The sequence below is a fragment of the Hypanus sabinus genome, chromosome 16 (genome assembly GCF_030144855.1).
Source record: "Hypanus sabinus isolate sHypSab1 chromosome 16, sHypSab1.hap1, whole genome shotgun sequence".
Lineage (NCBI taxonomy): Eukaryota > Metazoa > Chordata > Chondrichthyes > Myliobatiformes > Dasyatidae > Hypanus > Hypanus sabinus.
This window is the reverse complement of record NC_082721.1, coordinates 35,454,034-35,526,122: the sequence shown is the minus strand read 5'-3', so window position 1 is coordinate 35,526,122 and position 72,089 is coordinate 35,454,034. Positions and strand designations below refer to the sequence as shown.

At 42.0% G+C, this 72,089-nt stretch overlaps 1 protein-coding gene across 3 annotated transcripts; it reads left to right on the top strand.

Moving 5' to 3' along the window:
• The first annotated feature begins 12,968 nt into the window (after positions 1-12,968).
• tnfaip8l1 (tumor necrosis factor, alpha-induced protein 8-like 1) lies at positions 12,969-71,420 on the top strand. Of its 3 annotated transcripts, none has more exons than XM_059991572.1 (2): positions 12,969-13,293; positions 68,259-71,420. In XM_059991572.1, the coding sequence occupies exon 2, from the start codon at positions 68,264-68,266 to the stop codon at positions 68,822-68,824; it is 561 nt and encodes a 186-aa protein (XP_059847555.1). In that variant the 5' UTR covers positions 12,969-13,293; positions 68,259-68,263; the 3' UTR covers positions 68,825-71,420. The 3 variants fall into 3 exon arrangements, with proteins under 3 accessions (XP_059847555.1, XP_059847554.1, XP_059847552.1); XM_059991571.1 differs by having other exon boundaries at positions 12,971-13,241; positions 68,259-71,418; XM_059991569.1 differs by lacking the exon at positions 12,969-13,293 and adding an exon at positions 44,001-44,216.
• Positions 71,421-72,089: the final 669 nt, after the last annotated feature.

Here is a 72,089-nt window from a genome sequence, read left to right as displayed (position 1 = left end):
GAGCTAAGCTAAGTTCTTTACCCAGTTTGACAGGGACAACAACAAACCAGTTATGAATGTCCTGACTCCTGAGGAGGATGCAGCACTGACACTGAGCACATATGAATTAAGATGTACTATCCACAGTATCAACGTACGCAGAGCAGCCGGACAAGACAGCATACCCAGGCAGCTCCTCAGGGACTGTGCTAACCAGATAACCAAAGATCTATAACCTCTCTCTGTCCCTTGCTGTGGTCCCTGCATGCTTCAAACTCAACCATCAAACCAATCCAAAGCAGTCAGTGGTAATGTGCCTCAATGACTTCACTCACTCCCATAGCCGCCAAGTGCCTGGAGAGACTGGTTATACACACATTAAGAATGCCATCCCTGCTACTATGGACCAGCACCAGTTTGCCTATAAAGCAAGCAGATCAACCGAGCATGCCATCTTCATTGCTCTCCACATCGTAAGGAACACCTGGAGCACAAGGACACCTACGCCAGAATGCTTTTTATTGACTACAGTTCTGACTTCAACACCATACTTTCCATTAAACTAACCATGAAACTACGTAATCTGTGAATGAATACATCATTTTGCAACTGGATTCTGGACTTTCTTACCAATCACACCCAATCAGAAGACTAGACGAGTACACACCAACCTCCCTGACTCTGAACACCAGGGATGTGTACCAAGCCCACTCCCTTACACATGGTCGTGCCCCTGCCCATGCACCAACTTCACCACCAAATCTGCAGACGATACAACAGTGATTGGATTAATTACAAAAAACATGAAACAGCATACAGAGAGGAGCTGCGGAAAACTGTCCGAATGGTGCAAGAACCATAATCTTTCATCAAAAAAGAACACAAAGAAATGATTATTGACCAGGAAATCAACAAGGTATGAACAATCTCCACTACACATTAACAGTGAAGCAACTGAAAGGGCCTCCAGCTTTAAGTTCTTGGGAGTGAACATTACAGAGAAGCTCTCTTGGACCACCAACACTTCCTTGACAGTAAGTAAGGCTCATCAGCGCATATACCATCGTAGGAAAGCAAATCTGCCCCAAAAGCTGCTGGTAATGTTTTGAGCCATTGAGTTCTGACTGAGCTGCTGCATGACGGAATGATACAATAGCCGAAACAAGAACGACCAGAAAGCACTTCAACAAGTGATCAGGACTGCATAGAACATCATTAGGACACAACTCACAGATATGGAAACCACTTATAACTAATGTTGTTTATGTCAGGCTCGCTACATTGTGATGGACTCATCCCACTCCAGTAAACTTCTGTTAAATCTTCTACCATTCAACAGACGATGCAGAAATTTCTCCACACAGACATCTAGACAGAAAAAGCAGCTTTTTCCCCAGGGCTGTCACGCAACTGAACAATGCCCTCCCATCCACCCACAGTCCATAGGCACTATGGACCATCTCTAAGTGAAATACACAGGCATGTCCAATACATGGGTTTAAATGGGGCAGCTACCTTCATTTGATTTCAGAGTTATTCTAGATAACTCAAACATTAAATTTAGTCAAAAATAAAAGCACAAAATGCTGGCAGAACTCAGCAGGCCAGACAGCATCTGTGGGAGGAGGTAGTGACGACATTTCGGGCCAAAACATTTCATCAGGAGTGAAGTAACATGGGATGGTCGAGGGGGGATAAGAAGTGGGGAGAGGGATAAAGTAGAGAGCTAGGAACTGATAGGCTGGAGGGATATGGGCTGGGGGAAGGTGGAGAATTATGGGAAATAAAAGAGAAAGAAAGGTAGGGCTGGGGGGAGATTATAGTGAGGGGGAAAAAGGAGAGAGAAAGAGAACCAGACTAAAATAATAGATAGGGATGGGGGTAAGGGGGGGCAGGGGTATCAACGGAGGTCAGTGAGTTGGATATTCATGCCGGCAGGAAGGAGGCTACCTAGGCGGGAGATAAGGTATTGCTCCATCGACCTGCGTGTGGCCTCATCTTGACGGTAGAGGAGGCCATGGACAGACATGTCGGAGTGGGAGTAGTCTGTGGAATTGAAGTGTGTGGCCACAGGGAGATCCCGCCACTGCTGGAGGACTGAGCGCCAGTGTTCGGCGAAACGGTCTCCCAGTCTGCGGTGGGTCTCCCCAATGTATAAATGGCTACATCGGGAGCACCGAATACAGTATATCACCCCAGTTGACTCGCAGGTGAAGTGGTGCCTCACCTGAAAAGACTGTCTGGGGCCTGGGATGGTGATGAGGGAAGAAGTGTGGGGGCAGATGTAACACTTCTTCTGTTTACAGGGATGAGTGCCCGGAGGGAGGTCGGTGGGGAGGGATGGGGGGGGGAGATGAATGGACAAGGGAGTCGCGTAGGGAGTGATCCCTGCGGAAAGCCGAGAGTGGGGGGAGGGGAAGATGTGGCTGGTGGTGGGATCACGTAGGAGGTGGCGGAAGTTACGGAGGATTATTCATTGGATCTGTAGGCTGGTAGGGTGATAGGTGAGGACCAGGGGGACTCTATCCCTGGTGGGCTAGCGGGGGGATGGGATGAGGGCTGAGGTGCGTGAAATACGGGAGACGTGATGGAGGGCAGAGTTGATAGTGGATGAAGTTGATAGTACCCCCATCCCTATCTATTATTTTAGTCTGGTTCTCTTTCTGTCTCTTTCCCCCCCCCCCCCCTCACTATAATCTCACCCCAGCCCTACCATTCTTTCTCTTTTATTTCCCATCGTTCTCCGCCTCCCCTAGCCCATTTCCCTCCAGCCTATCACTTCCCAGCTCTCTACTTCATCCCTCCCCCCACTTCTTATCCCCTCTCCACCATCCCATGTTACTTCACTCCTGATGAAGGGTTTCGGCCCGAAACATCGTCACTACCTCCTCCCATAGATGCTGTCTGGCCTGCTGAGTTCTGCCAACATTTTGTGTTTTTATATATTTCCAGGATCTGCAGATTCACTCTTGTGCCATTAAATTTAGTCATTACGTTTTCAGCAATTGAATTGACTCCATGCCATTGGGCTAGACTAAACTATTGCCAAATTCTGAAGTAGGTCCTAAGCACAAAAGTTTGACTCAGGCAAGAGTAAAGTTAGCGCCTCTCTAAAGGAGAAAGAGTTTCCCATCTCGGATGATCCCAAATCAACTCACAGCCAATCAAGTGAAGTCTTGCCACTGTTGTGCAATGGAGGAGTACAATAGTAAGCCAGTGCATAGCAAGTTCCCACTAACTGAAATGATACATACGACCAAATAGGACCTTTTCTGAAGGGTGCATATTGAGCAATTGCCAGCAAAAGCTCCCCTAATCATCTTCACTCTGTATCATGGAATGATGACCTTTTTTTATCAATCTGTGAGGATGGACCTGCACAGTTTAATAACACCAATATCTCTCACAATGTGTCAACGATTGAAGCACTAAAGCAGCAGCAATTATTGGCTCAAACCTCTGGATTCATGTCTCAAAGTTGATGGTGTTATTGATGAATCCAGGCTGACATTCAGAGGAATTGGCTAAATTTAGTGACATAGTCACTAAATAAAGTACAGGCATGCAAAAGTAAAATTAAAACCAGGCACACATGTCAAAATAATTAGAGTTAAATAATTTCCAGAACTATAATAAAACCACAATTGAAACCTTCTTTTGCCTGTGTATTTTGGCATAACTGGCCAAAGATAAGGAATGGAAGTATGATATTTATATTATTGCCTTAATAGTCCACATATTTAGACATATAATCCAGGGAAAATTGTTCAAATCCCACTATGGCAGCTGCAACATTAAATTAAATTAATGAAAGAAAACATTCTGGAAAAAAAAGAATCAATAATGAAAACACTGATTCTACTGGGTTATTGTAAAAACCTATCTTAATCAGTAATGTACATGAGGGAATGAATTCAACTAACTGCGATTTGCCTGTAGCTGACTCCAAAACACACAATGTGATTAACTTTTGGCTATTCTTGGAAATAATCTGTCAAGCCAATTAGATAGATTGAACCACTACAAAAAGCAATTATAGGAATAATGGGAGACAATCGAGGACTCATCAGCTTTGACATCAGATCTAAGGATCATAGCAAAGTCTCTGAAAATGAGAAAAACTGAAAAATTTGGAAATCTGAAATAAAAACAAAAAAAATGCTGGCAATATTAGCATATTAATTAGCATCTGTAGAAAGAGAAAGAGTTAAGGCTTCAGGTCAAAGGCTCCAGAATGTTTGCAGCATTTTCTGTTTTTTTCCAGTTTACACATCATAAGTGCATCTATCCAAAACAAAATTAGTAGGTACAACTACAGTTTAATAGAGTCATGGGGCATATAGAAAGGAAACAGGGCCATTGAGTTATGTCAACCTGCAAGTACCCATTTCACATTAATCTTACACGAATGACATTTTTCCCACATTCCCATCAAATCCACCCACTTGCACATTACTGGACACCTGGAGGAAACTAAGTCACAGGAAGGACAATTCTACTGGGACATAACCCAGGTCAATAGAATTGTGAGGCAGTAGCTTGTGCTGCACCACAGTAATAACCCATAGCAAGACAAAATGTACTACTCACAATGAGAACCTCTCTCATATTGTCTAGCACTGTCATTGTACTAACTGGGATAGATTCAAAATAGGCAAACAGCTAAATTGGGCACCTGGAGGAAATGTGGACCAACATCAGTACAGAACTGTTTTATACCGTAATTAGTAACCTCAGTGTAACACCTGTGTGGCACTGCTCTTAACCTCGTGTGACTGGTCGCCGCACTGTTTATGAGAAAAATCAGATTACATCGTACCACACTTGGTGGTACATCACTTGGTAGGCCATCAGAAGCTCTAGGTATCGGAAGGAGGCAGTGAATAGAAAACACAGACTTCTGAAAATAAGTTTTGTTTATAAAAAAACACAATATACACAAAATAGTTACATTAGTAAGTAGTCAGTATGTCTACAAATTCAAATTCAACACCCTCCCAAAAAAAGTACAGCTTAACTCCTTTCCCGACAATTCTACAACATCGCGACTTTTTAAAAAAGTGAACCTCATTCAGTAGCTTATCAAAATCATTGTAGAAATAATCAGTTCCTACAGAAAACAAATTCAGATCCTTTGAATGAAAATAAACTTGTACATCCAACCACATTAAATCATCTACGTCATTAAAAATTTTGTTCCCACGCTGGTTCTTCAAACTGGGGTGGCTCGCCATCTTGTTTCTCGATTCATTGGATGAAATAGTTGATTATCCACGGTAAGTCGATTCACAATACATTACACAAAAAAAACTGACCAAATCCTTTGGCATGATTTAACGGAACTAATTCCTGGTTAAACAGTAGAGATCTTGGACGCTCGTCTCTATCAATATCAAAAAATCTTTTATCACTATTGTCTCTCTTCCAGGGGTTTCGCCATAAGGTTTTCAAGAAAGTAGGGTGGAAATACTCTCTACTAATTCCACTTTTAACAGTTTATGTCTATAGTTTCTAATAGTTTGCTGTGTTTCTCATGCTTTCCTGCACTGCCTCAGCCAAGCCTCATTCTCAAGTTCTCTTTTTTAAAAATTTGGTAAACCTCATTTTCATCCCTCCAGAGGTGGAGCTTTCTAACATTACATCTTTGAATTTAGCTAATCTGTGTTATATCAGCATTGCATATTTCCCCAGTGTTATGTTACTATCAAATTAGGGAATCAAAAGCAACACACACAAAATGCTGAACAGCATTTTGCGTGTTTTTGGGATTTCCAATATCTGCAGATTTTCCTTGTTTGGGAATCAATAGTTGTTCAGAGTAGTGTGGGAGAACATGCAGAAGTTGCACCAGGCTTATCTAAAATTAAGTGCCAATATTGTACTTATAAGGATCATTTTTATAATCTGTGACTGAGACATCCTGCACTAAAAAGCTTGTGTGCTAATTCTTGGAAACAGCATTTAACTGGAAATGTTAAATAACCCTGCGATAGAGTCATCAGATTAAAACTCTGTTGTCCTATTGCATCCAATCACAAAGGAGCTGGACAGCCTGACAAAGAGCCTCAGTGATTTCTAACCATAGTAACATTGGAGCCCAATGAAAGGCAAAACCAGAAGTGGGTAAATGATCTCAGCCTCCTCTGAGGTCTGTTGCAACACCCAGGCTATCCAGCCAGTGTTCAGCCACAAGCTGAGAAATGGCAAATAATACTTTGTCCTTCAGCAGCTGGCAATGGCTATCTTCAAGAAGAGAGAGTCAAACTTCCTCACTTTGACATCACTTTGAATCCCCCATCATTTACAGCTGAGACTATGCTGACCAAAAAGTTAACTGCACCAGAACCACGAAACCTGTGGCTACAAGAACAGCTCAACTGCGCAATCGACTTATTCCCTTCACTGCAATCTGTCCCATTATCTCAAGAACAAGACAAAAGAGACCTGAAGTGATTCCCACTTGCACGGATGAATACAGACACAATCAAATATTACAGCACCATAAGTATTTTCTCCACACACTGTTAACACAGCTTTCTTCGGTGTATATCTATTATAAGATGCATTGCAAATACTCATCAAATGTACTTCAATAGTATCTCCCAAATCTATGCCATTTTACTAGTCAGAAGGACTAGAGCACCTGGCAGGTTCCCCTCTGAAGTCACTCATTATCCTGACCTGGAAGTATATCACTATAGTCCCATCATCACTGGATTAAAGCCTTGGGACTCTGTGACCAACAGAACTGCTGGAGAGTCTTAACACAGGAGGAGCAGCATCTGAAACCAAAACCTCGTCGACACCTCATATCATCGATGCCCACAATCCACAAAGGAATGAAAAAGAAGGTGAAATTAGATTAATCAGTCAGTCCTCACTTTGTAGAATTGGTCTTAATATTTCAGTGAAACTAAACTAACAAAGGTGTGGGATCTAACCTTGTGGAACAATAGAAATGAACTGGGTGTGCTCAGATTTCTAAGTCAACCACTCTGAGAAAGGAACAGGAAAACACAGAAGTGAAGCACCTGTGTTTATAGAAATGCTTGTCATTTCTCACATGATGAAATATTATTGAATTATTGGCACTGTAGTTAGGCAGAGGAACACAGCATCCAACAAGCATAGAGAGATCCCACCACAAGGTGGAAGTAAAATGATTGTGCTGTCAATGTGTTTTTGTGTAAAACCCAAAGTGCCGGATAAAGTCAGTCAAGCAGCATCTAGGCAGGAAATAGACTGTCAACTATTCAGTCAAGACCCTACAACTTGACACAATGAACTGTTCGGATGAAAGGGCTTGACCTGAAATGTTGACTATCCATAGATACTACCTAACCTGCTGAGTTCCTCTAGCGCGTTGCATGGTGGTTTTGATGGTGTTACTTTGGGAAAATAATTCCCATCAGTAAAAGCACCTAACTGTTTGCAGTCTGAAGTAGAAAGTGAACGTGCCGGGAATGTGAAGCGGATCAGTCAACACCCATGGAAGGCAAACACTAATGAATATTTCAGATGTTAAGTCTGGGCTCTGCTTTCAAAATCTCCATGAAATCATAGAACACCAACATAAACCTAATCAAGGTTACAAGTGACATCCTCTGTACTTGTCAACCTCTATGCAGCTGTTGACACACTCAACCACTCCAGTACCCCTGCTTTGTTGTCTCACTTGATTTCACCTTTGCATATTCTGACATAACCTGAGCAGTGAGCTCTGTTCCTACCTGCAATGTTTTGTGCAGAAGCCTCCCTGTATCATTTCCTGGTCCCCTCCGCATGCTTGTTAACTTGTTGCTCCTCTGCTGCACATCAGGGACTCTGTACACAGATGTTACACGATTCTATATTGCTGATTTCTCTTAACACCATTTTTCCCCAATATTTTTATTAATTTTCAAATACACAAATACAGAGTTCATAAAGATACTTATTATAAATCAAAATAAGAAAGCACAAAATCATGGTATTCCATATTGATAATCATTCAAATAAAATAAATTGAGTGATGAAGTACACTAGTATGGTTAATTGTATTATAAAAAAATCTACACCCCCTACCAAGACAAAGCTGGTTGGAAAAAAACAAGAGAGAAAAAGAAAAGAGTACTTTACCATATAGTGTTTCATAATAATAGCCCAAATCTATATTTTAATAACAATTCAAAGATCTTTAAAATAGTTCAGAAAGGGTCCCATAACGTTTGAAAATCTTGGTTAAAATCAGAAATCGAACACCAATCTTCTCTAGATTTAAACATGACATAACATCACATAACCATTGAGCATGTGTGTGTTGGGGGGGGGGCAACCTCCTTCCATTTAAGCAAGATCGCCCTCCTAGCCATAAAATAAATAAAAGCCAGTACCCGCGAATGAGAAGGCTCCAAAATTATAGCTCTTTCCTCAACAATACCAAATAGGCCAGTTAAAGGATTGGGCTTAAAACTAACTTTAAGAAGTACAGAAAAAGTTTGGAATACATCTTTTCAATATTTTTCAAGGCTCAAACATGACCAAAACATATGAAATTATGAAGCCTCTCCATTATTACATCTTCCACAATAAGGAGATCTGTCTGCAATATAGCGAGAGAGAGCTTGTCTTTAGACATATGATCCTTATTTACTACTTTAAATTGTAGGAGGGAATGACGAGCACATAATGATGAAGAATTAACCATTTTGGAAATAACCTTCCAGGTCTCATCAGATAATGAAGTCTGTAAACCCTTTTCCCAATTTTTAAAAATTTTCTCTAAAGGAGCCATTTTCAATCCTGACAACAGACATAAATATAAGATATTGAGTCATTTTCAAAAGGTTTCAATTTTAAAATTACATCTATTATGTTCTTATCCAGGCTAGTAGGAAATATATGTAGTTTAGATATGTAGTTTATCGTTTAGTATATGTACTTTAAAAAATCTCTAATCTGCAGATATCGAAAGAAGTGAGTATTTGATAGGTTATATTCCACTGAGAGCTACTCAAAAGAAGGGAGATTCCCTCCAACAAACAGATGCTGAAATCGTTTAATGCCTAATCTATCCCATTCTCTAAAAAACAGATCAATCATAAATGGTCTAAAAAAATTAGAAAAAATAGGACTGGAAAGAGAAAATCTCAATAAACAGAAATGTTTTCTAAACTATAGCCAGATCCTCAAAGTCACACCTTCACCACGAGTATGTGCTCATACTCTAGTCCATCATACACAAAAGATGAACTTTAGGTAGCTGCTAATTCATATTGACATATTTTGGTAGGAATTGATTCATAAAACAATTCATATTCACACCTAAACATGTTGACAGGAAAAAATATTGAAAGACAATAAAAGTAAAGGATATGGTAACATTGGATGCAGGGATAAAGAGATTTGGAGTGGTCTGCGCACATGTTTTTGATAGTAGCAGGAGAGGTCATGCAGTCTGTAAAGGAAGCAGGTTCCTGCACATAAATGGAAACAAAGAATACAAAAGCCAGGAAGTTATGCTGAATCTAATTGAAACCCCAGTTCAGCCCCAGCTGTTGGAATTGCCTCCAATTTTGGACACACTATTGCAAGCATGTGGAGGCTCTTGGGGCGGTGCAGAAGAGCTTTGCTAGAATGGACTCCATAGATGAGGGATTACAGTTAGGCAGCTAGACGGGAGAGATTGGTTGTTGTCTTTAGAGCAGAGAAGGCTAAAGGGATGCGATAGAGAATCAGAATCAGATGTAATATCATTGTCACATGTAGAGAAATTTGTTAACTGAGCAGCAGCAGCACTATGCAATACGTGATACAGAAAAAATAAATAAATAAATTGCAGTAGGTATACATATGTATACTAAATAATAAAAATTAAGGTAATTTTCATGGTTTCAATTTCCAATTAGATGGCAGAGGGGAAGAAGCTGTTCCTGAATCACTGTGTGTGCCTTCAGGTTTCTGACCCTTCTTCCTGGAAGTAACAGTAAGAAGAGGGCATTTCCTGGGTGATGGGGTTTATAGTTAAAAAATTCTCCTCTCCATTGACTCTATCTACACTTTGTTCTTCCTTGGGAAAGCAGCCAACATAACCAAGGACCCCTCCCACTGCAGTCCTCTCCCCTAAATGTATGCAAATTTGTTTAATTTAAATAACTATCCAATATCAACTGCTTTATTGATTGACTAGGCAGATCATCGAGGCAGTATTGTATGTTAATGATGGTTTCCAGTGTTTACAGTTAGAACAGGAAATGCTGGAAATATTCAGCTGGTTAGGCAGTATTGGTGGCAAGTGAGATAGAGTTAATACTTTCTTGCAATTTCTGAGACCTGTTCTCCTCATGCTTCAATTGACAGGCACTGATTAATTGAACATCATGAACTCTGTGGATTATTTTAGGCACTATCATGCATAAGAACATATGAACGGGGGTGAAAAACCAAATTTTCAAGCCTGCTTCTCATTCAACATAATCATGACTGGCTTATCCCAGATCTCAACTCCTCCCCTGAGCCAGATCCCCGTGGTCCGTAATCCCCTGCTATTTCAAAGATTTATCCACCTCCACTAATGAGAATGCTGCCCGGATTAGGGGACATGTACTATAAGGAGAGATGAGACTTGTTTTTGCTGAAGCAGTGGAGGCAAAGGGGAAACCTCACTGAACTTTATAAGATTATGAGAGGCATCGATCGAGTAGACAGTCAGTACCTTTCCCAAGGTCAAAATGTCTGCTATTGGAGGGCATTCAAGATGAATGGGGGTAAACGCAACATTTTTTTACACAGAGACCGGCGAGTGCCAGAATTGGTATGGAGGCAGACACAACTGGATAGAGGTATACAGACATTGTGTAGGCAGACGTAGCAGGTGTGATTATCTTAGTTAGTTCAGTATAACATTGTGGACTTAAGGGCCTGTTCGTGTGCTGTATTATTCTATGAGCCAGTCTCTACCCCTCTCAGGCAGGAAATTCCAGAGGTTCACTACCCTGTGCAAGTAGAAATTTCTATGTATCTCAGCTTTCAATGACCATTCCCTTATCTTGAAACTATGTCTCCCCATTCAAAGACTTTCGGTGAGTGAAAACATTTTCACATCTACCAAGATGTGCCCAAGTTGTTATATGTTTGACTGAGATCCCCTGTCGTTCTACCACACCAATGCACACAAGATGTTGGAGGAACTCAGCAGGTCAGGCAGCAAAGACAGAGGGAGATGAGCAGTCAACCTTTTGGACTGAGACACTTTCTAAGGACTGGAAAGAAAGAGGGCAGAAGCCAGACTAAATGGATGGAGGGAGGATGGGGAGATAGTATAAGGTGATGGGTGAATCTGGATGAGGGGTGAGAGGGGAAGTGGGAAGGTAGGGATGGGGAAGTGAGGAGAAAGGAAATGAGGTGAGAAGCTGGGAGGTGGTTGATGGAAAAAGCAAAGAGTTAAAGAGGAATGAATCTGATAGGAGAGGACAGTAGACCACCGAGTAAAGGGAGGGAGGTGGGGAACCAGTAGGAAGAAGATTTAGGTGATGGAGGTGGGGAAAGAGGCCAGAAGGATAAGGGAAAATGAAGATGGTGGGGTGTGGGGTTGCAGAGGGGAGTGATAACCAGAAGATGGTGACATCCGTTAGTCTCGCAAGACCATGGATCTGCGCCTGGAATGGTTTCCAGGGTGCAGGCCTGGGCAAGGTTGTATGGAAGACCAGCAGTTGCCCATACAGCAAGACTCCCCTCTCCACATCACCGATGTTGTCCAAGGGAAGGGCAAGGACCGATACAGCTTGGCACCAGTGATGTCGCAGGAGTTGCCAGGGCGAGGTTGAAGACAACGTCGGACTGCCTTAGGGACTCCAGCTCTGGATTTGTCCTCAGGGTTTACTCCCGAAGCCTTTCCCATGAGTGGGTATGGCCACAAGGCAGCAGAGGTTTGAAATCAGAGTTTTCCCTCTCTTGGACTGCCTTCCCAAGCTGACGAGCTCCATCTACCAAAGCACTGGTTTTAAGGCGCCAGGACCCGCCTTCACCCCTTCTCCTGGCTTAGAGGCTAAGCCACTCAAGAAGGCCAGGAGTTGGACTTGGTTGTCAGAGGCAACCTTGGAACCAAAAGATAGAGAAATCAATATTGATGCTGTCAGTTTGAAAACTACCAAGATGGTGCTCCTTGAATCTGTGTTTGGCCTCAATGTGTCGATAGAGGAGGCCGTGGACAGACACGTCAGTGTGGAATGGAAAGTGAAATTAAAATGGCTGGTCATTGGGAGATCATACCATTTATAGTGGATTGAAGGAAGGTGCTCAACCAATCAGCATCTGGTCTCATCGATGTAGAGGAGACCACAGCAGGAGCACAGAAGTGAAGATTTACACGTGAAGTGTTGCCTCTCCCGGAAGGACCATTTAGGGCCCTGAATGGAGGTGAAAGGACAATTGTAACAATTAGCAAGTTGCAGGGTTAAGGGTTTAAAGGGGAATCAGACAGGGGAGTCAAGGCGAGAGTGATCCCTGTGGAAAACAGGGAGGGGAAGATGTTTAATTACAACACGGGCTACTGTCAGTGTTTAACAAACAATTCTGGACATTGAGAGGATTGCCAAAATATAAGATGTGATATCTTTATAATGCTGCGTTCTACAAAATAGTAAGCTTCACGTATATCTCACACCGATATATAAGTAAAGATAAAGGAAGCGTATGGGTACAGAGTGGGAAGCAGGAAAATTGCAAAAAGGTGAAGGGCCTTTTAAAGGAAGGTGCCGAACTCTTTGCAATATTCATTGAGAAAATGTTCACAATGGCAGACGCTGAATACTTGTCCAGACGTTTGAGTTTCCTTGAACCAAGCTAACGAAGTCCTTGAGGTAGGAAAGGGGTGGGGAAAGGAAATGTCCAGAAAGAAAAATAAACTGGGAACACTGCAAATCGGTTTGCAGGCGCTGCAACTCCCAACTCAATGCCCGCCCTTGCTCACTGAGGCTCACACTTCGCTGCATCATTGGTCAAGTCAAGTGTCAATTATTTCCCCTCCCTCTGCCCTGTGGACCTGACAGATCCTCGCAAATTTGAAACTTTTTTTTCCCCCTCCTTTTCTTCCTCCCGGAATCAAGTTTCATACTCGGCCGAGAAAGGGTTCGGTCTGTCCCTGCGCCGGCCGTCGCATGTTTAATCACCCGCTGGAACCCAGTCCTTTAAAGCCGTCCGGAGGAAGCGGAAAGCTTCTTGGGGGGAAAAAGTTGCGAGGAGTTGGCTGGTCGTTGCGGCCGTCCGCGGTTTGAGGAAACCAGGTAAAGCAAACAGAGATTTCAGCGCAACAAAGAGGCTGGTTAATACGTAAAGGTAAAAATAAACGAACGAAGCAAATTGTTTAAGTGTGTGTAAAGTACAAGTACAAGGGTTCAAAGTCTGTGGTTGCTGTGTTTGAGTTGGAAGTAGGCTAGTCTGTCCTCCCACAGACCAGTGTATTGGAAATTTGTGGAATGCAGGGGGTTTACCGTGCAGCCCACTTAAAATAACTTGACTTGTGAAGGAATGATTGATCTGCTTTGAGACTATTTTCCACTCTCCATGTTTTACACAGAATTTCAACTGCTTTCTCTGTCCAGGAATTGTATTCCTCTCTTGTCATTAAAGTTTAAAGCAAATTATAACCATGCTTGCTTTTCTTTTATAATCATGTTACAAAATGCGTCCCCCCGAGGTGGAACCTGTTTACAGGAATGCCAGTGTTTCTGTAATTTTAATGATCATTTGTCCTCACTGCATCAAATTATCGTGACGTGTGACGGAGCCAATCATCAGTGCAACAGGCGTTGGACTGTTCAACTGCACCAATCAGACGAGAACGAAACCGGAGGTAGAGAGTTAAATGGTTTCCGTGGTAACGTGTAACAAACCTGGAGTCTGTGTTTCACCTGAACAATTCCACCTCCGGTTCATGAGACTCATATTTTCTTACGACTCGTGTTACACTGGGTATCATTGCCCTCCCTGGGTATTAAGTGGCCATTTGTCACGCCGTACATCATTAATCTCCTTAATGAGCAGGAATGTTAAAGTCAGTGAAACTTTCAGTATGAGCACTCTATGACTAATATACAACTTAAATTTGATGTCCTTAAATATGAAATCTGGAATTTAATTGGACTTTAAAGACTGCGATAGATGACATTAGATTCCTAATCTGCTCTTAGATTCAGGGCAGATCTCTGACATTAATGATGTCATTCAGGAGGGGGGTGGGTGAGAGGAGTGATAGGGTTGAGATATTCCGCAGCAACAATGCACATTCATTATTGGTGTTTACTGTCATATCAGATGTGCTCACAGGCACCCCATTGTCTTGGACTGACATTTGCTATGCCTTTGGCAACCCAAGTGACTTAGTTGCATTAGCAAAAAGAATTCTTTCACTTTGCTCTGACTCAATCCAATTTGGCACAAACTCTGTTTGCATTGGGCTTTGCAATCAATTTCAAAGGTGGGGGGGGGTCTATGGTTTTGCTTTGAACGCAGTTTTCCTCGTTTGTTTATCATTCAATGTGTGTCTGGTGTCTCTGAATGGCTAATCTCTAATACATGAGATGGTGTGGGTTAACGTTTGAGGCCACTACCATGTATTCTTGATTTGTAGCCTGGAGTAAATGAACAGCAGCTGTTGAAAAAGTTGTGAATAATCACCAAATATTTGATTGTTAGTCCTATGATCTTGATCTGGAAAAATCTTTCTATATTTCTACAATTACTGACACTTGTACTGATATTGCCATTATTCACCTTATGTTGCCAGACGCTCTTTAGACAGATAGAACAAAAATTGGTGGAAAAACTCAGCAAGTCTGACAGCATCTGTGACCGGTCCAGGTGAAAGGTTTCAACCTGAAGGAACTGCTATCCATTTTCTTCCACGGATGCTGCCTGACCCACTAAGCACAGCAAAAGTTGTGTGCATTGCTCCAGATTCCAACATCTGCAATCTTTAGATAAGCGATAGATCTTGTACTGTGGACAACAAACCAAAAGCTTTGTTTTATCTTGGAATCCTATTCTGGGGTGTAGAAACTAACAGATGTCTGTTTTACTTTTTAACTGTTCCAGTTGAGATCAACATAAACTTCTTTTCAGTTTTATATCTCAGCACCACGTCAGAAACTAGATTTACTCAGTGACTCATTACTAAGAATCAATAATTGCATATAGTAATTTTTCAGAGCTTTGCTGTAAACAGAAGATGCTGGAAACACTCATCATGTCAGGCAGCAGATAGGGAAAGGGAGACAGAATAAGTTGAAGACCCTTCATTGTTAAAGCTTTCTCTGGAGCAAAACAGACTTCTGCCTTTGTTATAAACCGGAATTGCTTCCCTCTCTGGTCAGTGAACCAAAGTATTTTGGAAAGTTTTTGATATGTCCTGTTAGTCATCATCAAAAACTGTTTATCTTGACTCCCATCTGGAAATTTTCCATATTTTCTCATATTCTGAACTTCACTGTATAATGATCCCATGAGTGCCCGGTTATCTGTATATGTTTGTATATCCCCACAGACACTCTGGGACGCACTGCACTGGGCTTTCTAAAGATACTCTGAACATACGGTTGTTAATCTGGAGCCTTTTACAATCTCTCCCAAAGACATTTATTTTCATGCCGGTGAATGTCAGCAAGTTGCCCACAGGAAATCATTGGATAAGTCAGCGGCTGCCTTTTGGGTTATGCAATTACACAGAAATCACTTCTTAGCCAGTTCCTGTCTTCAGCCAATATCTGCCTTCTGTGTAGCAATATTACAGGGGTTTTGGTTTAGAAACAGTGATTCAGCCCAGAGTGATTGAGACCCCAAATATTGCAGTCAGAAACTCGAGCGAGTTAGGAACCAAATGTGGGATATTTAGGTCTCTGTATCCAGCATCACTTGTGGTTGTGTTATTGAAAGGGCCATCTGGGAAAATGGTATGGGTAAAAGCACAGTTGCTAGCTGTGTTTGCTAAAAACATTTTTCTTGCATTTTCTTTATTTGGGTAAGTGTCAGTTGTTCATTTATTAACGTACTTGGCCCTGAGTCAGAGATTTTGCTCATCCAAATTCCATTATGGAATCTTGAACACAAATCTAAGCGGATATTCTAGTAATGTGGGAACAGTGCACCATAATAGCCACCGGTTTCTAGACAAGGTGATAAACCATGGACCCTTAAGTTTAAAAAAAATCAAGAGTTTGTCATAAGGCTGAGGCATCCATGCAGCCATCCAGTGTGCTCTGGTGTTTAGGTGATTCCCAGGGAATGATTCAGCTGCTTTCCATGGTAAGCCCATTTGCTTCTGGTATTACTAAGCCGTGTCTGTCCCCAGTACCAAGTGGAGGGTCAGCTTGGGTTCCAAGATCAGTTACTTCCAACTAGTTCAAATATGTTTTACTTCCAGATCTGGGTGCAAATAAAGAATTGTTGGCATTGATTTGAGGAACAACAGGTAACAATTTCTTGACTAATTCTTTTCACTTGTTCTCTGCCAATAAAATGATTAATCTAGTCATTTTCTTGGTGTTGATTTTGAAAGCGAGCGCTGGTGAAAATTGGTTGCTGCATTTTTTGCAATACCATGTGACTACATTTTGAAAGTACTCTGGCTGTTGAGATTAGTGCAATATCTGGAAAGGAATATAATAGGAACAATATGTACAGTGGATACTGGTTAATTGGGACACACCAGTAAATTTTAGCCCAATTAAGCAGCTGCCCCAAGTAGCCAAAGTTTCATGGAAATAGTTAATATATATTAAAAAAAGACAAATTATCTTCTAGCTGAGCCTTCCAGGTCATTGGATCTCACTGTAGGTCGCACCCAGCCGGTCTGCTGGAACTGACTTCACACGCTAGGACAAACGTGTCCTACCTCAGCAGGGTATAAGACCCCCAGCTACCCTCACCCAATGTAGCCCGTGCTGTCGCTTGCAAACTGCTACTTGGAGCTACAGGTGAGAACTGAGTGCTCACTGAGAATCAAAGATGACATTCAAGATGATTATTGATACTTTCGAATTATTTGTGATTCCTAAGCTGTCCAAGTAGTTAAATTCTTCCATTTTCACTCAGTTATTTCTGGCACTTCCAAGTCTGAACGCTTGAAATCGTAGTGAGCAAAACAGTTCTGAATTGTCTTACAGCTATTTCTCTCCAACTATCAGTGACATAAATCACTGCACAGGCATATGCAACTGACGCTATTTAAAAACTATTTGCTCTAAGCACGGTGTGGAGTCTAACGGGCACATGACGTACATGTCATTAATGCTAGTTAGAAAATGTTCACCAGTGTGTTGTCTCAAATAAATGAAGGGAATCTGAGCCATTCTCTTGATTTTGTTTTTTTTCTGTAAATGTTGTCCCAAATAAGTGGCTGTCCCAATTAACCAATGGTCTAATGAACTGGAATCCACTGTATTTGAAGGATGCTTCCCATAACGCTAAAATATATTTATTTAATCTGCAAAAAGACCCACCTATTTTAATACAGCTACTGGTGTGTCCAGTGGTTTATCACAAATAATAATAGAGATGCAGCAGATTACAGATGCTGAAATCTGCAGCAGACAGTAATAGTCTTCCAGCTGCAATCAACTATGTGAAAATAAATTCTTCCAGGGTTGAGTTCAGGGCGGATGCATGGAGTTATTTTTGAGATGCAGCGTGGAGACTAGATTTAAGGTTACAATGAGAGCTGGAGGCAGTAAGCATACAGAACTCAAAAGGCCTTCTGTTCCTTCCCAGAAAAAGTTACATTATCAACCCTGACACAAGCAATTCAAAATGTGTAATTTAGAAGGAAAAGGAATAAAAAGGAATTTTTATTTATAACTTTCAACAATCTTGCAGCCGCTGGCAACAATGCCACTACATTCTCAAAGTTCCTCTTTTCATTGCCCTCTACCACTGGTATGAGTTTCGGATACAAGAACTATAAATTATTATATCTAGTTTTTATTAATTTACAGACAAAATCCTGGATGTTTACTGATGATGGAAAGTAAAACCTGAAACACAAGCAATGCAGATAAGAGGGAGAAAGCAAGCCAAAGATCTGATTGTGCTGAAATGTGTTTAACAAGCTGCGAGGAAGCTTCAGGGAGCTGGTGGTGTTGGCGAGGCAGAGAGATTTGAAACAATGTGTGCATGTTTGTCAATGAAGTTAGAGATTATGGACAGGGAAATGTGGCTGAAGCTAGTTTCTAATACCATAGGTCAAAACTTGAAGGGAAGAGGGTGCAGTCAAATAGTGGAAAACACTTTTCTAGTGGAATTGATTCACAAGAATGTCAATAATTGAGGTGAGAATGCAACCAAAATCAAATTTCCTTGAGCCTAAGGACTCTATTGCTGGGAATGCACAAACACATAACACACCATAGAAACAGAACATAGTAAAATTTTCAGCCTCTGCTGTCTGCTGCTAAACAGGGACACCATCCTTCTCGGTGAATGTGCTATTATATTGCAAACACGAGGAAATCTGCAGATGCTGGAAATTCATGCAACACACACAAAATGCTGGTGGAACTCAGCAGGTCAGGCAGCAGCTATAGGGAGAAGCACTGTTGACGTTTTGGGCTGGGACCCTTCGTCAGGACTAACTGAAAGAAGAGATGGTAAGAGATTTGAAAGTGGGAGGGGGAGGGGGAGGGGAAGGGGAAAATCCAAAATGATAGGAGAAGACCGGAGGGGGTGGGATGAAGCTAAGAGCTGGAAAGGGGATAGGCAAAAGGGATACAGAGCTGGACAAGGGAAAGGATCATGGGACGGGAGGCCAAGGGAGAAAGAAAGGGGGAAGGGAGCACCAGAGGGAGAGGGAGAGGAAGAGGGGGAAATCCAAAATGATAGAAGACCGGAGGGGGTGGGATGAAGCTAAGAGCTGGAAAGGTGATAGGCAAAAGGGATACAGAGCTGGACAAGGGAAAGGATCATGGGACGGGAGGCCAAGGGAGAACGAAAGGGGGAAGGGAGGACCAGAGGGAGAGGGAGAGGGAGAACAGGCAAGGAGTGATTGTGAGAGGGGCAAAGAGAGAGAAAAGGGATAAATAAATACATACATACATACATAGATAAATAAATAATGGTGGGCTAAGAAGGGGAAGAGGGGCATTAACAGAAGTTAGAGAAATCAGTGTTCATGCCATCAGGTTGGAGGCTACGGAATATAAGGTATTGATTGAAAAGTTGAAGGGCCAAAGAAATAACAGCTGGGGACCAGTAAGAAAGCAGGATCTCCCATTGGCCACACATTTTAACTCCACATCCCATTCCCATTCTGATATGTCTATCCATGGTCTCCTCTACTGTCGAGATGAAGCCACAACCAGGTTGGAGGAACAACACCTTATATTCCGTCTGGGTAGCCTCCAACCTGATGGCATGAGCATTGATTTCTTTAACTTCCATTAATGCCCCTCCTCCCCTTCTTACCCCATCCCTTATTTATTATTTTTTCCCCTTTTTCTCTCTCTCTGTCCCTCTCACAATCCCTCCTTCCCTGCTCTCCATCTTCCACTGGTGCTCCCCTCCCCCTTTCTTTCTCCCTAGGCCTCCCATTCTATGATTCTCTCCCTTCTCTAGCCTTGTATCCCTTTTGCCCATCAACTTTCCAGCTCTTAGTGTCATCCCTCCCCCCTCCTGTCTTCTATCATTTTAGATTTCCCCCTCCCCCTCCCACTTTCAAATCTCTTACTATCTCTTCTTTCAGTTAGTCCTGACGAAGGGGCTTGGCCCAAAACGTCAACTGTACTTCTTCCTATAGATGCTGCCTGGCCTGCTGCGTTCCACCAGCATTTTGTGTGTGGTGATAATATATTGAATTTCTTTGATCAACAATCTTTATTTTGTGATTTTTTTTCCTCCCTCCTGGTGTTTTGAGCTTGCTCCTATTTTCTCTGTTGGCTAAGATCATAACTCCAGCAGCAGCACTGAAATGACTATGAGAAAGCAAAAGCTGAGATTGGCAGTTTTCAGTCTGTTGCTGACTTTCCGTGGTATCTGGGAAGCTATGTGTGGCCTGCTGAGTGAAAATAGCTTATGCTGAGTGAGAGTATCTGTTTGTTTTTGACAAGCCACCTGGGCATCAGACAAAGCAAAGGCAGATAACACGGGCGTGGCCAAGATGCTGGTGATAATTTTTTCTCAGTATACTGACTGCACTGAAGGAGAAAGAAATTGCATTTCAAATTTCAAGATTGTTTATTCTACAGGAGAATAAAGAAGAATAAAATGATTTTTACTCTGGATCCAATGCACTGTAGAAATAACACGATAACCAGATAGCACACAACAACAAAACCAAAAGGAAAACACAATAAGTAGAAACGTAAAACCAATTCTATAAAGCACAACGTACAAGTAACTATTATATACACAGACTGTATGTACATAAGTGACACTAGCTGATGTGTATGGAGTGGGGGTGGCGTGGGTGGAGGTGTTGATCTGCCCAACTACTTGGGGAAAGTAACCATTTTTGAGTCTAGTGGTCCTGGGATGGATGCTTGCGTAGCCTCTTCCCAATTGGGAGTGGGACAAACAGTCCATAAGCAGCGTGATTGGGATCCTTCATGATATTGCTGGCCTTCTTCCGACTGGCACCTTGCTGTATCTATCTGCCTGATGGTGGGTAGACTGGTGACAGTTTTAACCAGAGCCCCTAATTTGTGGAGCCTTGGGCTACGTGAGTGGCAATAGTGGGATGGTTTGATTAGTAACACTATTGAATAAATTGACAAAATTATACTTCAAATGTAAGCATTTTGAACTGTTTTCACTTTCTTCATATATTCATTGTGTATATATGTGTATATTTAGAGTAAATTTAAAGAAAAAGTGGGGAGTAAAGAAGAACATACAAGAAGGGCATCAGGGTCCCTGGAGCTGTGGCATTGTGATAGGAAGTCCTTTCAAAATAGAGTACACATGATTTAAGGATTTGCTTTGATAATGATGATTAATATCATTGTGTTAGTAATTGAGCAGGTTAAGTAGAAGTAAATTGCTTCCTCTGAAAGCTCCTGAAATCTAAAATTAAATGCAGAAAATTTAGAAAAAAAACAAGAGAATTTTGTTTCCACAGTTGTTTTGTCAGGCTGTAGATTGCATTGTCATTTAAATACTTGAGCAGATGACATTCCATCATGTTACCAGCAGACCTGATAGATGCTTAACAATAATAATCATAATTAATTTATAGAAAATTTTTATACAAACTTGTTGTTCAAAAGTGCTTCACAATGGGATGAAGTGCAAACAGAAAAATAAAAGACAAAATGATGTTAGTTGAAAGCAAGGTTAATTAAATAGGTTTTTAGTTGGTGTTTAAAAGTGTCAACTGAGTCTGCATCCTTTCTAATTTCAGATATTGAGTTCCACAGTTTAGGAGAACAGGTTCCTTTATGTAAAAAAAGCCGACCTGCCAATTTTCTTTTGAAGGATTCCTCCCTCTTCAGTCCTGTATCTCTTTCACCAATCAACTTCCCAGCTCTTTATTCACCCCTCCCCATCTGGTTTCACCTATCACCTTGTGTTTCTTCCTCCCTCCCCCCACTTTCTTACTCTGACTCCTCATCGATTCTGCTGAAGGGTCTCGGCCTGAAACTTCATCTGTACTCTTTTCCATAGATGCTGCCTGGCCTGCTGAGTTCCTGCATAATTATGTGTGTTTAAAAGACAAACACGAGGAAATTCAAGCACCACACACAAAATGCTGGTGGAACGCAGCAGGCCAGGCAGCATCTATAGGGAGAAGTGCTGTCGATGTTTGGGGCCGAGACCCTTCGTGACAAAAGGTCTCGGCCTGAAACGTCAACGGTGCTTTTTCCTATAGATGCTGCCTGGCCTGCTGCGTTCCACCAGCATTTTGTGTGTGTTGCTTTCCTTTGAGGGGGGGATTGTTTAAATTTAAGGAAATTTCCACATTTTTCTTCAGGCAAAATGAATAATAAGAAATGTTAACAAGGCAGAGTTGAGAAATGTTAACAAGTGTAGGGTAAAAGCTCATGAATGATCAACAGCACCATAAATATCAGGTTGGCCCAAAGATAGACTTTCTTGTATTGCAATTTCAGACTCTACTTTTGACATTTGCTATTAGATGCTGTGCAGTATATTTTATTATGCATGCAACTTGTTAAGAACTGGGTAAAATGTCTGTAGTGATGTCACTAACAGGTGATGTTTTATAGGTGCAGGGAAGCCTAGAAAAAATATTACACACATACATTTTGCATACCAGTTAAATTGAATAGATAGAAAAGGTTAACAGAAAAATGTGGTGAATGCTTTAAGTCTTGAATGCATATGCAAAATTACTAAAAATTCGTATACATGCATTTTAATTTGAAACCCAAAATGCTCTGTTTGCATTTCCATTTTTAATCTTTCCCAGTGCTGAGGTGCAATCTTGCAATGATTCCTGTGGAAGGGATGTTAGTGCAGTTGCTGGGTCTTGTCCATTGGCTGTGTAGTCTGATTAATCTTCTGGCAAGGTTTTGATATGGGGTTAAAGTGCCTGGTCATATATTTATCCTGAAACCTGCCATCAGAGAAATATTAATTGTATGTAGCAGATTCCTAAAGGGAATTCTTTGTTTAACATGTAGGTGGACATTGATATTTTGGAGAATATTAACAACACGAGTTTAACTTGGGTTTATTTATTTCCCAACATATTTCACATTCATGTTCCTCTCTCCTCCCCCACGCCCACCTGTACTTTGCCCTTCACTCTGTGACAAACTGAAGAGGTGTAAGTACAGGGCTACAGGTTGTCTGTGTCTGTGCACTCACGTTAGTTCTGAATGCTATTGCTTGCTTTTATTATTTGCGTGTTTTTTTTTCTCTCTCTGCGCATTGGGTGTTGGTCTGTTTTTTTCCCAAATGGGTTCTTTCGGGTTTTTTATTTTGAGGCTGCCTGTAAGCAGCAGGTTGTATGATTTATGCATACTTTGATAAAAGTACTTTGAACTGTGCTCTGTTCTACTCTGCATGACCGGTCACACGTGTCAGCAGTGCATGAGATCACCAAAAGGCATGTCATCAATAGATGCAATCCTATCCTTGCACCATTTCAACACGCACACACATGCACGCATTTCCATAGCACCTTTCCAGACAACCTTATTCTTTGTATAGCTGATGAAAAGTTCTGAAATATAGCTTTCTGTAAGAGGCTCAGCCCAAATTGTACACAGCAAGATCTTGAACACACTGTGTGATGGAGTTGTACAGTGTGAAGCCAGGCTCTTTGACCTAACTTATCCAAGCCAACAAATTTGCCTAGCTGAGCTGGTCCTGTTTGAAAAGGTTTGGCCCACTATCCGTGTAAATCTTTCCTACCCATGTAATAATCCAAATGTATGTTACATGTCATAACTGTATCCTTTCACTATTTACTTCAGCAGCTTGTTCCATATGCACATCATCCATTGAGTGGATCAAGTCGCCCCTCTCACTTTGAATTGATGTCCTCAGGTTTAAATTGTTGAGGGATGGTATGCCGGGGATAATTTACCCCCATCATCTTTAGAATACTGTAGCTCAATAGGAGTATCTTGTGTGTGTGTGAGAGAGAGCACCTCAGAGCCTTGTGTAGCTGGATCCTGGACTTCCTGTCAAATCACCAGCAGGTGGTAAGAGTGGGCTCCCTCAACTCTGCCCCACTGACTCTTAACACAGGTGCTCCTCAAGGCCTTGTCCTAAGCCCCCTCCTTTACTCTCTGTATACCCACGACTGTGTAGCCACCCACAGCTCCAATCTGCTAATTAAATTTGCTGATGACACTAGATTGATTGGCCTAATCTCAAATAATAATGAGGCAGCCTACAGAGAATTCATCACCCTGACACAGTGGTGTCAAGAAAACAACCTCTCCCTCAATATCGCAATAACAAAGGAGCTGGTTTTGGATTACAGGAGGAATGGAGTCAGACTAACCCCTATAGACATCAATGGATCTGGGGTTGACAGGGTGAACAGGTTTAAGTTCCTCGGCATAAACATCACCGAGGATCTCACGTGGTCCGTTCATACCAGCTGTGTGGTGAAAACGGCACAACAGCGCCTCTTTCACCTCAAACGGTTGAAGAAGTTTGGTATGGGCCCACAGATCCCAAGAACTTTCTACAAGGGCCCAATTGAGAGCATCCTGACTGGCCTCATCACTGCCTGGTATGGGAACTGTACTTCCCTCAATCATAGGACTCTGCAGAGAGTGGTGCAGACAGCCCAGCACATCTATAGATGTGAACTTACCACTATTCAGGATACTTACAGAGACAGGTGTGTAAAAATGGCCCGAAAGATCACTGGAGACCCAAGCCACCCCATTCACAAACTGTTCCAGCTGCGACCATCCAGGAAATGGTACCGTGGCATAAAAGCCAGAACCAACAGGCTCTGGGACAGATTCTTCCACCAGGCCATCAGACTGATTAATTCATGCTGACACAACTGTACTTCTATGTTATATTGACTGTCCTGTTGTACATACTATTTATTGTAAATTACACATTGCACATTTAGATGGAGAAGTAATGTAAAAATTTTTACTCATATATATGAGGGATATAAGTAATAAAGTCAATTCAATTCAATCAATGCCTCATCCACAAGTGGAAGCTCCTCGGAACAGATCAGTGCTTCAGTCTCCAGAGTGAGCCTAACGTGAAGGAACTGTGTTGGAACAAGAGAAGGTGGATATTGACCAACAGCATGAACTGTGGCTAACTTCCACCAACTTCTCTGAAACACCCACTTTTCCCTTAAGCACTGACTGCACTTGCCCAACTGAAAAAAGCTAATTGTACAGGGACCGTGGTTCGTTACAAGAAAGATATTGACATGGGTCGAGGAATGGCTGACAGACAGGAGGCAGCGAGTCAGAATAAAAGGAGCCTTTTCTGGTTGGCTGCCAGTGACTAGTGGTGTTCCTCAGGGGTCAGTATTGGGACCACTACTTCTCTCATTGTTCTTTCAATAATTTGGATAATGGAATTGATGACTTTGTGGCAAAGTTTGCAGATGATACAAAGATAGGTGGAGGGGTAGGTAGTGCTGAGGAAGCAATGCAATTGCAACAGGACTTGAACAAATTGGAAGAATGGGCAAAAAAATGGCAGGTGGAATAAATATAGTGTTAGGAAATGTAAGTTAATGTATTTTGGTAAAAGGAATAATAGTGTGGACTGTTATCTAAATGGAGAGGAGGTTGAAACATCAGCAGTACAGAGGGACTTAGGAGTCCTCATGCAAGACTCCCAGAAGGTTAATTTACAGGTTGAGTCTGTGGTTAAGAAGGCAAATGCAATGTTGTCATTTATTTCAAGGGGAATAGAATATAAAAGCAAGGGGATAATGCTGAGCCTTTATTAGACTCTAGTCAGGCTGTACTTGGAGTTTTGCCAACAGCTTTGGGCCCCATATCTCATAAAGGATCTGTTGTCATTGGAGAGATTCCAGAGGAGGTTCACAAGGATGAATCCAGGAATGAAAGGGTTAACATATGAGGAGAGTTTGTCGGCTTTGGGAGTTTGTCACTGGAATTTTGAGGAATGCATGGGGATCTCATTGAAACCTACAAATGTTGAAAAGACTAGATAGGGTGAATGTTTCCAATAGCGGGAGTATCTAGAACTAGAGGGCACAGCCCAAAATTGAGGGGTGACTGTTTAGAACCGAGGTAAGGAGGAACTCTTTTAGCCAGAGAGAGCAGTGAATGCATGGAATACTTTACCACAGACTGCAGTAAAGGTCTATGGCTTATATTTAAGACAGAGGTTGATTGTTTCCTAATCAGTCAGGGCATCAAAGGATATGCTGAGAAGGCAGTTGTGTGGGGTTGGGTGGGATCTGGGATCAGCCATGATGGAATGACGGAGCAGACCTGATGGGCCAAATGGCCTAACTCTGCCACTATGTCTTATGGCTTGAACTTGATTTTTGCTGTCAATATGTATGTCTTTCACTCATCATATTGCTATCTACATGGGCAGTTCAGTTGCATCTGCATTTCCATTTGGTTTATTGCAGTTTGCCAGCTGGATTTGCATCAAAGTACAATCAGCCTTGCAGGAACTCTTTGTAGACCTGGTAATTGCTCTGCTGTGGGTAGACAAGCCAGTGCATATCAGCAGCCTGTTATCGTTCTTTTCCTTTATTTATTGTTCCCAATTTGGGCTGAATTGCAGTTTAATTGGGGCTGTTGTTGATTGCCAAGCACTGTATCAAATTTGATCCTACACGAATAATTTGTTTTAATTATTGAAGGAATGTTGGCTGAAGATAAAAAAGGCAAAGGTCTTTTATTAAGTATTTTGAGGAATTTAACAGCCCCAATGATCTCTCTGCCTTGACAATAATTACAGCATATTGTGAAATAAATGATAGAAGGAAACGGTAACCATTTATAGATTTTGGGTGAGAAGTGTGGGTAACCATTCCTGAAACTGCCTGTGATAATTGTGTACAGCTATTTACATAATAGTGTTTTCTTCTTTTTTCAAACAATAGGGATTCCCTTCCTCCACCATTTATGCTACCTTCACCTGGATCTTCTCCATTTCCCAGACATCTGTGCTGACCACATCCTTTCGCTGCTTTAACAGGGTTAGGGTTCCTCTTGCCTTCACTTGGCACCTCATGAGCCTGTGCACCCAGTATGTATCCTCCACCATCTTCAATGGAACCCCACCACCAGCTCTACGCCTCCCATACTCTCTGCTTTCCACCCATCCCCGCTAATCTCCTGGCACTCATCCCTACAAGTAGAAGAAGTGCTACACCTGCCCATTCACCTCCTCCCTCGCCTCCTTTCAGGGTCCCAAACAGTCCTTGCAGGTGAGGCAACACTTCACTTGTGAATTTTTTGGAATTGTGTTCTGTACCTGGTGCTCCTGATGCGGCTTGCTCTACATTGGTGAGACATGACCAATTACCAGTTTGTAGGATCAATTATCCTAAAATAATCCAAATCATCTCCTGTAATCTCTTCTGATTACAGGCACCACTACTGAGGGGAAAAATGCTTCTTCTTATCTATCTAATCTCCACCCCTCGTAATTTCTTATCGATACAGTCCACCCCTTGGCTCCTTCCATTCGCCAGAAAGTAGACTCAGTCTATCTGGTTTCCTGAGTAACTTTATGGTGAATCTCTTCTGCACCCTCCCCAGTGTAGTCACACCCTTCTGATAGTTTGGTGACCAGAAATGCACACACGAGCCCTAACCAGTGTTTTGTATGGTGATACCGCAACCTTCTTCCTGTTGAATTCCATGCCCTCACTAATGAAGGTGATCACCCATTGCACATTTTAACTGCCTGTGCAGCTCTCTTCTGGTCTCCTTTGACTCATGCACAATAACCCTTCTTTTCCTCTCAAAATGCATAATGTAATTTTTCATGATTAATTTCTATCCGACATTCTCCATCTTAACAACACATCAATGTTATTCTGCAATTGCAAGTACCCTCTTCACTATCAATAACTCAGCAGTTTTTACAGACAGACAGACAGGCATACTTTATTGATCCCGAGGGAAATTGGGTTTTGTTACAGCCGCACCAGCCAAGAATAGTGTAGAAATATAGCAATATAAAACCATAAATAATTAACTAATAATAAGTAAATTATGCCAAGTGGAAATAAGTCCAGGACCAGCCTTTTGGCTCAGGGTGTCTGACACTCCGAGGGAGGAGTTGTAAAGTTTGATGGCCACAGGCAGGAATGACCTTTCAAATTTGCCATTCATACCTCATCCTCACACCAGGTTGTTAGTCTATATAACAAACAGCAAATGTTAATCATTGAGATACACGCTGGTCACGGGCTTCCAGTATCTTTGCAAAAAGAACAACAGCCCTTACCGAGGATTATGTTCCTGGTGAAGGGTTTCGGCCCAAAACATCAACAATTTATTTCCCTCCATTGACGATGCCTGACTTGCTGAGTTTGTCCAACATTTTATGTGTGTATTGCTCGAGATTTCCAGCATTACAGAATCGCTTGTGATCCTTGATCTACACTTTCTGGCTCTTATCACCAAGCCAATTTTGGGTCCAATTTGCCACTTTGACTTCCACATGAATTCCATGGATTCTTGCATTTTGGACTTTTTCTGTGAGACTTTGTCTAAGACAGCTCTAAGTGCACTACCCTCATTGGCACTCTCCATCATCTCCTTGAAAAAGCACAACCAAATTAGCGAGATAAGATCTTCCTTGATTGATCCTTGTCTCTCTAAATGCAGCTGAATTCTGTCCCTCAGAATACCTTCCATTAATTTACCTTGCCATTCACATAAATCTTATTGACGTTTAATCAGCTTGCTGCCCTTGTGAATAAGAGTACTGTATTTACTGTCTTCTAGTCATCAGGCACCACTTCTGTGGCTAGACTAGATTTCAAAGTTTCTGCTTGAGCCCCAGCAAACTCCTCAGAGAGCAGCCTGGGGTGCATTTCCACCAGGCCTTGGGAACTTATCCATCTTTAACTGTGCTAAGACATCTCATACCTCATTTTGAATGGTAATTTATGCTAGAAATTCCACTGTCTCCCCGAATTCTCCAACTACAGCATCCTATGGCATCCCAACTACAGATGACCACTTTGCTCCCTTATAGGTTCTACTCTTTCCCCAGTTACTTTTGTGCCCTTGATTTGTAAAAGGCTTTAATCTTGTCCATTGATGCTATTTTGTGCTTCCTCTTTCCCCACTACTGTTTCTTAAATGCCTGTCTCACTACAGTTTCTGTATGACTCGACCTCTCCTGTTTTTGTTCCCTGAAGCTATTATAAAATACCTTTTTAACCAGCTCCCAGTATTCCTTTACGTCCTTTCAACTTGTTAGCCTTGCCTTCACCATTACAGCACATTGACCCTGAACGCTTAGCATTTCATTTTTAAATGACTTTCCACCTCTCTCTGCTTAAAGTAGTGGCTCCCAGTCCTGTTGAAGACTGCTTTTTCTTTAAATTTAGTTAGTTGATTTTCAGACTGCCCCTGATTTATTGGTCCACTAGGAATTATTTGGAGATGTGTTTTGTTGAGGAAAAAAAAGCCGTTCCTGTGTTTTCTACTGAATTCTCTCAGTCATGCTGGAAGATTCTTGATTTCATCTCAAGTTTCTTTATGCATCTTGCCTTTTAGCAATTGTAGGCAGTGCCAAATAATTAAAACTGCTGTTAGAAAGCCAACTCTGCTTATGAAAAGTAAGTTTGAGCTGTCTCCTGTTTGACATTTGGATTGGAACTTAGAAAAAACTTCAATATGAACTGTTAACAATCAGCAAAAAAAAAACAATTTCCCTGACTTTGAGAAATAATTGACAACTTGTTTCCACCTTCTGTCCCCAACGAAGCTGTTGGATACAATGGGTTTGGAGCTACCAAAAGACTGTGACGTTCTGTTCATTTTCAGGTAGCAGAAGCCATTTCTTGTTGTGAGGAGTGGGAGATTTAAGAAGCAAAGCCTGTCAGGACTTTTAGTCCAGTTTCATATTGATCGAGTAATTAGGCAATTGGCAAGGGCCAATAAAATGAAGACAATAAAAGGCTGAAAACAGACAATTTCACAGGTTCGTAAACAGTGAGTGCCAGGTGATAATATTCATTTTTTAAAAAGCCAAAATGGCTGACTACATCAGAAGGATTTATGTATTCCATTACACAACAGATAACTGGATATTGTGTACTGAATAGATTGAGCAGTATTTTAAAGCACTTACGCCAGAAGTGAATGGCAAATTAATTAGAATGGAATTGGATGCTGGCTTGACTGTTTCAATCATTCCACAAAGTGTGTTTGAAAGGCATTTCAAAGATACTGAACTGAAGCCTGCAGATATCCAACTAAGAACTTGTACTGGAGAAAAGATAACTCCTGTGGGAGTGACATTTGTAACAGTGAAGTTTAACATCCAACAAGCGACGTTGGGCTTGTGTGTGGTAAAAACAGGAGGGCCAGCATTGTGAGGACATGACTGGCTGAGACAACCACAACTTAATTGGAGATCCATTCACCACTTGCATGCCACGTCCTCTGCAATAGAGTCAACCGAAAGTGAATTGAGAAAGGTATTGGATGATGCCACATCTATCTCCATGATGTACACTATGAATTGTTGCCCAACAGAGGGCAAGGGGAAACGGGTATTTGGTCCAACCTCCGAGTTTCTGATTGCAGGAAGGACCGTGCCGCTCGGAGCAATCATGGAAGTGACGAAAGTGGTTTTTGGAGGTAACATATCTAAGGAAGCCTCTGATATGTTAATTGGTCAGTTACTTGTGAAACATGGCTTAGTTTTAAGCTGGAAGGGGGTTTAAGGAGCTTCAGGAAAGTTGCGAGCATTCAGTTTTTGTGAGTGTAAACAACCAGAATCTGCTCTGCGAGCATTAAGGTTATTGAATGAACTTCGAGTAGGAGACAAAATGTGGCTTGTAAAAGTAGATTCAAAGACCAAAGTCCAGCTGGATGAATGGAAAGCCAAGAAGAAAGGTGTCAATGGAGATACAAAAACAGAGGGTTTATCAGATATGTTGTGGATGCGGAGAGATCCGGGATAAACAGAACGACATAAGATTTAATAAGAGAATACTCCTGTGAACTAAATGGATCTTCCAAAACTAGAAGGTGCACAAACTCGAAGAAGAAGAAAAAAGAAGGAGAAGAAAGGTGTCCAGAGTTGTCAGAACCACTTCCTGCAGTCTCAGAGTCAACTCCTACAACCAGCAGGGAGGAGGCCCCAGAACCTGAGATGGTTTTCACAGTCACAAGTCTCGCCTGCAAAGCTGAGAGACCTCCCTTGTCAGGAAAAACATCCCACAGGAGTAAGAAATCCTCTTCAGTGATTAATTATTTAGGCCTGAAAGTGGCAATTTAAATTTTACTATGCTGTAAATGTCTTTATAGAAGTTGTATTATACATATATTGTATATCTAGTTGAGATACATTCTATATTGTGTTGAAGTTTATAGCTAAGCAGGGAAGTGTGTTGTGTATTTAATATTTCAGTAGTATTTGGGTAATATTGTAAATATATTTGATTACACATTCTTTATATAATTTATTACAGATTATATGTAAAATGAGTGAATGGCTTACATCATCACACTATCACATGCTTTGTGCACTCGCTTAAAGTAAAAAAACTAATTAAGATTTGCATCTCTCGGCTCTCTGTTTTCCTTTGAATTAGTTTTGTTTTGGAGTTACAAAACATAACAGCAGGTAGCCAGGTGACTCGTCAGGAGAGGGCAAGAGAGTAGGCAGGCAGTGCTATGATTGTTCCTCTCAAAGACACTGCCTTGGATACTGTTGGGTTGGGAGTGCGGTCCAGAGCTGAGCGGAGGAGTACTACACTTTGAATGCCAAACTTGAAGGCAGAGTATGTGGTTAATTCTTAAAAATATGGAAACTTTAGAGGAATCCATAAATCCATCAAACTTGACGTGCAAGTTAATAGAATGGCTAAGAAGGCTTATGGTGTGTTGGCCTTCATTAGCTGGGGAAATGAGTTCAAGAACCGTCCAGCTCTATGAAACTCTGGTTAGAACACACTCGGAATATTGTGTTCTGTTCTGATTGCCTCATCATTCTGGGAAGAATGTGGATTCTTTAGAGAGGGTGCAGAGGAGATTTACCGGTGATGTCTGGATCAGAGAGCGCATCTTATGAGGAGAGGTTGAGTGAGCTAGGGTTTCTCTGTTTGGATTGGAAGAGGATAGGGGTGTATAAGATGATGAGAGGCATAGGCGGAGTGGTCACCCAGCACCTTTATCCCAGGGTGAAGATGGTTAATACGTGAATGTGTTTGGGGGAGAGTGCAGAGTGGAAGAGGCAATTTTTTAAACACAGATGATGGGTGGTGGTGTGTAAGAGTGTGTTGGTAGTAGAGGCTGATACATTAGGAATATTTAAAAGATTCTGAGATAGGCAGATGGATTAAAGTAAAATGGAAGGCTCTGTGGGAGGAAAGGATGTATTGATCTTGGAGAAAGTTGAAAGATTGACTCAACATTGTGGGCCAAAGGGCCTGTACTGTGCTGTACCATTCGATGTTCTACAAAAATGAGCAGACTTTGGGACCTCAGTGGTAATGCATCCATTGCGATCCCGGGTGATGTGTCCCACCCATCTATTAAGGGCTGAAACTTGTCGGAGCCGAATACTAGCTCAAGCCAAAGCTGTATTTCTAGCAGACTACAAGGATCAGAGATTGAGAGCAGAACTCGGTGCTGGTTTGTTCCCTACCCTGCCCAGAGGGAGACGCCGCTGACTGCAGCTCCCTTCCCCACCCAACGCCATCTTGCTGGGTAAACCACCCTCCCAGAACCACAGGCAACACAGCAGGGGCAAGGAAGCAAATCGTGACCACTCAATTTTTGTTTTGTAGCTCAAGGAAAGAAAGACAACTCATCTGACGGCTTATGGTGAGATTTGATTTCACAAAATGTTTTCTATTTAACTTTAAAGTTTAAATGGGAAATATCTAAACACCTTTAGGTTATAAGGAAGTAGTATGAACCTTCATCTCCTTTCTGCTTGTTTTACTTAGCAATACAACATAGAATAGACCCTTTCAGCCCTTTGAGTCATGCTGTCCCAGCAACCCCTAAACCCTGATTAACCCTTAACGTAATCATGGGACAATTTACAATGACCAGTTCACCTACCCCTGGGTGCATTTTCAAAACATCACTTGATGCCAAAGCTTTTTTTCTATAATGCTTTTTCACTGGTATGCCCAAGTTAGTCACCTGTTTGTCCATGTTTCTTAATAAAATATTGCCACTATTATATTGGAAAACTCATCACTTTGCCTGTTTATATTTTTGAACGGAAAGTTGATCTGCATTAAAGTGTTCTTCATGAATAATTCATTGAGTGAGATGAGTACTGGCACTGAGCTTGGTTTGTGAATGAAGGGGAAATCACTTTTAATCTACAAAAGTGACGTTTCACTATTTGAATGTTTTGTGTAATGTGTGTTTGAGTTGGGATAGTCGCCAAATTAAATTAACAGTCCAGCTGGAATTGTATATAGTGCATGAAAAGATCCAGGGGGCTTACAAAGTCACGTGCTTTGTTTGAATGTTGACAAAACTTTTCTGTATCTAGGTTGGTAACTAGCCCAGTGTTTGCATGTTAGGACAGAATGTATTGTAATTTAGAAGATTTCTGATGTTCTGCCAAACAGAGGAAAAGTGACTTCTGGCATCAAGTCCAAGCAGGATTACATTTGTTTTGTGTGTGTAAGATTTGTGCTTGGGAAACACAGCAAGGGAAGTGTAAGTGCATGTCACATAATGTGAAGCTTGATTAGATTTACTGTCATTTTCTCATTTTGTATTACCATGAAGAGTTCTGTATAGAATTCATTCCAATGTCATTATTCAATTAGCTCTAGAATGTATTTTAGTTCTGTATGTTCATTGATAATTTGTCCCCGTCTTTAAAACATGGAATACTAACTAATAACTGAACATGATGTTTATCCATGTTCAGTGCCTCCCTGCAGCTGCCATATAGACTGGCTAGGGCGCCGCCTAGTGGCGCCATTGGCAAGCAACACTTCTTGAAGATGCAGCACTTGATACCAACGACCCTGGACCCAAACTCCAGCGACCGCTTTGTGAAAATCAGATGTGCATAAGATCAGGCAGTGATAACCCTGCTGATGTGGTCGGCCTAGTCTCTGGTGTATAAGGATGTGTCTGAAGAAGTACATTCTGTTAATGTTTTTCCTTTTTTGGATTACCGCCATGTTTTGGCCTGGATGCCATGGAAAGCAAACATTTTCATTGTGTCTCAGTGCATGTGGCACTAATAAACCAATTACTTGTTACTCCTGCCTACTGCTCCATTCTCCGTCCCGTGGACAGAAGGAAAGCTGGAGTTTCAAGGACAACAGAAATAAAGACTCTTGAATTGTTCTGGATTTTTGTCAGATTTAGTGTATTACTAGGGTTGACTTCCAAAGCACCTTCAAAGGCATCGGAAAAGCAGAATGGATGGAGTGACACAGTTCTTGTTGTTGCAGTGGCTAAGAATGGGGAACAGCAAATGATGGAATGACAGTGATGGGGTAAAAGAGCCAAATGTGATATGATAATTTTGCTTAATACGACAACTGGTGTCTGGGAGGGCTTGTAGGAAAGGTAGCTTCAAATGTTACCATCATGGGGAACTCAGAAATAATTGAAAGGAGAGAATTTACGATGATGAGAGGGCAGAGGAATGGGATAGCTCGTTCCCTCTTGCAATGCAAGGTTATGGACTCAACACGCTGAATAATGTCCTTGTAATCTTTCTGAAATGTTACGGGTAAATTCAGAAGGATTCCTGCTGATGAATAAATATAATGATGAGCAGCTTATACTGAGCCCTGGGCACCACTAACCAACTTTTCGGCAAAGCTGCAGGAGACCCTAGAGACACGAACAGGAAATTCTCACATTCTTCTGCTCCCAGTGTAAGCAATTTGATTCTTTCAAGCAAGCATGATTCCAGGCAATTTTACAGCAACCTGGATTTGAGAGGCAGTACTAAAGTGCAGGAATTGCTAGAAACTCTGTGGTGATCGAGGAATCACTCAATGAAGCTTTTCTTGAGTTAAAATTTTGTTAAATCCTTCAAAGTCTGGTTTTGTTTTTCAGCCCAGTAGTAGTTTCATGTAAATTATAGAGCAAACCTCGGCTGTCAGCTGTGACTTGTGGAAGGAATTTTGCATCTGAGTTGAAAGTTGAGGAGTTCAGATGCTATTCACAGGACTTGAGCATGTAATATAGGTTGACGCTTGGCTACATAAATGTGGGAACCTGCACAGTGGGAGATATCAATTTTGCATTTCTTTCTTAGCTTCACACATGAGAGAGATTTTCCTCCAGATAGTGCTTGGCTTTTTGGGAAATGCTTATATTCTGGCATCGCCACTGCCAAACTGATCTTGAGGGGCACCTGCAGGTTTGTGGCACGCGTTACGACAGACGCCACTTTGGTGAGACGATAAGCTTGTGCGCAGCCTCTGCCTACCAGCAGTATGCAAGGTAAGTAGGCTGTAAATCAATACTGACACATTGGAGCCTTTTCAGTCCTTGCACAGCTGAACTTGTTTAGCACCAGGAAGCCACAGTTTTCCTTTTTAAAGGGGTCATCAACTAGTTGAAGGTTGATTGTTAACAGATTCTACAAATGCTTGTCACGGCTTGGGTAGTGGGCCTCATTTGGTGGGTGTTGATCGTAAGGCCTTTTCTCTTGGATGGTTCAGTGAATGAAACAGTGGTTTGTGTACAAAACACAAGAGAGAATGGACTTTGCTCTTAACATCTCCCAAGACAAGACTCCTTCACCAACCTATACCCTCTACTTAGCATTGAGCTCTAATAGTAAAGCTCTTTGAAACTCTGGCCAGTGTGGGCCCCTTCTCACGCTTTGCAAGTCTTTTCTCAGTGAGTGACGCTACTGATGAGAAATCCACGGAGTCATGCAGCACAGAAGTAAGTCCTTCAGAACAAATGATGCATATGGATCCAAGCTAGTCTGATTTGCCCACGTCTGACCATAAGACCATAAAATATAGGAGCAGAAGTAGGCCATTCAACCCATCGAGTCTGCTCCACCATTCAGTCATGGGCTGATCCAATTCTTCCAGTCATCCCCACTCCCCTGCCTTCACCCCATACCCTTTGATTAGCCAAGGCATCAAGAACCTTTCTATCTCTGCCTTAAATACACCCAGTGACATGGCCTCCACAGCCACTCGTGGCAACAAATTCCACAGATTTACCACCCTCTGACTAAAGTAATTTCTCCGCACCTCTGTTCTAAAAGGACGTCCTTCAATTCTGAAGTCCTGCCCTCCTGTCCTACAATCCCCTAGCATGGGAAATAACTTTGCCATATCTAATCTGTTAAGGCCTTTTAACATTCAAAATGTTTCTATGAGATTCCATCCCCCTCAATCTCCTGAACTCCAGAGAATATAGCCCAAGAGCTGCCAGACGTTCCTCATACAGTAACCCTTTCATTCCTGGAATCATTCTCGTGAATCTTCTCTGAACCCTCTCCAATGTCAGTACATCCTTTCTAAAATAAGGAGCCCAAAACTGCACACAATACTCCAAGTGTGGTCTCATGAGTACCTTATAGAGCCTCAACATCACATCCTAGCTCTTATATTCTAGAAATGAATGTCAGCATTGCATTTGCCTTCTTCACAACTGACTCAACCTGCAGGTTAATCTTTAGGGTATCCTGCACAAGGACTCCCTTTGCATCTCTGCATTTTGAATTCTCTCCCCATCTAGATAAGTCTGCCCATTTATTTCTTCCACCAAAGTGCATAACCTTATTCTTTCCAGCATTTCATTATTTCATTTGCCACTTCTTTGCTCATTCCCCTAAGCTGTCCAAGTCTCTCTGCAGGTTCACTGTTTCCTTAACACTACCCACTCCTCCACCTATCTTTGTATCATCGGTAAATTTATCCACAAATCCATTAATACCATAGTCCAAATCATTGACATACTTCGTAAAAAGCAGCAGTCCCAACACCGATCCCTGTGGAACTCCAGGGAAGCCAGCCAGAATAGGAAACCATTATTCCCACTTTCTGTTTTCTGCCAACCAGCCAATGCTCCATCCACGCTAGTAACATTCCTGTAATTCCATGGGGTCCTATCTTGCTAAGCACCTTGTGGCACCTTGTCAATGGCCTTCTGAAAATCCAAGTACACAATATTTACTGCACTTCCTTTGTCTACCCTGCTTGTAATTTCCTCCAAGAATTGCAGTAGGTTTGTCAGGCAGGATTTTCCTTTCAGTGAACCATGCTGGCTTTGGCCTATCTTGTCAAGTGCCTCCAGGTACTCTGTAATCTCATCCCTAACAATCGATTCCAACAACTTCCCAACCACTGATGTCAGGCTAACAGGTCTATAGTTTCCTTTCTGCTGCCTCCCGACCTTCTTAAATAGCGGAGTAACATTTGCAATTTTCCAGTCATCTGGTACAATGCCAGAATCTGTCGATTCTTGAAAGATCATTGTTAATGCCTCTGCAATCTCTCCAGCTGCTTCCTTCAGAACCCGAGGGTGCATTCCGTCAGGTCCAGGAGATTTATCCACCCTCAGACCATTAAGCTTCCTGAACACCTTCTCAGTCGTAATTTTCACTGCACATACTTCACTTCCCGAATACTCTTGTACACTGCAGACATCTTCCACTATGAAAACTGATGCAAAATACACATTCAGTTCCTCTGCCATCTCTGCATCTCTCATTACAATATCTCCAGCGTCATTTTCTATTGGTCCTATATCTTACCTTCAATTCTCTTTTACCCTTTATATACTTAAAAAGCTTTTCATATCTTCTTTGATATTAGTCGCCAGCTTCCTTTCATAATTCATCTTTTCCTGCCTAATGACCTTCTTAATTTCCTTCTGAAAGTTTTTAAAAGCTTTCCAATCCTTTGTCTTCCCACTAGCTTTGGCTTCCTAGTATGCCCTCTCTTTTGCTTTTACTTTGGCTCTGACTTCACTTGTCAGCCACGGTAGTGTCCTTCTTCCCTTTGAAAATGTTTTCTTATTTGGAATATATCTGTCTTGCACTTCCCTCATTTTTCACAGAAACTCCAGCCATTGCTGCTCTGCTGTCCTTCCTGCAATTGTCCCTTTCCAGTCAACTTTGGCCAGTTCCCCTCTCATCCCATTATAATTTCCTTTATTCCACGGAAATACCGACCCATTAGATTTTATTTTCTCCTTCTCAAATTTCAATGTGAACTCGATCATGTTGTGTTCATTGTTCCCTAAGGATTCCTTAACCTCAAGCTCTCTTCACCTCTGGATCATTGCACAAGACCCAAATCAGCACAGCCGATCTTCGAGTGGGCTCAACAAGTGCTCCTAAAAGTCAACCTTTAGACATTCTACAAATTCTCCCTCTTGAGGTTCAGTATTGACCTGGTTTTCCCAATCCACTTTCATGTTAAAATCCCCAGTGACTATCATGACATTGTCTTTCTGACACACCTTTTCCATTTCCTGCTGTAATTTGTAATCTACTTCCTAACTGCTGTTTGGTGGCTTGTATACAACTGCCATTAGATATCTTCTACCCTTGCCGTTTCTTAACTCAACCCATAGAGACTCTACACCTTCTAATCCTATGTCATTTCTTTCCAATAATTAAATATTGTTTTTTATACACAGAGCCACACCACCCGCTCTGCCTACTAACCTATCTTTCTGATACACCGTATGTCCTTGGATGTTCAGCTCCCAATGGAAACCATCCTTTAGCCAAGTTTCAGAGATGGCCACAACATCATATTTGCCAATCTGTAGCTGAATTTCATGATCGTCCATTTTATTCCTTATGCAGCGTGCATTCAAGTATAACACTTTTCAGTCCAGTATTCATTGCTTTCTGTTTTAACTGCACCGTGCCTCTGTTGCCCAGTAAGTCATGCTACTGGCTGTGATTAAGCCTCATCTCCTGCCTGTTCTTTCTATAATCTTCTATAATATTACATGTCCAACTGGCTATTTAAAAATGTTATGATCTTACCTATCCCAACCATTTCCTCTGGCAGCTCATTCTACCCTCTGTGCTTTATTTTACAATAGTTGTCCCTCAAGTTCCTACTGAATCTTTTTTTCACCTTATGTCTGTGTCCTCTTGTTATTGATCCTCCAACCCTGAGGAAAAGACTCTGCATTCTTTCTGTCTATACCCCTCATGCTTTCTCACATCTCTATAAGTCCACCTCTCAGTCTCCTGCACTCACCAGTCTTGAACATCCATACCATCACCTTCCATACCCAATGCCCTGATGTGGGCCAGCGACTGACTCGGATTTAGTGATCAGTGCTTGGCCCAGGCCTTGGCTCTCTGAGGAGATTAAGATCTCAAATTATGCATGAAATCCATGGCCAACTGGGTAACAACAATCCCCACCCTACTGCATGTTTCCAGATGTGGACCAATTTCAGCAGAGCCCAACTTACTTACAGTCAAAGGTGGGAAAGATCAAAGAGATTGAGGCTGTTAGACCCGAGCAATGCACATAAGCATACATCCTGAAAAGGCATTGTCCAGTGAACATGTGTCTCTGGGCATTTTGCACACTTCTTCACAATCACCAGGTGATGTAACCACATCTAGCTTCCCAGTACAGAGAAATTACTGTAGAGAAATACACTGGAATTTTTTGGGGTGGGGTGTAACTAAGAGAATAGATAAGGTAGAACCCGTATACATTTTGTATTTCAGCTTCCAAGCAGTTTTCAGTAAAACTACACAAGATTTTTCGGGGGGCGGGGGAAGGTTAGAACTTGTATGGCTGGAGAAGTGGTTGACTCGAAGGAAACAAAGAATAAAAACAAAAGCTTTTATTTCTGAGAGCGCGCACCGTGTCTAGTAAGATATGACAGGGATCAGTGCTGCCCCCAGCTATACTCAATATAGATGAATTATTTGGATGAAGGAGTTAAATACATTTCTCTCCAAATTTGTGGATGACAAATTTGGGGGTTGGGTGGTGAGGTTGAGGTGACTCTTGAGGATGCAGTGAAGCTCTGGGTTGATTTGGACAGGTTCCAGGAGGGGACAAAAAACAGACACTTGGCAGGTGTCAGAGTAATGTGTTTAAATGTGTGAGGGTCCACTTGGGTGATGAGAACGTGAAGGCAGATTTTTATCTGAATGCTGACATGTCAGGGAAAGTGGGAGATGCAACAAGGCCAAGGTGTCTCTGCATGCCAGTCACTGAAGGTAAGTCAATTCAGCACAGAAACCAAATCTCTGCTAACTATCCAGCATCCAATTTACACCACTCCAAATTAATTTTCCCAAATCCCCATAATTTCTCCCAGATTCAGCCACCCATACACACAAGGGGCAAGTTACAGCAGCCAGTAAACCTCGCAGACCGTGCAGGTTTGGGACATCAGAGGAAATTGGAGCCTCATGTAGAGACCCAATGTGGTCACCAGACTAATGTGCACACTCCACACAGGCAGCACCTCAAGTCAGGATTAAATCATGGATATTGGAGCTACGAAGAAATATCTCTGCAGACTGTGCAGAGACAGAGTGCTGTCCTAACCATGCAGGTGCAGTAGGTTACCGAGCAGGCTAAAGGCATGCTGGGCTTCATAGCAAGAGGGTTCATAGAAATGGGGATGTATTGCTCTTATACATGGCTTTACTGAGACCTCAGCTTTGTGTACTGTGGGCAGTTGTGGTGTTCTTATCTCAGGAAAGAGGTTCTTGCAATGGAGGGAAAACAGCAAAGCTAATTCATGATGGTAGGGCTGATGTATGAAGAGAGAGTAGCTCAGATATTCTGGAAGAATGAGAGGACATCCCATAGAAACCCACAAATTCCAACACGGCTGATCAGATATGTGCAGGAAGGTGGTTGCCCTCTAGGACCAAGGGTTACGTTCAAAGAATGTGGTATAAACAATTTTGGACTGAAATGAGGAAAAAAACATCCTAAACCTGTGGAATTCTTCACTGCGGATATCGGTTGAAGTCAGATCATTAAATACGTTGAAGATGGTAAAATGCAGCTGTTGGGGCTAGAGAAATCAAGAGATGTAGAAAGAATGCCGGAACAAGCCACTGACTTTGATTGGTGAGCTATGGCAATGTAGAATGTGAGAGCAGGCTTGAAGGGCTGGATGGCCTTCATCTGGTTTGTATCACTGTTGTTCTGCAACCCAGGTATCAGCTGTTCTAGCTGGAGGAAATGCAAGTGGTCAGAGAGGGAGTGTAGAGAGTAAAGATGAAGATGCAGTATCTAAGCCTCCCTACCACCAACTCAAACACTGACAATCCAACAGTGGGTAGCTGGAGTCTTCCTGTATTATTAACCTTTCTTCACTCATCACTAATTGTTGTTGAAGGAAGAGGGCAGGAAAAAAGTCAACTGAAAGGTAATGATATAAAAGTGGCCATCAGGACTTCCTGGGATGCAAAGCGGCAGTCTCTGGTATCTTATTTAAATCATCTTCATGAGGCCAGTGGCTGTTGTTGTTGCACTGCTGGTAAGCTGAAGTGAACACAACAAAGGCAACAATAATGGGACCCTTCCTTTGAACAGAATAAAGAGGAAGGCAGAAAGACTTGAGATGAATTATTGTTGGGGTGGGAATGAAAGACCTTCTCAGCCAAGAAGGAAGTCAGCAAGCAAAGATTGATGTCCTGTTCACAGGGACCTGTATCAGTAGCAAATAAAATGGGATTTGGTTCATGGAAAAGGAAATTAAAAATGAACCACAGTTCACAGCTCCCTTTGATGTGTCCCTAAGCATTTCATGAGATGCACAACTGGTGTGCAAAAATTAAACAGCTCTAAAGGAAAAACAAAACATGTCCCAGATCAAAGTTGTCTTCTATTAGCCTTGGTGTTGTATGCATGGAGGTCACAACAACGTTATAAATACCTTTTTAAAGAATCGGAGTGTCATTTACTCTACTCCTAATGTGAGCTGGGGACCATCCCCCCCATCGGAACTAAACTATTTTCTCACATGCAGCACTGACATGCTAGATGTGGATAGAGTGCAAAGTGTTCCATCAGGCTCTCTTCATCGAACATATTGCTAAAGTTGCTATTCTATCTGATTCTTAAGCTTTTACCATCGTGCATTCATTTGTCCAGGTAAATGTCTGCACAGTATATTGTGGGGTGAACCCACACAACTTGCAGCAGGGGTCAGTGCCGGGCCCACAACTGTTCACGATATACATTAACGATCTGGAAGAGGGGACTGAGTGTAGTGTAACTAATTTTGCTGATGACACTAACTTGAGTGGAAAAGCAAATTGTGCAGAGGATACAGAGAGTCTGCAGAGAGCTATAGATCGGTTAAGTGAGTGCGCAAGGGTCTGGCGGATGGAGTACAATGTTGGTAAATGCGAGGTCATCTACTTTGGAAGGAAAAATGGAAGATCAGAGTATTATTTAAATGGTAAAATATTGCAGCATGCTGCTGTGCAGAAGGACTTGGGAGTACTTGTGCATGAATCACAAAAGGTTAGTTTGCAGGTGCAGCAGGCTATCAAGAAGACAAATGGAATGTTGGCCTTCATTGCTAAAGGATTGAATTTAAGTGCAAGGAGGTTATGTTGCAACTGTACAGGGTACTGGTGAGGCCGCAGCTGGAGTACTATGTGCCGTTCTGGTCTCCTTTCTCGAGGAAGGATATACTGGCTTTGGAAGTGATGCAGTAGAGGTTCACCAGGTTGATTCCACAGATAAGGGGGTTAGACTATGAGGAGAGATTGAGTTGCCTGGGACTGTACTCACTGCAATTCTGAAGGATGAGAGGAGATCTTATAGAAACATACAAATTATGAAAGGGATAGATAAATTTGCAGCTGGAAAGTTGTTTCCACTGGCAGGTGAGACTAGAACTAGGGGACATAGCCTCAAGATTTGGGGGAGTAAATTTAGGACATGATTGAGGAGGAACTGTTTGTCCCAGAGAGTGGTGAATCTGTGGAATTCTCTGCCCAATGAAGCAGTGGAGGCTACCTCAGGAAATATACTTAAGACAAGGTTGGATAGATTTTTGCATAGTAGGGGAATTAAGGGTTATAGGGGAAAGGCAGGTAGGTGGAGCTGAGTCGATGGCCAGATCAGTCATGATCTTATTGAATGGCGGAGCAGGCTTGATGGGCCAGATGGCCTACTCCTGTTCCTATTTCTTATGGTGTGTGTGACCTTGTATACTGCTCTTTGGAGTGGTACAGTTGTCTTGGTCTTTTACTAAAAGTGCTCCTCTATTCAGCTAAGGTGGCATGCAGAGGTTGAGAAATATTATCCAGAATTGCCAGGATTTTCTGTAGGATCCTTTGTTCTACCGCAGCCTCCTGTATGTCCAGTTTGGCTCTTATAACAGAGCCAGCCTTTCTAATCAGTTTACTGAGCTTATGGGCATCATCCATGTTGATGCCATTGCCCTAGCACACAACAGCATAGAAGATTGTACTAGCAACAACAGACTGGTAGAACATGGGATGGAGAAGCCTGCATATGCCAAAGGACCTCAGTCTCCTCATGACACCCTGACAACTTTTTCCCCCAGACAGTGTGCACTCAGATCCTGCTCTGATGCAGAATCTGCCATCCCTTTCCATCACCATGGAGACTTACACCTGCAAGGACACGAACAAGGTGTAAAATCTGTATTTTTTTACTTTTGTTTAAAAAAACACTAGGTAAACATACTGAACAGCAACTTTAGTAGTATCCTAAGGTTGATCATCAGATTTAGAGTTTTTCATTTTATTCATCTCCGTTGTTTCTTAAAATTTTATTTCAACTATGACAGCTTTCAGACTATCAAGGACATTAAGAAGCAGAGCAAACTGTTGACCGTTTAGACAATAGTCCGTCGAAGGACAGGGCTTTTCATCTTGGCAGGATTCTTGAGCTGACCCACCTGCAGAGATATAAGAGCAAAATACTGTATATGAAGGAAATGCTCAGTGGTCAAATAGCATCTGCAAAGAGGAGCAAAGACTGTGTTTCATTCAGTGCAGAATAATTATTAATCCTAGGTTCTCCCGGATTGCACAAGTTCAGGGAAGGAGGAGGTGAGAATTCATTAAAGTTGTATGTGGTCAGACAATAGGCTTTTTGTAAATAAACAGCACATTCAAAGGAAATGCTGTAAATGTACAGCTAGTCCATCAGCATAAAAGGATACGTAAGCATTTTAGGTGTGACCCTCCTTAATAACTGAGATCAGTCTCTTGGATCAGAACAGTAAGTTTGCTTCATACTCATTGAATGACAGTTATGTAGGGAGTTAGTATCACTTTCTCCTTTGTTCTGTACGTAGCTTCTAACATTGGTAGAAATCAGCAGTACTCGCTCCACAAACTATTCACTGGAGTGCCTCTATTTATATTCAAATTTTTCCTCCTCCCTTTCCGGTGGTGACCATATTGGAGAGGCAAGAATGTCTGGTCTGTCATCAGCTAGGAGGCAGGGCTGGGCAAGTCTGGACTGACAACTTCCAACAAAAATAATTTTCTAATCTCTTCCCATGAGTGTCCTGACTGGAGCTGCTCAGAATTCCAGTGTGATCTATTCCTAGGGCAGCTGGAGTTTGTGCGGACTGGCATTGCCTGGCTTTGCTGTCACTCGTTCGGAGGCTCCTCATTTCATTACCATCCAGGGCTAGCTATGGAAGAAGAGGTGGCAAAAGGTAAGACGTGGACTTCAGTATGTTGTCCAATAGATTGAGCTCTGCTCTGGCTAAGGACGCTGCTCCTCATTTATTTATGTTGGACTAGATAGTGACCTATTGTAACCAGCAATGCCTTAAAATAAAAAATGGTTCTAATGTCAAATCATAGAAGGTAAACTATTGTGAATGAAAGGGTGGGGAGGGAAGGTGGGAGTATGTCATTTGCTTTGCTCCATACTGTATAAAATATAAGGGAGGGAATTATTAATGCGCTAAATTATCGGTAATTCAGTATCTTCCTACTGGGGTGGGGACTGACAAAGCTTGTAATCAGCATTCCATTATCTTGAAGCCGAGTTTGAATTCACAACTGGAGTGGTAATGCGATGAGATAATGTGTGTACAAGTTGGATCTTGATCTGCAAGTGTAGAAACACAAAAAAAGGCGAGTTCTGAAAGTTTTCCTGAACTGTTGAAACACACAGTGAAAATAATGAGAGAAGGACAATAAAGCAAGCAACAAAATCACCTGGGAGCTCTGTTATACAAAGACTAGTTGTCTGCAGTGTTGCAGAACTGTTATACTGCCGGTAACATTCTGCTCTCCATTTAAAGCAGTGATTCCCAACAGAGGGTTAACAGACCCCTTGGTTAATGCTAGGGGTCCATGGCTTAAAAATGAACCCTTGGTTCAGAAGAAACAAAGGTTTAGGATAGCAATTGCTTGGATATACTCAGGAGCTGAGGCAATACCTTTACAGACGCCACCTGAGCTGCTGAGTATTTCCAACAAATGTTTTTATTTCAGATTTGCAGTACCAGCAGATGAAAGTGAGCCTTCAATTGCTCAATTATAGATTGCTCAATCCATCCTATAACTTCAGATGATTGGTGCTATGATTGAGGTGTTTTGATCCCAAGCTTTGATACTTGTAAAAGGGAACAGGAATGAGTTATGTTTACAATATTATATTTTTTTAAAAAGTTAATTTTGTTCAGATTTCGAGAAGCAGTGTCTGCTGTCATTTTGAAACAGGATATTGAAGATGTGGATTAAAATCATACAAAGAATTTTAGGAATGCCGTAGCCCACAGTTTATATCAAATGAAGAGTGTGTGTGAAACATTATAGACCTTATAAATCAAGGACACTTTCATTGACCTTTAGAATGACATGAAGTTGTCTCCATAAGCTTACATTTTGAGGTGGGAGGAACAGGCAACAGTTCTATTGTGGTTCTTTTCCATTGTCTGAACTTTTTTCATTTCAAAAATGAGACATAAATTATAAAAGTAGTTTAAAAAATATAAACATATTGATAAGTATCAGAAATAGAAAACAGTACATGATTTTCTTTACATTCATAGTGTTATCTAGTCTATGAGTTCTATGTACCAAGCACCAATATCACTTGTAGTTTCTTAGAACAACACTCCTTTCAGGTGTTAAGGAGTTGTCCAGTGACAGCAGACTCTTGGACTGCAATCCATCCCCTTTGTGTTGACAACATCAAGCATGTAGTCCTTTGCATTCCCTTACGGACACCTCTTTGTACTGAGCTTCAGGCAAGCAAAAGTGCATCTTTCACTGAGTTGAGATGATCTTCCAGCAGCACTTGATACCTGTCTCGGTATGTGTCACTGGTAACGGTCCATAGCCCTCTGTTACACTGCTGATCCTTGACAATCACTACTACATTTCTTTTTCAGACCTTCTTTGCAAATGCCCAGTCCACAAAGAGCTAGGGGATTAACTCATCCTTATCACAGCCCTCTCAAGGACAATGCCAGTTGGGAGTGAGACTCTCCCTGTGAGAGCCCCTCTCACTGCCAGCCAAGCAAAATTTTGGTGTTTGTTGGTGAGTTCTGGTGATGAAGTTCTCCACCAAATGGTTTTCACACTCTACTTGGGGAGTCATCCCACAACATGCATTGCGTCCTTCTCCCGGAGGGCCGGCAGGCTGTTGCCTGCTGACCAATGTTTAAAGGACGTGATCATAGCTGTTCCTCTGAAGGAACTTTTCATTGAGGGACTGGTAGGGCAGCAAATGCAGCATGGCTCAGCAGCAAGGCCAGGCCCATCCTTTGCAACGCTAACGTTGGGTAGAATCTCAGCCGATGGTGACACGTGGTTCTGCGCTAAGTCACACAATATGGAGCCAGGCCCTTTCGCACACTTCACCCATGCTTGATTCAAGATGCCCATCTAAGCTACTCCAATTTACCTGCATTTATCTGATATCTCTCTAAATCTGTTCTATCATGTACCCATACAAATGTTTTTTAAAAATTCTTTTTGTACCTGCCTTCCCTGGCCACTCATCGCATACATGCACCAACCTCAGGATAAATACCTTTTTTTTGCAACCACAGTTATTTTTATCTCATTATTTCTTCAAAGCAAGTTCAAAATTTGTAGTTTGGTGTAGTTACACACAGAGGTGGCCTGGACGGTGTAGGGGACACTTTCCGTCCCATTTTCCAGAGACTTGAGCATCGTGACACATTGAATAAGCTTCACCCTGGATCTCCACTTGAACTGGAAGATAGCTTCAATGTCTGCCACAGAGTTGTAAAGAGAGAGGAAATATCCTAGGGGTTATGTGATGACCACATGTCCAGTTTAGTTTGTTAGCAGCTGCTTTGATCAATGGTGATTGGGAGTTAGTGCAGGAATGGTCCTGTTGTATAACTGGGCAATGGATCCTCTCCTGTCCGTAATAATGAAAGGCTAAAGAGCTGCAATGCTGAAAATCAGAAATAAAACCAGAAAATATTGGTTGTACTCGGCAGATCAGGCAGGATCTGTGCATACAGCAAGTTTTAAGGCAATAGTTTTTCATCAAAGCTTGGGAGAAGTTGTAAAAGTCCAGGTTTTAAGTTACAGAGAAAAGAGAGGTATGGAGAGAACAAAGGCTGTCTGTGTGTGCACAAAGGTGGAGATCCAGGGAAACCAGATGGGCACTGGTGGTTCTGGTGCTGGCTGTGGGTCCTGAGCATTGCTCAAGTTGCAGGGAATTGGGATAGGTGAAGAAAACAGAGGCTGCCTATCATTGGACGGAGACTAAGAGAAACTGAATGAGTGATTAAGTAATTACCCCGGAGCAGCACTGAGCTTTCTCGGAATAATATCAGAGATCAGAGTGGGAATGAACTGTGGAATTAAAGTGACAGATGATGTTGTAGGAGGGAAGGCCTGGACTGATTTTGGAGTAGGTTAACATGTCAGGAAACATCGTGGGCTGAAGAACCTGTATTGTGCTGCACTGTTTTATGTTCTATGATCTGAATCTCAGTCAGCTTGTGGATTGAGTGAAGGTGTTCTGCAATCAATGCCTCTTTCCCTCAATGCAAAGGATATGATATTGTACAACGTACAATGGAATGGCTGCTGCTTCCGGAAGGCGTGGGTGGTTCCTCAGATGATAGGAAGGAAAGAAAGGGCAGGCGTTGCATCTCCTGTGTTGGTATGAGAAGGGGAGAACTGGTGTGGAAAGAAGAGATAGCCAGGGAGTCAAGAAGGAAGCCGTCCCATCAGAACGCCGAGAGGGAGATATATCTGCTTGTTCTCTTTTGGAGTTGGGGGAAACCACATAGGTTGATTGTTGAATAGTAAGTCTGGTGGGGTCGAAGGCAAATGCTTTTGGTGTTCTGGCGGGAAGGAGAAGGCGTGAATGCAGATGTTCAGAAAATAGACCAGCTGCAGTGGAGGGCCCTGTCAGTGAATCACTGAAATAGAAAGTGAGGCAATTAGAAATGATGTGATAGGTCTGGAGAAAGTAGGAGAATGGATTAACTTGCCAGAAGCAGACTGGGAGGAAGGGTAGGAAAGCCTGCTGTGGGAGACTGTAGGGTTGCAGGGATATTTGCTTGCTCAACCCCACCCCAGATATGTAAATATGTGGAGAAGAGTCAGACATGGATAACGTGAAAATGATAGGTGGAAAATAGATGCAAAGTTAGCTCGTGGGTGTGTCTCGTAATTGTGATGGCTGATTGTATCTTGTCGTATTTCAAAGTGATTGGAGAATAGAAGGAAGAAAGTACAAATATACAATGCACTAATAAGCCAGACTTTGGTCCTGTTCTTTATGTAAAGGTGTATTATCATTAGAGGCTATTCTAAGAAGATTTATGTGGATGATCCCAGTTATAAAGGGCTTGCCTTATGAGGAAAGGTTAAATCGATTGAAGTTTAAAAAAATGAGATGTAATCTTACTGAAAAGTGTCGGATTTGTAAGGGCTTGAAAGGGTAAAGTTGAGAAGATATTTCCCCTTGGGCGAGAACCTAGAACCAGAGAGCATTGTATCAGAATAAGGAAGTGTTTATTTAAGACTAAGATAAGGAATTCCTCCTCTCAAAAGGGAAAGTCTATGATTCCTTGGCAAGACTGTTGTGGACATTGAATCTTTGAATATATTCAAAGCTGAAACAGGTTGATTTTTAGTTGGTAAAGGAATTAAGAGTTTACATAAAGGTGGCAATGCGGACTAGTGAAAAATTGGATCTGCAATGAACTTATTAAATGGCAGTGCATTATTGTGGGCTGAATGGTCTCCTTTTCCTATGGCAATAAAACGTTCAAGCTCTTTATAAGAGCAAGATGTAGAGCCAATGCAACCACCCGTGTGAGAAAATGAAGCGAGAAGGGGACCTGAGTAGGACAGAACAAGGAATGTTCCCAGAAAAGACTGGTACATGTGCCTATTCCCCTTTTTATATTGTTAATTTGAAAAAAAACAATAGGAGTTTAAAAAAAAAGATATTGTTCAGTGTGAGAAGCTGGTTTGGCCAATAACAAGAGGTAGTCTAGTTGGCCTTCTGTTTTACAGCCTTTGTTTTTTATCCCTATTTGTGCTAGAATTGACCATTTCTTTTCATCTCCCTCTGTCTTTCCATCTCTCCCTTTCTCTGGCATCACCACCATTTAAATAACTGGTTTTCTTTGTCTGCATCCTCTCTTGAACATTCAGTCCCTGCAATCTCTCCACCCATCGCCTTAATGCATGAAGAGACTTTGGTGGCTCTGGGCCCATACTCGCTGGAGCCTGGAAGAATGGGGGAGAGAGATCTCATTGAAATGTGTTGAATACTGAAAGGCTTAGATAGCATGGATGTAGAGAGTGTGTTTTCTGTAGTGTGGGAATTTGGAACCAGAGGGCACAGCCTCAGAATGCTATGATCCCTTCAGAATAGAGACGAGGAGGAACTTCTTTAGTCAGAGGGTGGTGAATCTGTGGGATTAATTGCCATAAACAACTGCAGTGGCCACATCATTGGGTATATTTGAATTGGAGGTTGAATGGTTCTTGATTAGTAAGGATATCAGATTATGGGGAGAAGTCGAGATAATGGGATTGAGAGGGATAATAAATCAGTCATGATAGAATGGTGGAGTAGAAATGATGAGCCAAGTAGCCTAATTCTGCTCCTATGTCTTATGGTATCTGCAGCATATGTCTGTTTCCTAAACGTTCATGGTTCTAACAAAGAGGCATTAGTTTAAAACAGTCATCTTCTCTCTCCACAGAGTGATTACTAGATTTTCTGTTTTTCTCCTGTGTACAATATGTTTGGTCTATTTCCCAAAGCAACCAGCATTGTTGTATCCAAGAAAAGGATGCCAAAGGTTTTAGGTTGCGAAGGCAAAGTTTAAACTTCCAGTATTGATCAGTCAACAGGACAGTATTTTTATTTCAGAGACAGCTATAAATGTTTGACCTGGTCCTGCATGACAGATTGCTTGGAAAATTAAAATCTCCAAAACTGAAAGACAAGTAGAAATCATGTGAAATTGGCTTAGTGACAACGAGGAGTAATGATTGATCGGTTCTAGTGGCTGGAAGGTTATTTGTCGTAGGGTCCTGCAGGGGCCAGTGCTAAATGTGGGAGCCATGATATAACATGTCTGGAGATGACACTGAGTTGGCACTGACAGAGAAATGTGCAGTGCCAGGGAGCTATCTGTAGACTGGCTTTAGAAGTTTTGCCACTGCCCCTTGGTGGCAAAAAAAAGTGAGGCAAATGGGTAAATGTGATAAATTACACTTTGGAAGACTAAATAAGGCAAGGGAATATTTCACAAATACTGAGGGGGGAGGTGATCTTGGTGTCCATATCCACAAGTAGTTAATGCATAAAGCTCCCTTTTATGTTGTTCGTCTTGTATAAAGAGAACTAACAACAGAAACTTAAGTTTTGTAAGGAAAATGACAATAGCTTGTGCACAGTACATGTGCACCACATTCTGGTAACCACATTACCTGGAGACATCAGCATCAGAATGGGTAGTGGAAATAAGCGGATGTGACAAGGAATGGAGATTGTAGTTATGAAATGTAGACTGAGATTGTTCTCTTAGAAATAAATAGAGCTGACAAGTTTTAATCAAAGTGGTTAATATAATAATGATGTTCATCAATGTTGTGAACGTAACAGAAGGATAAATAAGGATAGTAAAAGGAATAGAGAGGAGTTAGGGAAAACCATTCAGGTAATGGAGATCTGGGACTTGAGCCCCGAGAAAGCCTCATCCTATTTTTAGAAATATTTATGTTGTATATTTTGTGTATAGAATTCTGGGAGGTGGGATTAGCTGAAATAGTTTTGGTTGCTATGAACAGATTGTGTTAAGTAGTCTCTGTACCGTAAGTTTGAGCTTCTATAATAAGATTCGGTGAAGTTTAAGCGGCCCCTTTTTTTCTAAGTTACTTGTACTGTGTATATCAGTGGTTGTATTTGTACTGTAGAACTTGTGTAGGTGAAATGAGGCAAGACTCTCTTCTGGAGCAGGTCTTGTATTTGGCTAGTCTGGCTGGGTTCAATGAATTACCTTAAAACAGTACTGAAACAAATAGTAATATTGCATTTCCATCTAACTTTACACATTCTAAACCTTCATGATTCAATTTTCATCTGTTCTTCTCCAAAAGTATTTCTCATAAACACACCTGAAGTGTTAACACTTATTATACATTGTGTTCAGCGTAGCATGTTTAAATTCAAGTTGGTCGAACTAAAGCTGCTTGTAGACTGGGATTTTGTGATGAGTCCCTACCAGATCTATAGCCAGCATTCAATAGTTTTGTGAACTGTTTGGTCTCGTACTCTGTGTGATTGTGAACTGCTCTTAGTTCTGTGATTTATAGGACAGATATAGATGAGAGAAGTCTTTGGATCTTATCTTACATGTCCAGAACTTTCCTACATACAATCTCCCCTTTCCATGCCCACCATGATATTAACACAAAGTACACTGCAGATGCTATGGTCAAATCACCACGTACAAACAAGCTGGAGGAACTCAGCAGGTCGGGCAGCATCTGTTGAAATGAGCAGTCAGCGGATGCTGCCCGACCTGCTGAGTTCCTCCAGCTTGTTTGTATGATATTAACACAGTTCTTCGACAATGATTCAATAATTGCTCTACTTGCTTTGCTCTACCTTTCAGCATTCCAAGAACATGATATTCCTTCAGTTACTGGAGAAGGTGGATTTATTGTCCTTGGAGCTAAGAAGATTTCATAAATGTGTTCAAGGTCATTACAGGTTTAGATAAGTAAATAGAGGGAGTGGGTGATTCAAGGCTCGTGGGCACTGAGTTGGTTAAAAGGGAATCGGGAGGGAAAAGCCTAACGTGCATCTGGAAATTTTGAGCTTTTATGGATTTGGAATGAACTACTGAAGTAAAAACAGAAAACGCAGGAAATGTTCGGCAGATCAGACAGCAACTCTGGAAAAACAGTCAGTGTGTCAGGCTGAGTATCTTTCATTAGAATTGGTGAACAATCCTTGTGGTCTACTTGTCCAGCATAAAGGTCCAAAAAGTAACCAGCATCTGTCCAAGTTCCATTTTTAAATTTGCAAATAATTTCAAATATTCACCTTTCTCTGACATTGCTTGAAAGCTGTATCTTTGACATTACTGTACTACTGCTGAGTGAGTTTAATGGTTTGGGACAGTTCTACTTAGTTAGGAGAATCTAGATTTGTTACTGAACCACTTCAGCCAGCGTTTAACCATTGCTCTCGATTTGAACTTGTGTTTCAGTGGATGTTAAACCATATGCAGGTGTTCCATGCTTTCTTCCTCTACGTTAAAGTAATTTCAATCTCTCATGAGCTCCATAAACACAGATAAGGTTATATTCCCATCAAAATAAACTTGAGGAAGCTGGACTAAGAGGTCATAATTCTTCTGCTGCAAACATTAGAGTGTTTCAGCAATGTTTAAGTCAAATGAATGTTTAAGAAAAATGTTTACCTTGAACTTTTCTTTCAATGTAAGCATTTGTTCCAGTTGAAAGTGATGTTTATATTGGACACCTGCTCGCGTTGTCTTCCACTGTCTATTAAGAGGATGCGTCCCTCTCCTGGAATTGATTACCCAAATATTCTTTGAAGAGAGAATTTGGTCTACAGATATGATTCGGCATTGAGTGTTAGCACATTGCTTCATGTTTATCACGCTCACAGGTTAAACAGATTCAGTAACAATCTCGTAACTTAAAGGATGTGGTTTGCTGCAGTGAATTTTATTGCTCCACCTTCCTAGATTAATGTACTCGTTACATCCTGGTTGACAATGAAGTCTCACCCATTCAGAATCAAGTCTTACATGACATGATGTTTGCTGTTTTGAGGCAGCAGTCTAGCGCAAAGACTACGCATTATTACTAATTACAAAATAAATAGTGACTAAAGAGAATATTGTGGCTGTGTTTATGAGCTGTTCGGATCTGATGATGAAGAGGAAGAGACTGTTCCTTTTGTAAATATTTGCATTTATATCAATTAAGAACTTAAGTAATTTATTGAGTTAAAATTGCTTTTCTTTCTGCTGAGTTTCTCATAGCAGTGAACTGGAAATGAATGTTTAATTCCTGGACAGTCACCAACCTAAGCAATTACTTAATGTCAGGTTTGTAGCAATGGAGTTCTGGGTAGAAGTCTTCAGAAACCAAAATTGTCTACAAAGCAAGACCATTTATAGACATTTTACACAAAGCGTTGCCTCTGATCATCTGGGTGGTGCTTCCTCTTGTATAGAATTTGTCAGTCAATGGAACAGGTCAAAATGATGTGAAGTAAGCAAAGTGTTTCTGAGATCATCACACGGAGGTTAAAAGGTGAAATGGACTTGAGGTTGCAATGGTAAAAAGTTGAGAATGGTTAAAATGTTGGTTGCAGCAGTTGGTGGACAGGGAGTGGTAGGCAAGGTAAGTTATTGGGAACATTTTAAATGCAATGAATGGGCTTCCTCCACAGATTCCATCTCACAGACGGATCCAACATTATCAGATACTGTTTAAATAGAGCTGTTCCCCTAGCAAATAGGCCCTAGATGCTTTGCGTCGGTGTTATTGGACAGAAAGTTAACAGCCAACCTGTTAAGGAGGCATAAGTGGAAATGACCAAATGCCCAGTGACAGAGGTAGGATTAATTTAGCACCTGTAGCAGGGAAATTTAGGGATTAAATTGCAGACTTTAGGATTTTAACAAGTGAAAATGTGGTGGAGAAATCAGGGATGTTTAAATGATTGGAACTGGAGGGAGAACATAATCTTGGTGAAAGATTGCATGCAGAACAATGAAGGGATTTTTGAGCTGTAGGGGTGAGGGAGAAGAAGAACTGTAAGATTGAGATGTTGCTTATCCACACACATTCAGGCCAACAAATCCAAGATGATGGGTGAATAAGATCAGGAAGGAGTTGAGCATGTGAAGACAACTGGATTATTTTCAGTTCAAGGCGAAGCAGGAAAGCATTGGAAAACTTGTCTAATGTTGGCAAAGGCACAGATCAGCCTTTCCGCTGCTAGTGGGCTGAGGAAGGATAATGGCGGTGGAAATAGCCAAGTTTAGTCATGTTATAGATTAAAGATGCAAGATGCAACTCTGGAATCACATATTGACACCAAAGTTTGCAAATAGTCCGGTGCAGCCAGGGAGAGGGGTAGCTAGAGAGTGGAAGTCAAAAAGACTGATTCTATTAAGGCATAGGACCAGAGTAGGACCAGAAAGGAGGAAGAAGTGCATGAAGAGGATGTCTCAGTTTGCTCATCATCTCCGTTTAGTGCAATTACAGGAGCATTTTCATTGTAATACTGCCAATGTAAGTAGAAACAAACAATGCCTCTAACCAATGAGGCACATCAGAAAATTCCTCCGAACAGTCTAATGGAATTGCTGAGGGCTATCTTTCCCTGAGTTGATGAATACCAAGGTGTTGAATTACATTGTGCAAGCAATGGTTTGGTGATGTTTGTATTGGTTTGTGTTATGCATACACTCCAGCACTGGAATGCAAAAATAAACCAACCTCTAGTGCTAAAGCAAGTTGATCAATCTTCCCTAGAAACTGATGAAAGGTTATGGTTTTCTTTTGTTCTTTTGCTACCTGGCCTGCTTCAGGTTAGAGTCTCCGCCAACTCTTCCTATCTTCCCACCTCATGCTCTGCACTCCGTAACTACCTGCACAGGGGTCGAACCAAGCAACCGAGATGCAGTGGCGAGAGTTTGAACCGTGGTGTACAGTTCTGGTCACAGTGCCACTGAAAAAGCACTGCTGCAAAAGAGAGAGGAGCAAATTCAATCAAACTCGACTTGAGTATAACATTTCACTTTCAACTGAGCTCTGCTGGACAGCAGCAGATTTTGCAGAGCTGTCAGTTTTCAAAGGGGTTGTCCAGAAATGTTTTTAACCTTTCGTTTCAAAGTGGACAGTTTACAACAGCAATTCTGTTTAATTACTTGCATCTGTGTTGCACAATATCAAGAGATCAGTTATTAGGATAAAGATTGTGTTAAAATGTCAACCACAAAACATTGCTCTGGCTGTCGTCTACGGGGTGTACACTGATGTTTATAGTATTCCTCTGATATGCATATGGTCCAAAAATGCTTAATAGGTTAAATTATTGAGAGAGGTGCAGTATCTTATTAGATGAATTCTACACTGGTAAATTCCTGAGATGGGCAATGTAATCAATGGTGAACAATGTTGTTTGGTAGTGGAACGTTGGTCAGGAGAACCACTTGCTCCATGTCCAGTGACACCTTAGACTTTAGTTTGATCAGGGAAACCAGTACACTGTTTAAATCCTTGTCTAAATGATATCTTGAGTGGTGTAGTGGATGTTTAGTATTTCATTAACCTACAAATATTGGTATATGCCTTCCGCAAGCTTCGTCCTGCTGACCCCAGAAGTGACGCTATTCCCGACCAAGCTGTGGTGGTATGAAGGGGCAAAGTAGAGACGCTCTGTGGAATGGTGCACTACAGGCGGGAAAGAATGCGCAGGGCATGTTGCTTCCTGTTCCCTGCTGAGCTGTTGTTGCAAATTTAGAATCCAGCATTCCGCTGGCTGGTGCAGCCCCAGCACCAACATGAAGGTGCAACACATTAATTCAACTGACTGCTTATTTTTACCAGCTTCTGAACCCTTGGCGCCAGTAAGCAGATATTACCTCCTGTAGTTGAATGTTGTTTCACGGGACATTTACAATCAAAGGTTTATTGACAGTAAACTGTTTATTCTAAAACAAAGCAGTGTAAACAAAATAACAAATGCAGTAATGATTTTAAAGCGAGAATGAGACTACCTCATAACAGGTTACCTTGTCTCTGGATTTAGTCTACATTCACTCTGAAGTTCAAAGTAAATTTATTACCGAAGTGCGTATATGTCACGGTCTGATTCACTTTCTTGCAGGCGTTCACAGCAGAGCAAAAACGTGCAATAGAGTCAACGAAAAGCAATGACTGACAAGCAACAAATGTGTAACTGTGCAAACACAAAAAAGAAGCAAGCAATAATATTAAACAAACGAGTAAATAAATAACACTGAGATCATGAGTTATAGAGCCCTTGGAAGTGAGTCCACCGGCCCCTGTACCTCCTTCACAATGGCAGCAGCGGAAAGAGTGTGTGGCCTGGATGGTGGACTCCTCAGTGATGGTCGCAGCTTTCTTGTGACAGGGCTCCTTTTAGATGTACTCTGTGGTGGGGAGGGCTTTTCCTCTGTTGGACTGCGCTCTAGCCACCAGTTTTTTTTTTCGGCTTTTCTGTCCTTGGGTTCTTGTATTTCCATACTAGGCTGTGATGCTACCAGTCAGCATACACTCCACTGCGCATCAATAGAAGTTTGTCAAATTTTTGGATGACGTGTTAAATCCTGTGCAGACTTCTAAAGAAGAGGCACTACTGTGCCTTCTTTGAAATGGCATTTATGTGCTGATCCCAGGACAAATGCTCTGATATGTTAACACCCAGTTATTTAAAGTTACTGGCTCTCTGCTCCTTCGATCCCCTATTGAGCACTGGCTTTTGGACGCTGGATTTCTTCCTCTTGAAGTCCATAATCAGCTCCTTGGTCTTACTGACCTTGAGTGAGAGGCTGTTGTTGTGGCACCCCTCAGCCAGATTGCCAATCTCTCTCCTATATGTTGATTTGATTCAGCCAGTGACCGTAGTGCGGTCAGCAAACTTGATTGTGGCATCGGACCTGTGTTTTCCCCTCACAGTCATAAACATAAAATGAATAGAGCAGGGGGCTAAGTACAGAGCCTTGTGGTGTGTCTGTGCCAATGAAGATTGTAGAGGAAATGTTGTTCCAATCCAAACAGACTAGAGTCTGCAAGTGAGGAAATCAAGGATCCAGTTGCAGAAGGAGGTATTGTGGTCTGGGTCTTGCAAGTTATTAGTTTTGAGGATGAAGTTCTGTTTGTAAAAAACCACTTCTCTCCCAGAATCAATGATCACTTTAATAAACTTGTGAATTAGGTCTCTTATCACCTCAGGCCTGCTCTTCCATTTACTAATCTGATCTCATTGTAACCAAAACTCCTATTTAGTTGGGGTAACTTTTCATTCTCTTTCTTATCTACTATCCAGCTCTCTGTCATAAAGAAAAGAATTCAAAGATTTGGTTCCACCATCCTTTAAGGAACTGTGTTCCAAAGACACTCGGTGTATTGACAGGAGAAAGATGTCTCAACTGGTTTAAGTGGATGACCTTCTAATTTTAAGCAGTTATCTAATTCTAGGTTTCTCACAGGAGGAAGCATCCACCCTGTCAAGATCCCTCAGGAACTAATGTTTCAATTAAGTTCTACAACTACATGTTTTAGTTGTAAAGATGCTTTTCTAAATTTAACAATAATCCTTGTGCCATAGTCGGTGAGATTGTTCTCAGCTGTAGCCTCTTGAAGAGCATGCTGTTTGTGATTCACTCATATCCATGACAACAACTGTACTCCCCGATCATTTGTCCAGTGGAAAGTAAAGTTATTCTCAGATTTTCCAGCCAGGAAAGGGCGATCTGCTATTAGTAGTGTAAGGAAGATGGAACCCAGACTGACTGACAGAAAGCCATCAGGGAGTGACAATAACACTAGAAAAGTGAATGTTGAACTTAAAAACATTTGATGATGGGATTTATAATTAATGTTGCCTCATTGAATGTTAAAAATACAGAAGAGCATCTAGTGGGAATGCGATGAAGCGGCTTACTGTTTGACTGGAATAGTGGAAACACAATACAAATCCGCTCGTTGATAGGATCCCAAGGGTCTTGGATGTGGAAGGGTGGGTTTCTCTTGTGGAAGAGTCTAAAACTAGGTAGTCACTTGTATTTTTTTTAAATACGAGGGGTGAACCTTTTTTTTCCCCTCTTAGGAGGGTCTGAGTTCCCTTCCCCAGTGAATATTTTTAAAACAGTTGAAGATGAATAGGTTGTTGATAAGCGGGATGGAAATTGGAGTTATATTACACTTGGATCAGCTATGACTTTACTGAGGTGTGGAGCACACTCACAGGGCTGAACTGCCTACTCCTGCACCTAAATTACAATACTGTGCAGGAGTCTCAGACACATATAGCCAGGGTGCCTAAGACTTTCACACAGTATTGTAGTAATTTTATGTATTGCACTGTACTGCTGCTACAAAAAAAAAACACATTTCATGACATATGTGAGTGATTCTGATATGTGTCTCTATTTTGGAAGAAGAGCATCATGGTTGGGAAGAGGGGAGGGAGGAGGAAGCAGCAGAAAGACATTCTATAATGATCAATAAACCAATTGTTTGGAATCAAATGACCTTGCCTGGTGTCTCAGGGCTGGGTATGTCTGCACCTGCGCCAACCCCACCTCTGGCACTCCTCCTCTGCCATCTGTCGCCCTCCCCTCCACCCTCACCATTCCCAACATCCTTTGCTCCTGCCAGATTTATAAGGTAAATGGTCTGTTGAATGAAGGTATGGATTCAGACCCAGTCTTGGGCACCCTAACTATAATATGTACTTAAGACTTTTGTACAGTATTGTGTATGTACTACCACATATTTGCATGTCCTTCAGTGAACTGCGTGCGGAAAGGTGAATGGCCTGTACCTTGAAGGTATGGATTCAGACCCAACACCCACTGCTTTGAACCTCCCTGCTCTGGATCTACAAGGCCAGTCCTACTGCTAAGACCATCTTGGAGGTCTGAAGTGAGATGCCATGATGGGTCTGTGCAAAGCCTTCCCAGGAAACCCCTCTGTAACCCCTTCACTTTCAGGAAAGTCCTGCTCCCAGTATTACCATGTGTCAAAGCTGCCAAAAAATTTTAACATTTGGAAACATTTACAAAGATACACAATCAATATGTTTTAATAGATATTTTAATAGTAGCATTTAAGATTTGATAAGTAAATAATAACATTAAAACAGCCACAACATTAATTAATAAAACACTTCATCTTACTTTTTCCCAGTCCTGACAAACGGTCTTCAAACTGAAGCAAAGCTGTCTGACCTGCAGAGTGTGAGGTTTTGATTTTGGTTTCATATTTCCAGTACCTGCAATTTTATTTTAAATTATTTCAATCTTATTCTAACCTTTATGCCCAGACACCCTATAGTCACATGATAGCGAAGGTACTCCGCATTCCAGTGACAGGTCTGAACTTCAGCCAGCTTTGGTTTACAAAATTAAGAAGTGCAGATTGTAAGAAACATTTCTAAGTCAAGTTTGTTATGTGCACCGGTATGAAACGGAATAAGCACAATGGAAAAAGATGCCTGCATCAGTATCACATCACAATGGCATATAAATTGTACAGAAGGCAGTGAAGAAACAGGGTAAAAAAAAGTGTAAAAACAAGACATAAGTGCGAATCAAGGTGCAATCAGAGACATGTCCATGGTAGTGCAAGAAAAGGTCTGTAATCTTCCATTGCTGAGGTTGGTGTAGGGTTTTGCAAATTGGTTCAAGACCCTGATGATATAGCTGTTCCTGAACCTGGTGCTGTAGGATTTCAGGCTTCGCTATCTCTGCCTGATGCTAGGAGAGAGACGGCATGACCTGGATGGTGGGGATCCTTAATAATAGATGCCACCTTCTGGAAGCAGAACCTCTGTCAGATGCTGTCAGTGATGGGGGAGGCGAGGAGTACTGAGCTTCCTTCTGCCTCTTGTTATTCTTGTGCATTGGAATTGTCAAACTGGACCATAATGTGTCTGATCAGGGTACTTTCAACAGAGCATCTGTAGAAATTTGTTAGCATATTTGGCGACATGCCAAATCACCTTAAGCTTTAAGAAAATATAGATCCGGCTTGACTGTTCCCTGATTGCATTTATCTGCTGGGGCCAGGATAGATAATCTAAGATGTTAACACCCAGGAGCTTGAAGCTGCTAACTACCTTCACTTCTGAGCCACCAATAAGAACTGGCACATGCGGTCTATTGATATCTACTACCTGAAGTCAACAATTAACTCCTTTGTTTTGTAGCTGTTGAGCGTGATGTTGTTATTGCAGAACCAATCAACCAAATGTTTTATCTTCATAACAGAGTTGTCTAAAACCAGGTGTCATATGTTGGAGGTGAGGAGAGAGAAGCAGTTCTCAGCAAGAATGCTTTCATCCCAGGATGGTTCAATCATGACTGACTGAGAAGTTTCTCTCTCAATGCATTTTAAAAGCATCAGAAGGAGCAGTAGAGTCGCCAAGGCACAGTTGGTTACAGACCAAGTGAATTGGGATGATGGGTAGTCAATGCTCAGTGCCTTTATAAAATCATGAGGGGCCTAGTTAGGTTGAACACATACAGTCTTTTCTTTTCCCTGGTAGGGGACTAAAAGCTGGAGGGCATAGGCTAAAGATAAGTGGTGAGGGATTTATAAGGGACCTAAAGGACAAGTTCTTCATGCAGAGGGCATGCACGTGCAGAAAGTGCAGCCGGGGGCAGGTACAATAACATCTGAAAGACGTTGTGATAGGTATAAAAGATTTGGAAGGAAATGGGGACAAGCAGGACTAGCTTAGGGGCACCATTGACTAGTTATGCTGCAAGGTTCTATAGATGTACTGGGCAGAAACAGGGAAAAGGCTTGTTTCTGTATGACTCGAATTCTGAATAGATGCAAATCTGCAGGCATTTGCCAGGAAAACCTGAGCCTCTGTTACGTTGGGAACAGGAGTGAGTTCTTTAGTCTCTTAATCCTCTGCTGCCTTTCAGTCTGATGATGACTACACTGCACACAGCTCCCATTTTCTTCTTGAATTTTGCTGGATTAGAGACAATCAGGTACTTGACATGAATTTCGAAGTATATTTATTATATAATTACGTATACTATATACCACCTTGAAATCCAAGCAACACACACAAGATGCTGAAGGAACTCAGCAGGCCAGGCAATATCTATGAAAAGGAGTGAACAGTCGACATTTTGTACCAAGATCCTTCTTCAGATCTGGCCGGAAAAAGAGGAGGTCAGAGTAAGAAGGTGGGGGGAGGGGAGGAGGAAATACAAGGTAGTAGGTGATAGGTGAATCCAGGAGGAGGGGAAAGAGCTGTAAAGTCAATTGGTGAAAGAGAGAAGAGCTGGGGAAAAGGGAATCTGACAGGATGCCATGGAAGAAAGGGAAGGGGGAGGAGCACCTGAGGGAGGTGATGGGTGGGAGAGGAGAGAGGGAAATAGGAATGGTGAGGGAGGAGGGCCATTACCAGAAGTTCAAGAAATTGATGTTCACACCATCCTGTGTTCCAGATGGAACATAAGGTGTTACACTTCCAATCCGACTCTGGCCTCAATGTGGCAGTTGAGGAGACCATGGGCTGACATGTTGGGATGGGAAGTGGAATTAAAATGGGTGGCCTCTGGGAGATCCCGCTTTTTCTGCCGGATGCTCGGTGAAGTGGTCTCCCACTCTACGTCGGGTCTCACCAATATACAGGAGGCCGCTCCGGACACGGTATATGACCCCAACAGACTCACAGGTGAAGTGTCGCCTCACCTGGAAGGAGTGCTTGGGGCCCTGAATGGTGGTGAGGAAGGAAGTGTAGAGGCAGGTGTAGCACTTGCTCTGCTTGCAAGGATATGTCCCAGGAGGGAGATCAGTGGGGAGGGCAAATGGACAAGGGAGTTGCATAGGGAGTGATCCCTGCAGGAAGTTGGGAGATATGCAAACAATAAAATCTAAACAAATAACTCTCAAACTAAATTTCATGGAAGTGACTCCACAGTCACGAAGCCAATTCTTCACAGCAGCCAGTCCAGGAGCCATTAGTTGCAGGCCACAGCCTCAGTTCAACACAGGGAAAAGTAAACCTCGTAAAAACGGCAAGCTGAGTATCAGCGTGGCCTTGACACCCCAAGCTTTTAAAGCCGGCACTGCGCTTAATTGGGCCAAGCATTGGCTTGTTCCTCATCTCTCGGGCCTGGGCCCTGCAGCTTCAATTTAATTCCAAGTCCACTCCAGCATTGGCCAAACATCGGCTCGTTCCTTGCTCTCAGGCCCAGGCCACACCGCCGCGATTCAGCCCGTAACTGCCACGTTGCTGCAATCACGCTACACCCTCAAGGCTCCAGCTCACCAAATCCCCCAGAACATCGCAAGCATGCCGGTTGGTGCAGGCAGTCCAGAAGCACGTTTCCGATAGGGTTACAGGCTAGTGATTGTACTGATCATTGTCCAGAAAATGTGTGATCAATAGAGTAGTTAGTATACTTGTTTATAGGCAGCAAAGCATCACTGTGTCTCAACAGAGCCACCTTCACAATAAGTCCCTGATAGCTGATGCCATGTGGCAGATTGTTTGGGCTGAAGGCTTTCCCTCAACTTGTTAGGCATTCTAAGAGGCTTGTAATCGTGCAGATAGGTCAAAAACCCAAATATCCCAACACTGGAACTTGGCTTCGGATAAACTTTCCCAAAAATGTAAAAGCACTGTTTGTGATACACAGTATATAAATGATTTTGATACTGACTGAGGCCTCTGTCGGTCAGGGTCGACCATGGATATTGTGTCCTAGCTGTCGAGATATGCAAACCAGGGCATTATGGTACGGAGACCAAGCTGTTGTCCGTGTAGCAAGCTCCTCCTCTCCACGCATCTGATGAACCCAAAGGAACGGCAGAAATCGATGCAGTTTGGCATCAGCAGCACCGCAGGAGTTGCCAGTCAGTGTTGAACTCCACGGTGGACTGCCTTAGGGACTCCAGCTCTGGACCTTTGCCCTCTGGGTTTGCCCACGAAGCCTTCCCCATGAGTGGGTATGGGAGGTTTGAGATCAGAGATTTCCTTCTCCTATATGAGCTGCCAACCACGACTGACGAGCCCCATCTGCCCACAACAGCTGGTTCTAAGGCGCCAGTAGCCCACCTTTACCCTTTCTCCTGTCAGTAGAAATAGATCTGCTGGGTTTAGTCTTTGAGTCACCCACCATTAGGAGCATTTAATAGGTGCCTGAAATGGGATAGTGGTGTTTCAGAGGCTATTTGGTAGACACTTGAATATGTAGGAAACCAAGGTGGGATGGTGATGTGGATCATTTACAGGCAGAGAAGATTTAGTTGAATTCAGCATTGGGTTCAGTGCAGATGTTTAAGGCTGAAGGGTGTCTTCTTGTGCTACATCATTCTATGTATTCTCCCAAACTGCAGAGGAGTTGATTTAAAAAGCTCTAAGTGCATTTTATTGGGGCTGGAGAAGGATGGCCAGAATACGTGTGCGTGGGTTTGGGGCATTTTCAGTTTGAAGTGTGGGTCTGAGCTGACATCATACTATCACATTTCCACAGTGATTATTTTTCCAGAGGAAAATTGCAAAAGCCACTGAGCTACATTTTTCACTAGCTACTGTAATTTCTCACTCGCGCTTGGCCGTACTACAAGATATTCTTAGCATCACATCTTCTTTCCTCATCCCCCTGCGACACCTTGACAACCCACTTCATTTGTGTCTGAACAGGAACTGGCCCCTCCTGCCCTTTAGTCAGATCCATCAATAAGGCAGCACTCTTACTTTCCAATCCCAATTTCCTGGCATTCTCTATCCCGAAATAACTTTACTTGTCCAGGCTACTATTTCCTTTTAAACAGTCAGACTAATCTTGATGTAATCCTTTGACTTTTTCCCTGTACTTGCTTTAAAATAGTTTATGTTAAGTGATGCATTTGTCTGTATTCCTACTCTGCAAATTAATATTATTTTCTAACTACTCTACAGTTCCCTTCACAACTTTAAAGTTCCTGCTCATATTACCCGGACACGAGGACGGTATTTTCCCAATGTAGCAAGGAATATTTTAGTGATCCTTTCCAGGTCTGTCCCAAAACCAGAAAGTTGTTCTGAAGACACACCACAAAGCAAACACCAGATTCCAGATCAAGTCTAACCAGCATTTCCACTTAATTTTTGTTCTTTGAGCCTAGAATCCCATTAACATCCTTGACAACAGTTTGCATATATTCAGAGAATAACTAAAATCTGCTGAAGGGTGAACAGCAAGGCAATCAGTGATCTCTGTAAAAAGTCGTTGCAAATATTAGAAATAATTAGCTTGAAAGGGTTTGGGGCTGTAGGGGAACAAAGGAAGAGATACAGAGGAATGTATGGGAAAGATCCAATCATGGGGCAAATAATTATTAAATTATGGACACTACTATGTCTTAATATGAAAGTCCAAAGAATATCACCTGCTCAAAATCTAAGAAACTGGCTACATAAAGTGACAATAGATGGTCTGGAGATAATTGGGTAATTTCCTTTGATCACCTGACGCCTGCACTAGGTGAAAAGGAGTTAAAGCACATAGTTTATAACTTGCTAACCTCCATCTATTATATTTTTGGAGAATTTATCCTGATTTTACTGGGCAATGCTCCTCTTGTTTCTACCTCTTGTCTTCTGTTCTTAAAATGTTTACTGAGTAAATTGACTCTGTTTACTGAGTAAATTGACTTTGTTTGAAGTACAATCAAGTTTGCTGTAAGTCAGACGTTCCATATGACTTCCAACCCATTGGCCATGCTGTCAATGAATACTTTGAAACAAAATCCTGAAGACGAGCATCAGATCTGTGAGTATCCATGTTGCGAAAAAAAAAGCTGGTTTAAATGCTTAATCAGAACTGTTTTTGTAACTGCTGAACTAAGCCTAGGAATTGATTTGGAATTGTCAGCAAGTTCTTGGCTAGGCATCAAGATAGCCAAAGGATGTATTGGTAGTATAATAGAGAAACATTCAAATGATGGCAAAGGTTGAAAGAGTTGAAGTAGAAGGGTAGAGAAGAATTGTTAAGTACAGCTGTCAATGTACATACGGAGTTCAAGACTGGGCTTATTTTGGAATTGCTAGAGTGAGCAGTGAGCAGGGTTGTGATGTGCTCTCTGGCATCCTGCTTTACCTGCAAAAATTCCTGTTCTACAGAAGTGCGAGCGTAAAATGCAGAATAAATATCAGTAAGCCAAGGAAGCATTCAGGTGTGCAGATACTCAGTGATGTATCATTGCTGATTTTAAATCCTTTCCCTTGATTTTGAAGAGTAGCAAACGGTGAATGCTGAAATAATTTAATACTGGGTAAGGACGGATTGTTAACAGGTTACTGAGAGTGATGTGTCATGGAATGAAGATGTTCATTGCACTACATCGCATCATGGTCCTGTCTTCACATTTTTGCTGAAGTTGGAGTTCACTTGTAATACACAATGTATGCTGCCTGTAATTCTTGTGCTTAATTAAGTGAGGTTGGATCTGGGATGTTTTGATCCAGAAGGTTCTTTTGCGATGAAGATGAGCCACAAATCTTGTGATTATAGTCATTATATTACATGTTCATAACAATTAAATCATAGTAATCAAATCTGCTGTAATGGAGATAGTATTTTTTCCCTGTAAATGCCTGCAAGAAAATGAATCTCAAGGTAGAATATAGTAACACATATGTACTTCAATAGTACATTTATTTTGAACTTTGAACAGTAGAGACCCCTTGCACTGTATTGCCATGCCAGGTTTGTTCATCAGTTAACTGAGTTATGTGCTGTGAAGTTCCATTTCAGTCAGTAGAAAGAGAAGTATGTTTCTTGCACTGGATGGTGGCATTTGTCACTTGTCTGTCATCCGAGGAACTTCAGACATGCTGATGTGTTTCATGATAGGTGCCCAGGCCCAGGTCAAGTTCTTGGTGGTTCTAATAGGCTTAAAAAACATTGCTAGTGCTGTCTAATGAGGAAAAAAAGAGCTGAGTGGAATTTTCACCCAAAAAAAGATACATGTATGAGTTCAATTACTCCGTGCAATTACCCGAACGTTGCAGAGGGAAAAACACAATCACAAACTTGCATTAATATCATGCATTCCTGGGTCTTAGGATCTCCAAAGCCAATGAAGCAGTTTACCTTGCATGTGGAACTGCATGCAGGACTTTGCCACGGACAGATCCCCTGAATGGCAAAGTCACGGTGATGAGTATTGGCCAGGACCCCCCGAGAAGCTGTGCTTTGAAATAAAGACACAGCATTACTTGCATTTGCATCCCTACCTTGGCACTGGAGTGACAGGTCTCTGAGTAGGATGTAAACCCATGATTTTCTGCATTAGACACTTCAATTCCACGATTGAAGTGGAACTTAAACATAAGTTGTACCAGAAACCAAACTAAAACAGAACAAAAAAATGTCCATTGTAGAGCAAAGTGGTCAAAGTGGTGCTATCCTGACGTAGTGAGTAGGTTATGCAGGTTGATTCAAGAACTGAACAGACTGCAGAGAAGTAACTGTTTTTGAACCTGATGATATGGGACTTCAGGCTTCTGTATTCCTGTTTGATGGTGGCTAAAAAAAACAGCATAGCCCAGATGGAGGGGATGGAGATGCTGCTGCCTTCTTGAGAAAAAGCCTGCTGTAGGTACTTCTGATGGCAGGATGGATGCACCAGTCATGCATTGGGTTTAGTCCCACTCGTCCCTGTAGCTTCTTATGGTCGTATAAATTAGAATTGCCACACTATAAGACCATAAACAAAAGAGAAGAATTATGCCATTCAGACCATCAAGTCTGCTCTGCCATTCTACCATGGCTAATTTATTATCCCTGTCAACCCCATTCTCCTGCCTTCTCCTCTTAACTTTTGACACTACTAAGCCATGATGTAAGTCAGGATACTTTCAACAGTACATCTGTTAAAGCGAATTGTTGAAGTATTAACTTGCTGCCTCTATTTGTTTTCCTGCAGTTACTGTTTTTCTTTTGGTCTGAAAAAGTCATATTTCCTGGCAGTAGCTAGTGAATTTTGAACTGAAGCAGGAATTGGGTTTTCTCTCTGTTCCCTTTCCATCACCCAGTTACTGAGCTATCCTGTCAGGTCCCACTCTTATCCCAGCTGAGATCTGCTAGTGTAGAACCTTGGACTAAATGGGCCATACAAATTATTGACGCTTTCCCCCAAGGAGCTTTGGGAGATCCCACATTACGTTGCTCTGGGTGCCAGAAGGACAAGGAGATGTTGTTCCTACATTGGTAAGTGCTGGTAGTGCCTCCACAGAAGGTCAATTGGATTCGAAAACCCTAAATCCCTGATATAAGTTGACATAGAAGTAAAGCAGAAATTGTATTTTGGGGGTGCATTTTAGGAAAACACATTGTGGTAGACTTTTTTCTCTTTTGTATTACTTGTGATCTTTGCCATAGATCCAGGTAGTTTCCTGACACTTTATCAATGCAGATAAGGTAGTCCTGTGAAGTGCAATCTCCGAATCACAGCCAGTTAGCTACAAGGAACAGCAGGGTCTTTGCTTGTGCATTCTAATACCAAATCACCTGCCCAGTAACTCTGTGTAGTGTTCAATCTCTGGGTTATTCCCTGCTTCATCGGAAGGCAGCAGATACATGCCACAGATGATCCAGGGCTGGGAGTGGCCTCTGAAGTTAAACTATTTTGGTATGTGCTGTGCACCATCTGTGCAACATGCTCAAGAACTGATGGAAACATATCTAACAGTTCTGGCATTGAAACAGTCCATGAGGAGAACGGCTGGGTCTGTAACTGAAACCAATTCTACTTGTCACAAACAAGGGAAATTCTGCAGATGCTGGAGATCCAAGAAGCACACACAAAAATGCTGGATCCATTTCCCAGCTCTTTACTTCATCCCTTGCCCGTTTCCCAGCTCTTTACTTCACCCCTCGCCCTCCTGATTTCACCTTACACATTGTGTTTCTCCCTCCCCTCCCCCCCCACCTTTCAACTCTATTCCTCACCTTTTTTTTTCTCCAGTCCTGCTGAAGGGTCTCAGCCAGAAACATTGATTGTACTCTTTTCCATAGATGCTACCAATTCTGCTTGTAATTGGGTTACTCTGATGAAGAACCTGCTATTAATTTAGTGTATAACAATTGGTTTTGTTCTTTTATTTCCACTTTCCTTACCTGGGCTCACTTGATAAAAGCAAGAACTCAAAGCAGACAATCAATTGAGCCTCAAAACTTTCAAAAAAAAAAGACCAAGGGATTTCGGTCAGCACTTGTGGTACAGAGGTGGAATCAAAAAAAAAGCAAATTAGTTATTGTCCTTGCTGGTCAGTATCCGGGTGCTTTGGAATCCACCTTTACCGTTCTACTCGTAATGTTTGAATGGTTGTTAACAATGATTGTGACCATTAGCAGAAGAATCACAAAGGTGATTGTGTCCACCAAGTGATAAGCAGCATATTTTCAGGAGAAACTGGGCTTGGTGATGTCCTCTAATGTGGAATTGTTTTTCTTTGTTTCCTTCAGAGACAATGGATGTCTTCAACACCAAAAGCCTAGCCATGCAGGCACAGAAGAAACTACTAGGGAAAATGGCCAACAAAAGCGTGGCCAATATCTTCATCGATGACACGAGCAGTGACGTCTTGGATGAACTCTACCAAGTGACCAAGGATTATACTAAAAACAAGAAGGAAGCCCAGAAGGTCATCAAAAACCTGATCAAGGTGGTGATAAAACTCGGGGTTCTCTATAGGAACAACCAGTTCAATGCAGAGGAGTTGGTGCTGGTGGAGAAGTTCCGCAAGAAAGTTCACCAGTTAGCTATGACAGCCGTCAGTTTCTACCAGATTGACTTCACCTTCGACAGGCGGGTCCTGGCAGGCATCTTGAACGAATGCAGGGAATTGCTGCACCAAGCCATCAACCGGCACCTGACATCCAAGTCCCACGGGCGTGTCAACCACATCTTCAACCATTTTGCAGACTGTGAGTTTCTAGCCACATTGTACGGTCCCACAGAGCCCTACCGCACACACGTGCAGAAGCTTTGTGAAGGGATTAACAAAATGTTGGAAGACGGAAGCATTTGATTGCTGCATTTCCAAGAATGACTGAGTGGGTTTACTGTGAGAGCGAGGACTTTGCTGGCAGGGAGGGTGGAGGGGGTTGTGGGAACGGGTGGGGGGGGGAAATAAATTGTTTTGGTGAGTTGCTTTTCCCACCTCTGGTAGATTAATCTGCCAGGATTTATTGCTGAAATATTTTACTGTGGGCAGTCACTTAGTGTACTGTAAGTCACGTCCACCCAAGCCTAGTGACAGAATAATACTCACTAAAGGTATGGACATTGTTCTTTGAAAGGTGCAGATTGAATCCAAAGCCTTTGCCTAGATAATGAGGCTACTTTTCACAAACGCTAAATAAGCCTTGCCATCTAGTTCATCCCTTTGAGAGTCTGCTAAATTGTATGGGTTTCCTATTCTAACTTCCAAGCCCAAGTAGCCTTTGCCATTGGGGTATCCGGTAATAAGAGGTTTAATCTGGGTTACGGTAGGACAGGATATGAAACCTGGGACACCAGGCAAAAGTCGTGAAGGCAGGTTCAGACTCAACGACGCTGCCCCTATAACCATTAGCACATGATACGCACATTGCCTCTGTGTTTGAGTGAGATATCTTCAGCCTTTGAGAAAGAAAGATGGAAACTTGGTGGGGGAGTGATTTTGAGAAGGAGGAAGAGTGAACGTAAAGCAAGTCCATTAATAACTTGAATCCAACATAAACCATTAGAATCATTCTATAACTGCAAAGACTTGGCCTTGAGCTTATAAAAACACTGATTTGGAACGTTTAGCCTGGAGCCACAAATTGGGCTGAACTCAAAATGGACCTGTCAGCTTTATTTTCTATCGGTAATGTCAAAGGATTATATACCATATACATTTGATGAAGTGCAATGCTATAAATGGCTCAGTGGGATTTCCTTGGGATTTGAGACCACCAAGTTTCTGGTTCTGTTTATGTGTGATTGCCTTCTGCCTTCTGCAGTGGGAGCTATTCTAAATCCAAAACGTGTGTCTTTGTGAAGTGTGTTGTATTGGCTTTAAAACTAAAGGATTGCTATCTATCTTAATGTGAAATATCTTCTATTGTGGTTTTATTTTTGTTTCATCTGTGCTTTAATTGTTTGTATTGTTGGTCGTGTTTTTTTAAAAATTGTAAATTCCATTAATCCCTCAACCACGATTTAGCTGCTGGCACTGAGAATAACTGGGTCATGAGATAATAAAGGGAGCTACGCCCTAACAGGTTTTCTTCAGTTGCTGCTCCATTGAACTGCGGCAGATTTGTTCTTGCTGACTCTCCAGAGGAATAAATATGAACCAGAGATCATACTGTTGATCACAGCCAGTGGGCCAGATGACAGGGTCGGTCTGATCTGTGATGGCCACGTGATTGAGTAGCCTCTCGGCACTACTTCTCGTTTCTTTTCCACACTTGAAACCAGCCGAGTGGTAATGCAGAGGTCACAATCGCACTATCTAAGCTCCGGGCATATTGCTGATCTGTGAGAGCAGTGGATGAGACCACAAATCCTTTGCCAAGTAAGGAAGCAGAATTAGTCCCAGAGGTATATGCCAACTTAGCGTGTTGCTGGGAGTGCATTAGCAAAAATGATTGGTCATTACAGGGGAAGTGATAGCTGCTCAGGCTGTGTATGAATCTAAATGAAGTTATTGCTATGGGTAATATTGATTCAAAAGAAGCTTCACCTTTGAATTGGAATTGTCTAAACCTTTATCTTTCCTGATTTCATTCTTGTAAAGGGCTGTGTGGAATCTGAAATGCATTACGGAGTGAGTTGTGGGTCTGTATCTGTAATTCCTCCACACTGAGTAATGGATTTCATTGGAAGTGGATAGCTAGTTCTCCAGGGCACAGGGAGAACAGCAATCAATATAGCCATTCCCACTGGGTGGGTGCCCTTTGCCATCTGCATGAGGGCTGGAATAACCCATTGCCATTCTTCTGAAGAGCCAGAACAAAAGGGAGACCTGTAATCCACTGCCCCATTCCACACAGGGCAGGCTGTGAATAAATCACGGCAGAAGAAAGACAGTCTGAAAGACTGCCTCCAGCACTGTGCTGGAAATGGGAATCCTTCAGGAAACTCAATCTACTGGGACTGGGGCAACAAAGGGCTGATTTCAAAAGTTTGGTCCACTGAATCAATAACTAATGTATATTTTAATTATGTACAGTTCTTCCAAATATTGGGAAGAATTATCTTGATATGGAAACACAAGCATTATTTTATTCTATGTGCTCAAGAAAGAAACTGACTTTTGAGACATTTTTATAATACATCTGTGGTTTAAAAAATAAATGCTGAATAACACAAACTGAGAACTTTGTCTGATGATGTGGCATAACTTTGGAAGGATGATGAAGGTTGGAATCAAATGACAGCATTATATTCACAAAACTTCCAGAGGAAATACCCAGAGCTACAGACATAGGGTATTTATTCAAACTTTATCAGCTAGAGCGGGGGTCGGCAACCCGCGGCTCCGGAGCCGCATGTGGCTCTTTTACGTCTGTGCTGCGGCTCCCTGTTGCTTTGGGAAATAATTGGTTGTGGCGACCCTTTTCCTGGCACATCCGAACCGACTCACAATTAGATAGCCTATGGGGGTTTGCGAGCACAGAGCTTTGGAGCCTCTGTGCCATGGGGGGCAGGTTGAGGGAGGCTTAAAAGTGAGGCTGAAGATTTCGAATAAAGTTTTTTCCTTCGACTGCAGTTACCGACTCCGTGTCGTAATTTTAGCGCTGCGTGTAGCACACCGCTACATGGTCAGTATTTAATTAAAATGTATTTTATGTTAGTTTGTTAGTTTTTGAAATGTAAATCTAAATTTGAAGATTATGGTGATCTTGTACAATCTAAATAAGACTTTGTGGCGACCCATTTCCTGACACATCCGAACTGTCTCACAATTAGCCAGCGTTCAGGCTAAGGGAGATAGCCTACGGGGGTTTGTGAGTACGTGTCTTTTGCAGCATCCGCGCCCATGGGGGGCGGGTTGAGGGAGGCTTAAAAGCAAGGCTGTTTAGTTCGAATAAAGCTATCTTTGACTGCAGTTTACTGACTGCGTGTAGCAACCGCTACAACGTGTTTTTATCGCTGGCTGTCCAGAGGGGAGGTGCTGAAACGCTTTGTCGCGTGTCTGGAAGAAGTGAAAACTTTCCTGGGCAGCAAAGGGCTCACCTTTCCTGAGCTGGAACAGCCAGAGTGGCTGGAAAAGCTACACTTCATGGTAGACATAACAGCGCACCTGAACACGCTGAACACAG

Coding starts and splice junctions, on each gene's coding strand:
- tnfaip8l1 (XM_059991569.1), top strand. CDS start 44,195: ATGGAAGAAGAGGTGGCAAAAG. Junction 44,217..68,258: donor GGAAGAAGAGGTGGCAAAAG/GTAAGACGTGGA, acceptor TGTTTCCTTCAG/AGACAATGGATGTCTTCAAC.